Source organism: Erythrolamprus reginae, chromosome 2, assembly GCF_031021105.1.
Source record: "Erythrolamprus reginae isolate rEryReg1 chromosome 2, rEryReg1.hap1, whole genome shotgun sequence".
In the NCBI taxonomy this organism is placed as follows: domain Eukaryota; kingdom Metazoa; phylum Chordata; class Lepidosauria; order Squamata; family Dipsadidae; genus Erythrolamprus; species Erythrolamprus reginae.
Window position 1 is genome coordinate 34,850,148 of NC_091951.1, and position 72,089 is coordinate 34,922,236.

Here is a 72,089-nt window from a genome sequence, read left to right on the forward strand (position 1 = left end):
GAAAGGAAGAAAATATATATGATATATGAGATAAAGGAAAGACAATTGGACAGGGGACGAAAGGCACACTAGTGCACTTATGTACGCCCCTTACTGACCTCTTAGGAACCTCGAGCGGTCAATTGTGGATAGTCTAAGGGAGAAATGTTGGGGGTTAGGGATTGACACTATTAAGTCTGGTAATGAGTTCCACGCTTTGACAACTCGATTGTTAAAATCATATTTTTTACAGTCAAGTTTGTAGTGGTTAATATTTTCTCTCATTTACTGTAACAAAGGATAACATATGTTTTGGCTATGAGATAAGATTCAGGTCAGAGCTGGAGAAGTTTCTTGGATGAAAAGTGAAACGTCTTCAAAGAAAAAACGCAGAGTCCAATTACCTCTTGAAAAAGCATCTTTGGAAAAACCATGAACTGGATGACTGAGAATGTCCATAATAATCATCATTAAAAACAAATATTAAACTCATCTAAAAACTAGCTTATGAAAATTTCCCAGTAACAGTTTGTCTGCACTGGTTTCAGACAACTTATATAAGTTCACCATGGGCTTTTAATACATTTGTTTCAAGGACGATGAATTCTGAAGATTACTTCCTTAGTCTCAATATAGATAATTCTTGCTTAACAATAGCAATTGGGGCAGATTTTGTCTCTCTAAGTGATGTGATCATCAAGTATGGTGTCCTGTAATTACATTGCTTAGTGATGGCAATCTTTGCAGTACTTATTGCTGTTTTTAACTGAAAATTGTGACATTAAGGAAAGAACTCAAATAATAGCAACTTGCAACTTCCTGCAAGAAGCTGGTAGAAGCTGGTCCACGGAGAGGGGCGGCATACAAATCCAATAAATAGATAGATAGATAGATAGATAGATAGATAGATAGATAGATAGATAGATAGATAGATAGATAAGGGTGGCTTGTAAGCAGGCAAGCGAATGGGTGAGTGCTATGGAGTGAGGTGGCATCATAGGAATACAGGACAGATTGCTGTGGCACAATACAAGTGCATGTGAGCATGGGAAGGAGTGCTGCCTTGAGGCACAAGTGCAGCTGGGCAAGTAATGGGAAGCTGCATCCCAAGTGCACACAATGGAGTACAAGAACTGTGGATCTTGTATTCCATGGTGAAACTTCTTAGGGGGAAAATGCTGTGAGAGTAACTTGGAAGCTTCCCTAACATTTGACCCATTGACCTTGCTTATCAAAGGCAGCAGGGAAGCTTGCTAACAGTTATCATGGCACTGCAGGATGTTGCAACCATTGTATGGAAGAATTACTTGTCTAGCAAGCAACCATTGTATTGTACAACTACTTGTCTAGCAAGGCCAGCATGCTGAAGGTGATCCACTTGACATCACTGAAAGTCCCTGGCAGTTTTCAGTTCAAGAAAGCCACCACGAAAGAGATAGCAGTCAAAAAGCCTATATTGACTTATCTAATTATTATATTGACATTATCTAATGATTATCGTCCATGTATGAAAGTAATAATCTCTACCCAAGAAGGTAGGTGGCTAAGGGGCATTGAAAGGATACTATTCAATCCCATATCAGGTACAATCCTGTTTAACTTCCAAGGCTGTCATAGATTTTCATGTCATGGGGAACCTACTTTGCTATTAATTTCTCCCATAAATGCCCTAGAAGCCAGAGATTTGATTTGGAACTGTATATAGCCCTTTCCTGAGTGCTTTGAAGTGATTAGTACAGCAGAAAATTTAATCAAACCTTTAAGAAAAGACCAGGCGGTGTGACTGTGAGACAACCTAAAATAAATCTTTAATGTTATATTTATGCACATTACCAAATTGTGGGATTGGTCGGTTGCTTGCGTTTTTTAGATACAGCCTATTGTGAAAGGTGCCCAGCTGTTCCGTATTCCAAACATGAAGCAAAACAAATGTTTTCCTAAAGTTATAATTTTCTTATCTTAGAAAGAAATACTGTGTATCATCCAGGAGTGAAATTCAAAAATGTTTCCTACCAGTTCTGTGGTATAGCTTGGTAGACGTGGCAGGGGAAGGATACTTCAAAATCACAATTCCCACCCCATTCTGAGACCAGCCAGAGGTCATATTTGCCAGTTCTTTGAACTATTCAAAATTTCCGCCACTGGTTCTCCAGAACCTGCTAAATTTCATCCCTGGTATTATTTATTTATTCATTCATTCGTTCGTTCGTTCGTTCGTTCGTTCGTTCGTTCGTCTGCCTGCCTGCCTGCCTGCCTGCCTACCTACCTACCTACTTACTTACTTACTTATGTAATAATTTAATGTCCTGGGAACCTTCTTTAAACACCAAAGAACTCCCACAGTCAACAGACAACAGACAAAGTCAAGTTGGGCACTCCTGGTTTCACTCCTGGTTTCTTTCTCGACTTCCATTCTATTCATCGGTTGCCCCATAAAAATCACCTGATTCCTTCGACAAACCATTTTCAGTGTTGGTTTTTTAGTTGTCCCTTCCTGGTTGGCCAAGACTGGAATGGTGGTGATAGTCTTCCAAAGTACAGAGTCTAACACAATATGAGATTGAAAGCCCATTGCAGCATTAACTGTGTGCATGATTTTGTCATGCTATTCATGGATTTCTATCAGTTTTGGGGGATACCTTTGGGGTGGGAAAGAAGATTTTACAGTAACCGTCCCCTGCCATATCCACCAAACCACACCCACCAAGCCACACCATGTCCACCAAGCCATGTCCACAGAACCAGTAGTAAAAAAATCTGAATCCCACCAGTGAAATGATTTTCCAGTCTATATATATATAACTACTTTATTTATTAATTCACACTCCATCAAATGGTTTCGGAGGACGTTACGGAGAGAGGTCTTAGGTGCACATTTAGAAGAATTCATACCTTGTACATCAGGAAGAAATTATAATGGCCCACTGCCTAGTTCAAGAGTGTTGAACTGTTTTTCCACATTTTAATCTTTAGAATCTCAAGAAGTTTGGAGACCAAAAACAATCAAACTTCCCTGAATTGTTTCTTTCTCGACTCTCAAATTAGGATTATTCTCCTGAGTCAAACAAAACTCTTTTCTTCAACAGCATATCTTTATGGCAATGCTCAATTCCCCTTCTAATTATTAAAATAATCATGATTATTTATTCTCCTTTCAACAAGGTTTATGGGATTTCTACCACCACAATTAGTTGCCAATCAATGTGACAACAAATAGGATAAACAGCTTGTGATAATCTGATTTGTATCAGCCTCATGTGAATATATCAGAGTCTGGAGTAAAGCTGGGGCAATTCTACAGCAGTCTGAAATTACAGATAGCTCTTCCAAATCTGGATGCAAAGTGAACTTTCTTCACTGTAGTTGTGGTCTTCTGTGATCTCTAAGATTTAACTCTGTGCTGAAGAAAGAACTATAGAAAGGATCACCTTCAGTATACTGTATGTCAAATGTTGCTGCTGCTGCATATACAACTCATTCTGATTCTGCTTCTGCTTCTGTCTCAAATTCCTTGTGCCAGTATGCTCATGAAATGCCCATTAAAGGTGATAATAGAAGAAAAGGAGTGGTTCCTTTATTACAAGCCAGGAGACTACTGGATTACTGGAATAATGTCTGGAATTGGAGCTCGATCGTACCAATTTTCGTTCTCCAAACCTCCAACCCACCAACTGAAAAGGTAACTGTCAGCACAGAAGTCTAATTAATTAATTAAATTTACAGGCAAAACATTACTATATATAATTTTGTATGAAATACCTAAGTCTAACCCATGGGTGGTTCCTAATTTGGCTGGGTGGGCATAGTAAAAAGTATAACTTATTTTTGCTCCTTTTCTCAGCTTCAGGTTAACATGCAAACAAAGTCTCACCTTTCAGGCTTACACAGAGACAAAACTTTTTATAAACTGATACAATCCTATTTCTTATTTCAGTTCACCACAGGAGCAAACCGCATGCTTCTTTTAATTCTTTGTGAAGCAAATTTTCTGCATAATTCTAGTTTGCTCTTGTATTCAATATGTTATAAACACCTCACAGACTATTTTTTGAGCTTGTAGGTATAACATAGAGCAGTGTGTCCTAAATTGGGGTCCTCTGGATGAACTGGAACAATATCTCTCTTACTCATCCTTATTTGGAATTCTGATCTCAACATATTTGGAAGATCCCATCTGGGAAATTTGCTGTAAAGTGTTGGTGGACAGGGAAATGGCTTCATTTGCCCAGCCTATTACAATTGTTTTGTTCCGTAAGTGAAGTTGCACTTACGGAACAAAACAAAATACAGTTTGGTTGAACTGATGGACTATACTACAACTTTGGAATTAAACAAGACAAAATACATAGCAGACTAAAAGAAAATTATGTTAGAACTGAGGTAAAGAAAGAGACAGTTGCTACATCACTGTAACCTTTTCGAATCCAGCCTCATTCACATGCAACGTGATGACAACTTCTAGAAATCCAAGATATATTTGGCAAAGATAATTTCAAACAAATCTTTGCCAAAAATATTTGGCAAAGAAATCCAACCTATAGAAAGGCAAAGATATTTTCACCACTTGTTTAGAGTGATCAAGTCCTCTTCTTCATACTCGGGCCCATACTCGGGCCCATAAGTGTGATTTTCTTTTTATAATAAATTTTTATGGGGTTTTTAAGTTTGCTATGTTTTAACCTCATTTAACTGTTCGATTTCTTTTACTGTTTTATATTTATTCTTATTGTACTTATACCGCTGTTGTAAGCCACCCTGAGTCCTTAGGGATTGGGCAGCATAGAAGTCGAATAAATAAATCGAGAGAATCATGAAGGCACTCAGTCCCCTGGCCATAAGCAGCGGCTGCAGAGGTGGCAGCAGAGAAGGGAAACTCCCAGCAGTATTGATGATAGTGCTGCTGCTGCCGCCACTCTCAAAAAGGTTTTCTGGTAGTGTCGCAGCTAGCAGCCCCTTAGATATCTCTGCAGGGGTAGGAGCCCACTGTGAGCAACCCCAGGATGGGAGAAGCATTCAGGCTAGACCTCCTAGAAGAACCACCACTGCGGTCTTACTGATCCCACTGCGGGTGGTTGCGTTGGTGGGTAGACAATGTCCCCCCACTTTTCTGGCCGCTCATGAGCTCCCCTTTTTGCCACCAGCCTTGGCCCCCGCCATCATGCTGTTCCAGCCCCTACCCCAAAGTAATGGCCTGCAACTCTCAGAAAGATAGAGAAAAAAGAGAGCTGTTTTACGACTTTGCCTCTCAGCAGGGAAGGGAGGCAATCAGTGGACCTGAGCCAGACAACCCGGAATGGAAACAATGGGAAAGCTGCACTACAGGACTCAAGTTGGTTCCTGAGGTAGTGGGCATTATATGTGTGTGTGTGTGGAGGAGAGGATCAGCATTTTGCAATTGGAAAGACAAGGGGTAGTGTGAGTTCAAGCAGGGGATGGCTGAGGGGCATGTGAGATGCTGAAAGAGCTTGGATGAGGGACTGCATGAGATGTTGAAAGAGCCAGGCTGAGACGTCAAAAGAATCTGGCTCTTTCAGTGTCTCACATGCTCCCTCAACCTTCCCCCCCTGCTTGGACTCATACTGCTACCTGCCCACCCCTAGTCTTTCCACTTGTTGAATGTCGATCCCCTCCTCCATACACACACCATCCATGCTTCACACATACCTTCCATGCTTCCATGTCTGCTTCAGCCCCAGGAATGGCAGAGGCCTTCCTTGCTGCAATTCCAGGAGCTCGTGTAGATGGAGAAGCCTGGAGCCACTCCTCTTCTCGGTGCCTGCAATGATGAGGAGCAGCTCCCGGCTTTCCCATTTACATGAATCCTGGAAATTGCAGCAAGGAAGGCCTCCGCCATTCATGGGACCCGCCCCCTACCATCCACACCTTCCTTACTTATGTAGGCAGCCACAGGAGGAGGAGACTTACAAGACTTCCTGAGGCAAGCCAGGAATCTTGCAGGAAGCTAGTGCATTTGCAGTGCCAGAAACTCAGCCTCTGGGCATGCACAGAATAATTTTTTAATATATTTTTTAAAAATATTGTGGGACTGGCAACCAATCACACTGAGATGGGTGATGTTACCAGTGTGACCCTACCGGTGTGGGTCTACCGAATTGCACTGATAGGAACCCGCCACTGGTCTGGCCACAAGCGACGTAGTACTAAGTTATTCAAACTGAGATTTTCAAGCCTTTAGCATAGGGAATTCTATTGTGTACAGAAGAGTGCAAGACTTTTCTTGTGAAGTACTTTGGAACCTGCTCAATTGTATTGATGTCAGATATATGGTGGGGATTCCAAACAGTTGAACAATGTTCTAAAACTGGTTTAGCATAAGTTTTATAAGCTCTACATTGTCCTCTTTTATTTTGTTTGTTTTTTTCGTTTCTGTTTTTTCCTCCACCCAATTGTATAATTTTCCCCATACAGTATAATACTCATTTCCCTGTTTATTTTGCAATTCCATTGTCATTTTACTCGTTGTGCATTCTAGTATCTTTCTGATTACCATTTGCTCTGTTGACATATTTTCTTTTTTCCAATTTTGTGCAAAGCTCAATCTTGCTGCTGTAAGTATATGAATTATAAGATATAAATTTGCCTTTTTATGATGCCCACTAATAATACCTAGTAGGTATATTTCTGATTTTAATTCTAGTTCATAATTTAGAATTTCTTTCAACCAATTCTTAATTAAGGTCCAAAATGTTACTGCTTCAATGCAGAAAAGGCAATGTAAAAACATTAATTCAAAATGCACAAATTTCCGCAAACTGCTTGTATGTATTGTATGATGTGTCTATTTTTTCTGTTTTTTTTGTTTAAAAAAATTCAATTAAAATAATAATAATAATAATAATAATAATAATAGTTTTATAAGCTCTAATTAGGAATACAATGTTTTAAGAAGAAAAGCTTTGCAAAATTAAGTTTACAACTCTGCTTTTTTTAGCAATGCTGTTATGGTGAGCTTTGGAGCATAAATTGTCAGAGATAAGTACACCTAGGTCCTTAACAAATTGAGGGTCAATTTCTAGATCAATGCCATCTAGCTTATACTTGACATTCTGATTATTTATTTATTCATTCATTCATTCATTCATTCATTCATTCATTTATTTATTTATTTATTTATTTTGCTCTGTACTCGGGGCAGCTCACAACATATCAAAACAATATACAGTATACATATAGAAAAATCCAATTAATATACCTTAATAACATTTAAAATCATGTATTCCCATTCACACAGCAAGACATAGTTACAGTCATTGGACAGGGGCTAGTTTAATGACCCCAAGCCTGGTGGCACAGATAGGTCTTTAAGCTCTTATGGAAGGCAAGGAGGGTGGGGGCAGTGTGAATCTCTAGAGGGAGCTGATTCCAGTGGGCTGGGTCCCTCAGAGAAGGCTCTTTCCCTAGGTCCCACCAAATGACATTGTCTAGTTGACGGGACCTGGAAAAGGCCGACTCTGTGGGACCTAACCGGTCTCTAGGACTCATGCATCAGAAGGCAGTCCTGAAGGTAATCTGGTCCGATGCCATGCAGGGCTTTATAGGTCATAACCAACACTTTGAATTGTGTCTGGAAACCAATCAGTAGCCAATGCAGTCCACGGAGTGGCAGAGAAATACGGATATGCCTTGGAAGGCCCATAACCATTCACATGGCTGCATTCTGGATGATTTGAAGTTTCCAAACACTCTTCAAAGATAGCCCCATGTAGAGAGCATGTCAGTATGTTTGCCAATATGTGAGACAGAGCATTTATTAATTGAAATTAGAAGTTGCCAAATAGATGACCATTCAGACACATAGTCAAGATCACTTTGCAAAACAACAGTATTATTTGTAGAATTGAATAATTTTACATCATTGACAAAAAAAACCCACAATTGCTTTTAAGTTGATCACATAAATTGTTGATATAGAGCAAAAAGGAGATGGTAAAATTTCTTCTGTTGTAGTGAGAATAACTTCCACAACATCCTGCCCTTCTTGTTAGCTGTTCATGAAGTCAACCAGAATTCAAGACTCTTACCAAACATCACCTTGGGCTACAACATCTATGAGAACTTTTTCAGTGCAAGAATGACATATGAGGCCTTGCTGGATGTGTTGTCTACAGGACAGGAGAATGTCCCAAACTACAGATGTGGAAGACAAAGGAATCTGTTGGCTGTTCTTGATGAGATGGATTCTGAACTCTTTGATCATATATCTAATGTCTTGAGCATCTATAAAATTCCACAGGTATAAAGCCAAATAAAATTAATTCCATGTTGTAGATAGTTCAGATTTGCCTAGAAGGCAGCACTTGTATATTATGAAGGTTGGCCAGAAAGTAATGCACCACATTTTTTTTCTTCAACAATTATTTATTGAACACAATGAAACTTACACACATGACCATCAAGCCACACACACAAAATAAGCCACACACACAGTGTGGCAGTAAAATTTTTGGCTGCCCATTACTGGGCCTCATCCTCTGTGCCCAGCAACTAACCATACTTCTGTCAACTGCAAATTCTCCATAAACTGTACAGAAATGTTTGTGAATGTTCCCAACAGTTTCCTTCTCCACAGTGAAAAATTTAATGAATGAAACAATGCTTGTAACGTTCATCACTTACAGATATCATTTCGAAACACTGCTGAATTCACGCTATCTGTCTGAAGAAATGCAAAACTTACACATGCACTCCTGACAATTCAAATAATGTATATATAAAGTTTTGCATTTGTACCATTACAATAGGCTGAGAAAAAAATATGTGGTGCATTAGTTTCTGGGCAACCCTTGTAAAAGAGTTGAAAGAATTTTTAATTCACAAAGTATGTGTGTATACATAAAGTGGTGGGCTGATGCCAGTTCTAGTGAACTCATAGTTTGAGCAATCATTTGATCTCCACTCACCCCCCTACTCTATCCTTTCCTATATTTCTGTGTTTTTTAGCCCATCTGATTCATACAGCAAAGTGGATTTCAGGGTCTCAACTGTTTTAACGGCTGGGGCTGTCCTAGAAGGTAAGCTATAGAGCTTGAAATTGGTGTATCTTGAATACTGCACACACATACAAAGCACATGCCCACAGAACCTGTTGTTAAACTAGTTTCAGCCCACCACTGTACAAATACACACATGAATTGTATAAGTGTGCGTGTGTATACATATATACCCTTCATGGATCACTGCCTTATCATGACGAAGGGACTTGCCTAGCCTAATGATGTTATTAGCTATGCCATGCAGGGCCACCCAAGATGGACAGGACATAGCAGAGATATCTGACAAAACATGATCCATTGGAGAAGGAAATGGCAACCGACTTTAGTATCGTTGCCATGAAACTCTCCCATGGACAGTACCAAAAGACAAAAAAATATGACACTGGAAGATGAGTCCCTCAGGTCAGAAGGTGTCCAATGTGCTAATGGAGAAGAGCAGAGAGCTATTACTAGTAGCACCAGACAGAATGAAACAACTGGGCCAAAGCAATGGCGGTATCTAATGGTGAAAGAAAAGAATAGAATAGAATTTTATTGACCAAATGTGATTTGACACACAAGAAATTTGTCTTGGTGCATATGCTCTCAGTATACATAAAAGAAAAGATAAATATGATATTGTAAAGATCTATACTCCATAGGAACCTGGAATGTAAGATCCGTGAATCAAGGCAAGCTGGACATGGTCAAACAAGTGATGACAAGACTGAACATTAACATCTTAGGAATCAGTGAACCAAAATGGACAGGAATGGATGAATTTAATCTAGACCAGAGGTCCCCAACCGCCGGTCCGCGGACCGGGCCCAGGCCGTTGGGGTTTTCCAGCCGGTCCGCGGCGCCGCTGCCCTCCCGGCAGAGGACATTATGCAGGACAGGGTGGGGCATAGGGCAGGGCGGGGAGAATCAGGAGGCTCCTTTGGCGGCTGGGGGCTGCCTGGCTTTGTGATTTTGGCTGGGGGGGAGTTAGGAAGGTCCTACTTCTCCCCCCCCAGCCAAAAACTCAAAGCCTATCTGCTGGATATGGGCGATGAGCGGGACGAGCGGCGCCGAAGCCGGTGGCTGTGGCAGCTGCTGCAAGAGGCTTCCGCGCCGCTCTGTCCCACTCATCGCCCGTATCCAGCAGATAGGCTTTGAGTTTTTGGCTGGGGGGGACTTAGGAAGGTCCTACTTCTCCCCCCCCAGCCAAAAACTCAAAGCCTATCTGCTGGATACGGGCGATGAGCGGGACGAGCAGCGGTGAAGCCAGTGGCTGTGGCAGCTGCTGCAAGAGGCTTCCGCGCCGCTCTGTCCCACTCATCGCCTGTATCCAGCAGATAGGCTTTGAATTTTTGGCTGGGGGGGGAGAAGTAGGACCTTCCTAACTCCCCCCCCAGCCAAAATCACAAAGCCAGGCAGCCCCCAGCCGCCAAAGGAGCCTCCTGATTCTCCCCGCCCTGTGGAGAAGTGTGGAGGGCTGCGTCACTAAGCTCCACCCCTCCATAACCCCACCCCCATTTGACCAAAGCCCCCCCCCCCCGGGCCGTGGAAAACTGGTCTAGCTTGGTGCAAAAAAGGTTGGGGACCTCTGATCTAGACGACCATCATGTATACTTCTGCAGGCAAGAATCTCTCAGAATAAATGGAGTAGCCTTCATAGTCAATAAAAGTGTAGGAAAAGCAATACTGGGTTACAATCCCCTTTAGCAATGCTAAAGTAGGGAGCCAAAAAATAAATGGAATAACAGGCTGGAAGCACAGCACATGTCAGTAGAATTTTTCAAGAGAATACGGTGGTCATAGAAAAAACACTTTCCAAACAACCCAAGAAATGATTATAGAATAGACTAGATTTTTTTATTGGCCAAGTGTGATTGGACACACAATCAATAAGTACAATCTTGGTGTTTATGCTTTCAGTGTACATAAAAGAAAATATATATTCATCAAGAATCATAAGGTACAACACTTAATGATAAGTCCAGGTGCAAATAAACAATCAAATCACCATAGGAACAGTCAAGGTAAATCATAAGGATACAAGCAACAAGTTACAGTCATACAGTCTTTTGTGGGAGGATAAGGATGATAGGAGTGATGAGAAGATTAATACTAGTGCAAACTTTGTAAATAGTTTGACAGTTGTGAGGAAATATTTGCTTAGCAGAATGGTGCTGGAGAAGACTCCTGTGAGTCTCTTGGACTCCAAGGTGATCAAAGTGGTTAGTCCTAGAGGATATCAACCCTGACTGCTCTTTAGAAGGCCAGATTTTGAAAATGAAACTCAAGGACTTTGGCACCTAATGAGAAGAAAGGACTCACTGGAAAAGAGCCTAATGCTGGGAAAGATTAAGGACAAAAGATGAAGGGGATGGCAGAGAATGAGGTGGCTAGATGGAGTCACTGAAGCAGCAGGCATGAGCTTAAATGGGCTCCAGAGGATGGTAGAGGACAGGATGGCCTGGAGGAAAGATATCCCCGTGGTCACAACAGGTTGGATACGACTTTGCAACTAACAATAACAACAACAAAGACTTTATATAGAAATATTTGAAATCAACTATATGAATGAAGAAAATGAAATAATATATTATTATTAAACAATTGCTGGGTAGGCATAGAACAAACATGAAATGATCAAATAAGCAGTAATAATCTATGAGAAAATAATTTGTTTGTCAGTTGAAAAAGATATTCCATGAATGTATATCAGTATTCCAGTATTTGAGAGGCTGCCACAAAGAGGATGAGGTCAATTTATTTTCCAAAGCAAAAGATAGCAGGACAAGAAACAATGGATGGAAACTAATTAAGGAAGGAAGTTTTTTTGAGGTCAATTAATCATTGGAACAGCTCGCCCTCAGAAGTTACTGGGTTATTTTAAGAAGAGAATGAACAGTCAGTAGTACGAAATGGTATTAGGTCTCCTGCTAAAGCAAGGGTTTGGACAAAGGCAGGGGTGACACTCGATTACATTGAGGGCTGCATCAGGATTGTGTTTGACCTCAGAGGAAGGTGTATCTAAGGTGGGTGTAGTTAGCATGACATCAATTGTGTCAGGGGCACCTGTGGTGGCCCAAATGTTCTGCCAGGGAAAAAGGCTCCAGAGCTCTGTTTTCAACCCTCTGCCAGCCAAAACGGAGCTCAGGGGGCAATGCACGGTCTTTTCTAGCTCCATTTTCACTGGCAGAGGCACTGAAGGCTGGTCCTTTTCTATTTTTAGAGTGGCCCCGCAGGCTTGATCTAAGGACCCTGGGTCTTGAGTTTGATACCTCTGGATTAGGGTCTCCTACTTGAGCTGGTGGTTGGACTAGAAGACTTTCCAGCTCTATTCTGATTGATTGAATTATTGATTGATTGATTGACTGAGTGTATGAGTGACACACAGAGTTATAATGAGACCAGAAAAGTACAGTATGCTCTATGAGGAACCCCCATGAACATCACCGACAGATAATTCAGAGCTCCCAGGTTTCAAATGAAGCATACAAGAGAACAGGACAGAGCATCAATGGAACTAGCAAAATTCTTATCATTTGTAACATCTCCCAGCAATGGGAAAGGCCCTGAGATTTATCATTGGATTTTTATCATTAAACTGGCACAAACTACCATTACCTTCTCTTTTATTTTAGATCAACTATAGTGTCATCAACCAGTTGGCTGAGCAAAGTGATCATTTCCCTTTTTCATATCGGATGACCCCAAACCAAGAACCTCCTTACTCAGCAATTGTCAAGTTGCTCTTGCACTTCCAATGGACGTGGATGGGCCTCCTTTCTCAGGACAATGAAAAAGGAGAAAAATTCAAGAGACATTTGGAGGTTCTTGCCCTAAGAAATGGGATTTGTATTGTCCTCTCAGGAACCGTCCCAGAAGCAAATATGCAGACAAGTGCTGGAGATACTCTCATGCAAGAAAAAAAGGAAATGTTCCGTTCTCTTATCATGAGTAAAATAAAAATTATAGTATGCCAACTAGATTCTCAGGCCTCAGGAATGTTAGCAGCAATAATACAAATAATTGATAAATCCATTGTGGGAAGGGTATGGATTGCAACAACTTTGACAGCTTTAAGTGTCAAAACCTTTGACCTCTGGGTAGATCTTCAAAATAAATATGCGTTGTTTTCCTTCCTCATCCAGACAAAGAGAAGGATTCAGTATTATGACTATAATTCCTATGCATCTATGGCCCTATTGTATGGAAAGGAAGCATTCCAATGTTCTTATTCAAGTCCTGTGTTATCTAAGAAAGTTTGGAAAAAATGTAGAGAAAAAGAGAATTGGGCATTCCCAACCCATGATATGATTGTAAAAATCCTATCTCAGTATTCCTCCAGTATTTCTCAAATAATTCAAATTGTGGCCTGGGTTCTCAGTGCCTCCTCTTCCTCCCAATGGAGTAAGAGGAGAATACACATTGGATACCATCAACCAGCACAGGTTATACAGCCATGGCAGGTAAGTCTTCTTTGAGGTTCATATTGCTTCTCCCCTTCCAATTCCTCAATATTATATTAAATGTAGAGAGGAGTGAGATATTCCAAAGGAGTTGCCTAGTTAGTGGTAAATAAGAGTGAGTTAGAGAGAGATGGTACAGAAAAATCTTCCAAACTTAAACAATGTGTGATTTCTTCTGGAAACCAAGAGGAGTTGGACTAGATCCTATAGTCCAATTGAGCAGGAGACCCAAAACCATTTCAGACAAATGGATGTCCAGGTCTCTTTTTTAAACCTACTGATTGTCTACTAAAACTCCATGATCCTTCTCACAGTTACTGGTATTAAGCCAAGTTTCAAATTTTCAACAATTTGGGATAAATATTTGAAAAATAGCTGAAAATTCCTGGAGAATGTCTGAAAGAAGCTTCCAATGAAATGCTGAATCAATCTGTTTTAGATTGTAGTGGTGATTTGAACAGGTTGAATTATTCAAATGAAGTCCAATCCAGAATTATAGCAAGAAAAACATTGAATAAAATCTCAGATTGTCATGTCCCCCCCCCCCATCTTTCTGCAGCTTCATAGGTTCCTGAGAAACATCCATCACAATATCTCCAGAGATGGGATTTCTTTTGATGAAAATGGAGTTCCTGTTGGTGACTTTGATATCATGCAATGGACATCAGTTTGCAACAAATCAGAAGTGGGGGTGAAAATTGGGAATGTAGAAAGACAAGGCTCCTCGGAAGTCAAGATTTCTGTCAATCAAAGTGCCATTCAATGGCCAACTTTATTTAACAATGTAATTGAGGCTGCTGGGAGTTTGCTCTTCTATTTACTGTATCTCCATATCTGGAAATTTTTCTGCTCAGAAATAATTCTTATTGTGGCCAATTGAGATAACTTCCAAATAAGAGAACTTATTTAATTGATTAGATATTATTTTACTTTAGAGATTTTACAATGATCTGTCACACAATGGCACCTGCTGTATTGAATTGCAATATTTGTAATCTACATTATTAAACTGGAATATGTTACCATAATTTATAGTATATCAAATGATCTTGTTCTCAACACGAGAAAATCCAGAAAGTCTACAGAGATTCTCAGTCATCCAGGTTATGGTTGTGCCAAAGATGCTTTTCCAAAAGGCACCTTGACTTGTAGATGGTTTGCTTCTCATCCAAGAAGCTTCTTCAGTTTTGACTGAATGGTGGAGGATGGGAAGATTTGGAATTGCTTAAAAAAGTATGTTGCAAACAATATATAGATTCAGCAATGGAAAAAAGGCTCCACACCCATTTGCACTATGCATGTGACCCTGGGGGCACTGATAAATCCCAAGTGGCCTGAACAACTTTCAGAAAGACTGTTAATGACCAGACGACTGCAAGGAATACAAATCCCTCTATACACCACCACCATTCTGCCAGAGCTAAAGAAGCTTCTGGAATGTGAAATGAAATGTCTTCAAGGGAAAATAAAGGTCAGTTGTCTTTCGCAAAAGCACCTTTGGGAGAAAATCCAGGATATGAAGGGTTTAGCCCATTGGATTTCATAAGTGAAAGTTATCATTAAGAATGTGGTGAGGAAAATACGGGCAGCTAAAAAAGTCATTTGCATATGATGATATAATGATCAGTTGTAGGAGAGAAAGAAAGGGACTTTAGAGAAATCCAGATGTTGAAGGTTTCCTGAGAAAACGAAGATAGTGAAATATATATATGTTATAGAATTCTCATACATGCCCCAAGGAGAAATGCCTTTTGCCATGGAACTACATTCCTTTGGGAAGAGGAACAAGGCAATGAGTCTGTTTTGGGATCCACAATGGACATTGATAGAGAAAGAGAATGTCCCTTTCATTTACCCCTTGCAAGTAGAGTAATTAAAGTTCATACCACTACTCCTTGACTCATTTTGCTCAATGTTCTCCTGAGCTTCTGGAAGCCAGTTGATTTCAGGAAATCCTTCTAATTCATTGCCTTTCTGTTTATGTTTAGATAGTGCCTTATTCAAGATGTACAGAAAGTTGCTCCCCAGGTTATGCCAAGCTTGTGAGAGAAGGAGCCCCAGTTTGCTGCTATGACTGTTCTCTGTGTGTGGAAGGAACATTCTCTGAGCAAGAAGGTACAGTAGGTGGTTCCAAAAACAACAAAAATCAGGACACTATCATTATTCTCTATTGATTTGAAGGGGATAGATGATGAAGAAGCTAGAAAAACATTAAGGCATCTACAAAATTTTGAGAGACTGGGCACTAACACTAATTTTGGTATAACGAGGGGAGCATTAAATAAATAATGAAAGGTTGCTGCTTTCTATTGAGTTGTTACTTTCTTTCTTGGCTTTGGGAGACAGGACATGTTTGGAGAGCTGATAATCACATTCATCTTCAGCCTTTTAAAATACTGTTGACTGTTTTAAGGAATGTTGTGTCATATGAATATCCCTGGGCAGAAATATTATTTCTAAATATTGCATCATATTATTTCATTCAAAATAAACTAAATGATTTCTGATACAGTTTTCATGCTCCTATAGTTGCAGAAACAGATACATGCTAGCCATTTTTTTCCAGATGCAGTCCATTGTGAAAAGTGTCCAGATGACCAGTATTCCAATAAGAAACGAGACCAGTGCATTCCCAAAAATATAAGCTTCTTATCCCATGCAGAATTATTGGGACTCATCCTGGCTTTCTTTGCCATTGCTTTGTCTCTAACCACTACCTTTATTCTGGGAATCTTCATTAAATACCGAGAAACTCCGATAGTGAAAGCCAACAACTGTGAACTCACCTACATCCTCCTGCTTTCACTCTTTCTTTCTTTCTTGACCTCCCTTCTATTCATTGGTCGCCCTATGAAAATTACGTGTCTCCTTCGACAAACCATTTTCAGTATTGTTTTCTCAGTTGCTGTGTCTTCCTTGCTGGCCAAAACTGTAATGGTGGTGGTGGCCTTTCTGGCCACAAAGCCAGGCAGCAGCATGAGTAAATGGCTGGGGAAGGCTCTGGCCAACTCTATTGTTTTAACTTGCTCTGGTATTCAAGTAGGCATATGTATGATATGGCTGGGAATATTTCCCCCATTCCCCAGTTCTGACTTTCATTCCCAACCAGAACATATTCTGCTGCAGTGCAATGAGGGCTCTGTCACCATGTTTTACTCTGCTCTTGGCTACATGGGTTTTTTAGCCGCCATCTGTTTCATGGTGGCATTTCTGGCTCGAAATCTGCCAGGAGCCTTCAATGAAGCCAAACTGATCACCTTCAGCATGTTGGTTTTTTGTAGTGTTTGGATCTCCTTTGTTCCCACATATCTGAGCTCCAAGGGGAAATACATGGTAGCTGTGCAGATCTTCTCCATCTTGGCCTCCAGCATGGGCTTACTGGTCTGCATCTTTATCCCTAAATGCTACATTATTATCCTGAGACCTGCCATGAACACCAAAGAACATCTGATTCCAAAACAACATTAAGGTTCTTTTTGTTGGTGTTTATCTTTTTACGGTTTACATGCACTATAAAATCACATACTTTGAAGGTATGTTTTATGTGTTGTCGCTTACATTTCTTCATTACATGTGGATTTTGAACTATAATAATTGGATAATAAAGTTTCTAAAATAAGTCAAACTATTTGAATTAATCATATTTAATCATGTTAATTTCAGAAACATTTTATTTTTAGATTAAATGAAACACAATGACTATTAATGAGATGTGTTTTTGTTACTATTAATGTTAATGTTATATTTTATGTTCTAATATTTATTGCTTTTTAAAATAGTTAGTTTATAATACTGTATATGTTTGAATTATCTCTTCTGACTAGATAATATAAGATCACTTAGAGAAAGATAAATGAGATAGATGGAAGAGAGAGAAAGAAAGAGAGACAGATAACAATCTATATATGAAGAAAAGATAAAATATCAAAATGAACATTGGTTCAACTTTAATTTTTTCCTCCATCTCATTGAATAAATTAATGAGACAAATTATTATTATACACAGTCTTTAATTTAAAGAAATGTATAACTCTGATTTGGAGGAGGGAAATCATATAGACATCTGATGTGATATAAGTGTTCTTATGAGGAGCGTTAAAACTGGTTCCTGCTTTTTGTCCATATCCATATCCATATCCATATTCATATTTATATACTGCATATGCATCTGTCTCTCTGTGTGTAACCTGGAACCTTACATTTCAAAAGCATGTAAATGCAAGTAGATAAATAGGTACCAGTTCAGTGGGACTGTAGCAATGTTCCATGCATCTTTATACAGTTATGACAGCCACATGAGCATGGAAGCATCTTCAGACAAAGCGGGCTCTTCATTTGAGAATCAAAGATGTGCATCACCCCTTGGCTTGGTCATGTCTGACCAACCTTTTCCTAAAAATATATAACGTGCTTTGTTCATTTGTTTTTTCTTTTTCTTTGTCTTTTTGTCAGTCAGTCCTTCAATGTATTACAGATTAGGAAAGCTGTGTCATATATTGTAAATCAGTACTACTTTTAGCTGACCTTTGTCTTGATAATCGTCTCCCAGTGCCATTACCTATGCCTTCTACACTATCTCTCTTTGGATAGTCAGAAAGCATTGGAAAAGCCAAGCCCTCCCAAATGCAATTGCAATGTATTTTTATTCACATACTCACCATTTTCATTCATTTTGCTAAAACAGGATTTTAGATTGTTCTAATTTTGATAACTGTCATTGTAGTGCTGTACCTATCCTAGGTCTGGGTTATCTCCAAAGATGGGAATCATTTCCTCCTTCCAACCATTTTCCAAATCAAAGTGCCCAGAGCTCAGCACTGAACAAGAATGAACTCAACAAGAATGAAATAGTATAGGGATTCCTTCCTAAGTAGGGGGTTGGACTAGAACAGTGTTTTTCAAACAGTGTGCTGTGGCACACTAGTGTGCCATGAGACATGGTCAGGTGTGCCGTTGGGAAATTAGAGAATGCTACTAAAACTGCCTAAGTCATGTGTCAGCCTCCCCAATGAGGGTGGGGAAAAAGGGGACATGGGATTCAGGAGGTGTGCGTGATTGACAGGGAAGCAGCTCAATAGGTTCACGGCGGTCCCCCTCAGTTTTCCCACCCTGCTCCAACCATGGCCGGGGGTGGAACAATGCTAGGAAAAGGAGATGGAAGCAGGAAAATGGCAGTGGTGTTGGCAGCAGCGGTGGCAGCAGCGGTGGCTTTGGGTGGTTTCAGCTCGTGGTAGGGCATGGTGCCCACAGCCTTCTTCCCCCTGCTGCTCCTACTTGTGATTCTTTCATCCCTGCATGAGTCTCAGATGTGTTGTATTGGGCAGTTGTGGAGCTGGGGGGGGGACAACCGAGGGTAGCGCAGATGGAAGGAGAGGCTACTTCCTCCTCGGAGACCTGCCTCCCTCTTAGCCAGACCTGGTGTACGCTGGAGGTAGAGGAGGAAGACCAGTGCTAGTTTGCCTGGCGTGCAATGGAGAGGAAAAAAAGAGTGCCAGGCTGGCCGCTGGGGAAAAGGCAAAGGGAGTGGAAGGCAATGCTGCTTTTGTAGGATGGATTGGAGGGCTGGATGGAATGGAATGGAATGGAATGGAATAGAATTCTATATTGGCAAAGTGTGATTGGACACAAAAGAATTTCATCCCGACCACTAGCGATGAACCAATAGCAGGCCCCTCTCATCCACACCCAGGAAGGTCATGGTCATGCATCATGGCACCGGACCAGGGTATCTACGAGACCGCCTTCTGCCGCACGAATCCCAGCAACCGGTTTGGTCCCACAGAGTGGGCCTTCTCCGGGTCCCGTCAACAAAACAATGTAGTTTGGCGGGACCCAGTGGAAAAGCCTTCTCTGTGGCGGCCCCGGCCCTCTGGAAGCAACTCCCCTCAGAGATTAGTATTCCCCCCACCCTCCTTGCCTTTCGTAAACTCCTTAAAGCCCACCTCTGTCGTCAAGCATGGGAGAATCGAAACATCTCCCCCTGCCTATGTAATCCTAGTGCAAGATATGATTGTATGTATGTTTTTTATATTGGGGTTCCTTGCTTTTAGATTTTTAAATGTATAATTGTTATCTTAGATTTTAATTATTAGATTTGTCAGTATATATTGTTTTTGTCACTGTTGTGAGCCTCCCCAAGTCTGCGGAGAGGGGCGGCATACAAATCTAATAAATAATAATAATAATAATAATAATAATAATAATAATAATAATAATCACAATGTTATCTATATTGTATATGGCCTCCTGAAGGGTCATCTCAAATCTCTATATACACCATCAAAACAGACAGAACCAAGGCCCCTGCACCCAGCTGATACTATATGTATACGGAGTCTATGGAGAGGGGCGGCATACAATTTTAATAAATAATAATAATAATAATAATAATAATAATAATAATAATAATAATAATAATAATGTAGTATAATATGTACTGTGTTAGAGTGTCATTTTGTGTTATTTTGGTTGGTGGTGTGCCCCAGGATTTTGTAAATGTAAAAAATGCGCCATGGCACAAAAAAGGTTGAAAATCACTGGATTAGAAGACTTCCAAGGTCCCTTCCAAATCTATCCCAATTCTTTTCTAACATGATTGTGTCCCATACACACCATGTCCATCAGCAGATTACTTCACAACGCATCAGGATAAATCCTGCCATTCATTTGCAAGAGTCATACATTTTTCACTCTCATGTATATGAAGTATTTATGTATGCATGTATGTACAGTTTGGCTGAACCTGGATGTAAGTTTTCTTTCATTTACTGTGAATAACAAAGGAGAACATACGTTTTGGCTATGAGATCAGATTCAAATCAGAGTTGGAGAAGCTTCTTGGATGAAAAGTGAAACGTCTTCAAAGAAAAATCCAATTATCTTGAAAAATCATCTTTGGAAAAACCATGAACTGGATGACTGACAATGTCCATAATCATCATAATTAACAACAGATATTCAACTCATCTAAAAACTAGCTTATGAAAATTTCCCAGTAACTGTTTGTCTGCACTGGTTTCGGAAAACTTATATAAGTTCACCATGGCTTTTAATGCATTTCTTTCAAAGATGAATTCTGAAGATTAGTTCCTCAGTCTCAATATTTTATTTATTTATTTATTTATTTATTTATTTATTTATTTACTTACTTACTTACTTATTTACTTATTTACTCACTTGTTTGTTTGTTTTGTCCAATAAACAATAATACACAGTGAGGGTTATAGAGTATATAATCAGGTAGAATTTATTAAAGGGAGAATAGAGGAGACAATAAATGAGTAAAATATAACTATGAGAGAATAGCAGAAAAAAATATAGGGATAGAAGAGAAGATATATAAGATATGGGAGAGACTATAGGACAGGGGACGATAGGCAGTCTGGTGCACTTATGTACGCCCCTTACTGACCACTTAAGAACTGGGTGAGGTCAACCGTAGATAGTCTAAGGGTAAACTGTTGGGGGTTATGGGATGATACTACAGAGTCCGGTAGTAAATTCCATGCTTCAGGAATAGGGAGGGGGGTTTGAGGGTTACTATTTGACTCTTAAAGGAGTATTTTTGTTAGAGCGTACTAGAGGGATAGCGAAGCCATGGGTGCCTCTCAGAGCCAATGGAGTTTTCTTCCATTGATTCCCCCCTGGGGGAATGTTGAGGGAGGGGCACTTGGGTGGGGGTTCAAGATTATAAATGGAGAATCTTCCAATATGCTTCAATTTACAGAGGGGAGAAACATAATTAAAAGGAATGGGTGAAAAAGTTCTGATGTCACTAAATGTAAACGGTTTGTCGTCACAGATCAAACGTTACAGAATCATGAAACTGGCTAGGGATAAAAAAGTAGACTTTCTATTTTTATCAGAAACACATAAGGGGAGTAAAAGAAATGATAAATTAACAAACTGTAAGGATTCGGGAGGGGTATATGAGTCCAGAAGCAAAAATAATAAAAGTAAAGGAGTGGCAATCTTAATAAATAAAAGAGTTCCTTTTGAATTGACCCAGACTAAAAGGGACAAGGAGGGAAGGACGTTATTTGTTAAAGGAAAAATGAACGATAAGGTAATAACATTAGCAGTAATTTACGCCCCAAATGTAAACACAAAGCAATTTATATTAAATACAAAGCGTAAATTGAATAACTTCGCAGAAGGTACAGTGATTTTGGCAGGTGATTTCAATATTGAACTGATAGCAGGGAAACAGGGAAAAAATAATTTGCCATTAAATAAATTAGGTATGATGGATCTTCATGACGAGGTGACAAATAGAGCCACGTTCTATTCAGCTAGGCATAACAAGTTTAGCTGCATCAGCTATATATTAATGAACAAAATCGGGAATGCATATCTTAAAAGAGCTGAAACTGAAAGCATTTGGTTATCTGACCATACCCCATTATTAGCAGTAATTGTATTTGACTCAAACAATAAACAAAAAAATATGGAGATACAATCCTATTGTGTCAGGAAGAGAAGAAAATAAATTGAAACTCCAAAAAGAATTGATTGAATATTTTAAATTAAATGACACGGGAAATATGAAGCAATCAACAATTTGGGATGCACATAAGGCCTTTATCAGAGGGAATTGTATCAGTACCGAAATTTATATTAAAAAAAAAAGTGAGACAGAAAGGAAAAAATTAATTAAAGATATTGAATTAACTCAAGAAAGATTGAAAAGTACAAGAAATGGGGAGTGGAACAATTTACTAAAAATTAAAAAAAAACAATTGAGACTTATGGATCAACAAATATGGAATAATATGAGATTGACTGTAAAGCAGAAAATTTTGGGATGGGGCAATAAATCAATGAAACAAATGGAAAATTATTTTAAAAAAAGAAAAGAAAAATCTTGTATAGTTGCTTTAAGGGACAAGAAAGGTGTTACAAAACGTAGTAATGATGAATTGCAAAAAATAATGAAAGGGTTTTATGAAGAGTTATATAAAAAAGATCAGATTATTTTGCAAAAGATAGAGACTAAGGAGAAACTAACTGATGAAGATAAACAAATGCTAAACAGGACAATAACAAATGATGAAATTATTAGAGTTGTTAATGGACTGAAACCTGCCAAAGCTCCAGGCCCAGACGGACTTACGGGGGAATATTATAAGACTTTTGGGACTCAATTATTACCTCATTTGGGGAAACTATTTAATAATATACTTCAAACCTTCAACATTCCACAGTCATGGAAGACATCCGAGATTATCACTATTCCAAAACCAGACCGTGATTTGTTAGATCCGGGATCCTATCGCCCCATCAGTTTATTAAACCAGGACTATAAAATATTTATGAAAATTATAGCAAATAGGATAGAGAGTATCTTACCAAAAATAATTGGTGAAGACCAATATGGATTTGTTAAAGGAAGAAAGATTCACGAACCAATTAGAAATGTTGTTAATGTGTTACACCATGCTACCACTACCAAAAAGAAATTATGTGTTCTGAAATTAGATGTGTACAAAGCATTCGACAAAGTTAATCATAATTACCTGTTTCAACTTTGTAAGGAATTAAATATGGGAGAAAACTTCTGTCAAATTATAAAAGAAATTTATAAGGATAATATGGCCTATATTAGGGTAAATGGAAATAGAACAGAGAAAATTAATATCCAAAATGGAACTAAGCAGGGGTGTCCACTCTCCCCCACTTTGTTTGCAATGGCAATTGAGGTTCTAGCAAATAAAATTAGAGATGATAGGGATTGGAAGGGTTACCGAATTGGGAAACTCGAATTGAAATTAAATCTCTTCACAGATGATGCCATAATACTGTCTGAAACCCCCATTGAAATGATGCGAAAATTAATGGTGGTACTTCAGGAATTTAAAGACCAATCAGGTCTCTCAATTAATATTGAGAAATCAGAAATATTCTGTTTGAATATAGGTCCCAAAGAGCAAATCGAGATACGAAAAAACTCTGGATTGAAATTAGGATGTAAAAAAATGAAATACTTAGGAATTTGGTTATTAGGAATTATAACTTAATATGGAAAAAAATGCAAAAGCAAATTAAAAAGTGGAAAGATAAAAGTTTGAGAAAAATGGCCAAAGTAAGAGCTCTTAAAATGATGATTATTCCAAAAATGATGTATTTATTCCAAGTTTTACTAGGTACCTTCCCAGGAGTAAAACTAAGGGAATGGGACACTAAAATGAATTATTGGATTGAAGGAAATAAAAAACCTAGAACAAGGAAATGATGGCTGATTGCCAGAGAAAAAGATGGAGGATGGGGGTACCCAAATTTAGAATTATAGAGAGAGGCATTTCAAATAGAAAGATTAATGGAATTACAATTATTGACAGAAAAGGAGATTAACAATGTTAAAAACAAAGAGATTTTATTTAAAAAATGGAGCAAAATTGAAATCAATAGATTAGCCGATCCTTTGAAAGCAGCTGTAGATATTTGGTCAAAATGGCAAGGGAAATTAGCAAATAGGAACTCAAAATTATCAACGTTGCATGTTTTGAATATAAATAATGACATTAACCTAGATATGGTTATAAAGGAATTAAACGATAAAGGCATAATGAGAATAGAACAATTATATGAAACAGACGGAAGAGTTAACAGAACTCGCCTCGAATGGTGATTGGGCCAACAAAAATGGTTGCAGATTAATGCAATATGCAAATATTTGAATAAAACGGAGATTAAAGAGGCATTTTTAAGAGAAGAAAACTGTCTAGAGAAAATACTGAAAGAAAAGAGTAATGATTCAAAAGGACAGGCTAGTAAGATTTATAGTATGTTATTACAAGTGGAAGAGGAAGTGATTAAAGGCCTAACAAGATACTGGCAAAACGAATTACAGATCAATGAAAACGAGATGGAAGAAGTAGTAGAAAATATATATAAGATAAAGAACACAAGAATTAGAGAAATGAGAAGGAAAATCTTACACAAATGGTACTTCACGCCAGTAAAACTAGCACACTTCCAGAGGAAAGGAAGAGGAAACTGTTGGCATGGTTGCCAAATAAAAGGAGTTTTTATGCACATGCTCTGGGAATGTGCTGAAGTTCAAAAATTTTGGAAGGAAGTACAGAATGAAATTAACAATATGTTAAACATTAATTGGATAATCACGAAAGAATTAGCAATACTAGTTAAACATGGGGAATTACGAGAATTAAGAGAAATCAAAACAGCAGCCTTGGAAAGTGCACAAGCAGTAGTGGTATTAGGGTGGAAGGACAGCAATAAATGGACAATCCAAAATTGGTACTGGTACATGGTGGACCACATTCACTTTGAAATTACGGAATCAAAAATAATTAACTGTGATGAAAATAAATCGGAGAAGCTGATGGCACGATGGAATAAGGTGAAAGATTATATTTTACGTAGAATATTTGACGACAATGTGAAAAATAAACTTCAATCACTCTTTGTATGTAAAGGAATGTAAACCGGAGCCAAGGAAGAAATTGAAATTTACTGTAAATAACGGAACCCCCTAATGGTGGAGGGGTTATTGGTATTGGGCACTTTTTCTTTAAGTTTTTGTTGTTGTTGTTGTTTGTTTGTTTGTTGTGGAAAAATTTAATAAAAAAACTTATTTAAAAAAAAAACAACTCGATTACTAAAATCGTATTTTTTACAGTCAAGTTTGGAATGGTTAATATTAAGCTTGAATCTGTTGTGGGCTCTTGTGTTGTTGTGGTTGAAGCTGAAGTAGTCTTTAACAGGCAGGATATTGCAGCATATGATCTTGTGGGCAATACTTAGATCATGTTTGAGGCGCCTTAGTTCTAAGCTTTCTAAACCCAGGATTGTAAGTCTAGTTTCGTAGGGTGTTCTGTTACGGGTAGAGGAGTGAAGAGCTCTTCTGGTGAAGTATCTCTGGACACTTTCAAGGGTATTAATGTCAGAAATGCGGTATGGGTTTCAAACAGATGAGCTATATCCTAGGATGGGTCGAGAGAAAGTTTTATAAGCTCTGGTAAGTAGTGTGAGATTGCCAGAGCAGAAGCTATGTAGGATTAGATTAACAACTCTTAAAGCCTTCTTGTCGATGTTGTTGCATTGGGCTTTGGTACTTAAGTCTTTAGTTATTAGTACTCCGAGGTCATTGACTGAGTGGGGGTTATCTTGTCTCCCTCCATAAAGGGAAGGTTGGAGACTGGATGATAGTTGTTAAGGATGGCTGGGTCCAGGGAAGGCTCCTTGAGTAGGGGTGCACAAGTGCCTCCTTGTAGGGAGCCGGGAAGGACCCCCTCCCCAAAGAAGCGTTGACAATCTCCTGGACCCAGCTCCATGTCACCTCCCTGCTGGCCGAAACCAGCCAGGAGGGACATGGATCCAGTAAACAGGTGGCGAAACTCACAGCTTTATTTGTTTGTTAATATAATCATAATGTATACAATATACACTTGGTAGACTGTAATGGTGGTGATAATCTTCCAAAATACAATCTAATACAATGTGAGATTGAAAGTCTATTGTAGTAATAACTGTGTGCATATTTTTGTCATGCCATTCATGGGTTTCTATCAGTTTTTGGGGACATTTTTGGGGTGGGGATGGAGATTGTACAGTATCCTTCCCTGCAATATCCACAAAGCCACACCCACCAAGCCACATCTACAGAAACAGTATTAAAAAAATTTGAATCACACCAGTAAAATGATTTTCCAGGCAATATATATAACAAATTTATTTATTAATTTATACTCCATCGAATGGTTTTGGAGGGTGTAACGGAGAGAGGTCTTAGGTGCACACTTAGAAGAATTCACACCTGTACATCAGGAAGAAATTATAATGGCCCACTGCCTAGTTCAAGAGTGTTGAACTGTTTTTACACAGTTAAATCTTTAGAATCCCAAGAATAACTTTGGAAACCAAAAACAAGCAGACTTCTCTGAATTGTTTCTTTCTCAACTCTCAAATTAGGGTTATTCTCGTGAGTCAAACAAAACTGTTTTCTCCAACAGCACACCTTTATGGCAATGCTCATTCCCAATTCCCCTTCTAATTATTAAAATAATCATGATTATTCTCCTTTGAACAAGGTTCATGGGATTTCCACCACCACAAGTAGTTGCCAATCAATGTAACAACATATACAATAGACAGCATGCAATAATCTGATTTGTATCATCCTCCTGTGATGAGATCAGAGTCTGGGGTAAAGCTGGGCAAAATCTATAACAATCTGAAATTGGAGATAGCTCTTCCAAATTTGGATGGGAAGTGGGCTTTCTTCCCTGTAGTTGTGGTCTTCTGTGATCTCTAAGATTTAATTCTGTGCTGAAAAAAGAACTATAGAAAGGATCACCTTCAGTATACTGTATGTCAAATGTTGCTGCTGCTGCATATACAACTCATTCTGCTTTTGCTTTTGTCTCAAATTCCCTGTGCCAGTATGCTGATGAAATGTCCATTAAAGGTGATAATAGAAGAAAACGAGTGGTTCCATTACTACAAACCAGGAGACTACTGGATTACTGGAATAATGTCTGGAATCACAGCTCATTTGTACCAATTTTCATTTTCCAAGCCTCCAACCCACCAATTGAAAAGGTAGTTGTCAGCAGGATTGTGGTTACTGATTTTATCTGCTCTAATGTCTTTTCTAGGAATGATTTCATTTGAGAAAGGCAAACCATTATTGCTTCTCCCAATTTGCTTTAGAGGAAAGGCTCCTGAGGAACCTGATGATTTTGAAAAATCTGAGTTTGTAAAGTTATTTTAAGTGTCAGCCTCGACACTGGGCAAAACTGGGTCCAATATACAGTATACATATCTAAAAATCCAATTAATATAGCTAAAATGTCTTTAAAACCCTAATAACATTTAAAATACTCATTCCCATTCGCACAGCAAGACATACTTTCAGTCATCGGCCAGGGGACTAAGGTCTAATGGCCCCAAGCCTGGTGGCACAGATAAGTCTTTAAACTCTTACGGAAGGCGAGGAAAGTCGGGACAGTGCAAATCTATGGAGGGAGCTGATTCCAGAGGGCCAGGGCCCCCACAGAGAAGGCTCTTCCCCTAGGTCATACCAAACAACATTGTCTAGTTGATGGGACCTGGAAAAGGCCGACTCTGTAGGACCTAACTCATGCGGCAGAAGATGGTCCCAAAGGTAATCTTGTCCAATGCCATGTAGGGCTTTATAGGTCATAACCAACACTTTGAATTGTGTCTGGAAACCAATCGGTATCCAATGCAGTCCACAGAGAGCTGTAAATATATGGGTATACTTTAGAAGGCCCATAACCGCTCACTTGGCTGCATTCTGGATGATTTGAAGTTTCCAAATACTATTCAAAGGAAGCCGAATGAAGAGAGTGTTGCAGTATGTTCACCAATATGTAAGACAGAGCATGTATTAATCGAAATTTGAAGTTGCCAAATAGATGACCATTCAGACACATAGTCAAGATCACTTTGCAAAACAACAGAATTATTTGTAGAATTGAATAATTTTACATCATTGACAAAAAGAACACAATTGCTTTTAAGTTAATCACATAAAATGTTGATATAGAGCAAAAAGGAGATGATAAAATTTCCTCTGTTGTAGTGAGAACAACTTCTACAACATCCTGCCCTTCTTGTTAGCTGTTCATGAAGTCAACCAGAATTCAAGCCTCTTACCAAACATCACCTTGGGCTACAACATCTATGAGATTTTTTTCAGTGCAAGAATGACATATGAGGCAATGCTGGATGTGTTGTCTACAGGACAGGAGAACGTCCCAAACTACAGATGTGGAAGACAAAGGAATCTTTTAGCTGTTCTTGAAGAGATGGATTCTGAACTCTTTTATCATATATCTAATGTTTTGAGCATCTATAAAATTCCACAGGTATAAAGCCAAATAAAATTAATTCCATGTTGTAGATAGTTCAGATTTGTCTAGAAGGCAGCACTTGTATATATTTCTCTAAATAAATTGAAAGTCAGAGAGTATATATTACGAAGATCTACCAGAAAGTAATGCACCACATTTTTTTCTTCAGCAATTATTTATTGAACACAATGAAACTTACACACAAGAAAGAATTATGTTTCTGATACACTCCCTATTTTTCCGCATAATCTCTGTCCCATCCTATGGCCTTTCTCCAGCGAGACATAAGGGTGTGTATGCCAGCCGGGCTTGATAGCGCGAGCCTGTAATCCAACCTGCGGAGGCTGTGACTGGCGTGGATTGCTTGAGTTCGAGGCTGCTCTCCTCTGCAAAGAAATGCCACTGAGCATCACAAGAAAGGTTGCTTAACCTACGTCTGAAAAAAATAATAAATTTAAAAAAAATGTGTATGCCCTGTCGGTACCACTCCTTGTTCTGGTCATGAAGCCAGGTGAATCACCTCTTCATCATCCACAAAATGTCTTCCCCAAATGGCATCTTTTAAAGGCCCAAACAAGTGGAAGTCTGAGGAAGCTAGGTCAGGACTGTAGGGTGAATGGGGCAACACTGTCGAACCCTGTTTAGTGATATGTCCCAAAGTCCTCAAACGTGTGTGATGCCGAGTGTTGAATCAAACATTCACCTGGGTTGTTATGGCACGGAAGTCGCTGGAAGTGTTTCTTGAGTTTGGTTAATGTCTTCACATAAGCTTCAGAATTAATGGTGCTGCCTCTTAGCATCACATCAATTAGTATGACACCCTCACATTCCCAAAACACAGTGCTCATGACCTTACCGATGGAAGCAATTGTTTTGAATTTTTTCTTCTGTGGAGATTGAAGATGATTCCATTCCATTGACTGTTGTTTTGTTTCAGGCTCAAAATGGTGAACCCAGGTTTCATCACCTGTCACAATCCTGGACAAGAATGCTTCCCTCAGCTTCAAAACATTTCAGCAGCTCAGAATAATTTTTTTTTCTGAGAAAGTTGTGGTCCATCGTAAGATAGCACAGAATCCATCATGCACACATTTTGAGTAATCAAGAGCACAGATGATTGCATGTACGCTTCACTGACAGCTTTAGTGCCAACTGCCAAGTCATTTTGCATCAGTCCTTGCGAATGAGCACATCAGTAAGCTGCATCTTGTCAGATGTGAGAGCTACCCCGAATACTGCAAATCCTGGAGCTTGGCAGAACCGGTCTCTAATGGCCTCACCCTCTATGCCCAGCAACTAACCATACTTCTGTCGACTGTAGATTCTCCATAAACTGTACACAAATATTTATGAACGTTCCTAACAGTTTCCTTCTCCACAGTGAGAAATTTAATGACGACGTGCTGCTTGTAATGTACATCACTTACAGACACCATTTTGAAACACTGCTGCAGTCACTCTATCTGTCTGAAGAAACACAAAATTTACACACGCACTCCTGGCAATTCAAATAATATATATCCAAAGTTTTGAATTTGTATCAAAATGTGGTGCATTACTTTCTGGGCAACTCTCATAAAAGAGTTGAAAGAATTTTTAATTCGCAAAGTACCGTATTTTTCGCTCCATAAGACGCAGTTTTTTTCCTCCCAAAGTAGGAAGAAAAATCAGCCTCGTCTTATGGAGCGAAGATGCAGGCAGGGTGGGGGGGGGGGAGGCTGCGAACTCCGAAGCACCATCCCGCCGGCTGGCTGGCTAGCTGCTGCCTGGCCCCCTCCCTCCCGGAGGAGGGTCTCCCTCCTCACCACCAGCGGCGCTCCCCACGCCAGCCAGCCAGCCAAGCCCCGCGCCCGCCGGAACCGGCTCCTCGCTCTCCCCCCGCCGCCCGCCGCATTTGCAGGAGGTGGGGAGGGTCGGGCGGCCCGCCAAGGCCAGGAGGGACGCCGCTGCCCCCCCTTCCTTCTCTCCGCCCGCCGCTGCGCCGAGAGGAAATGCCGGCAAAGGCTTTTGTCAGCGGAGGCCGGCGAAGGCGATATTCAATGTCGGGGGCGCACGGGCGGTTGGCGCGTTCCCTATCTCCCTGCTAGCCCACTCGGAATATTCAAAATAAGAAAAGCCTTTGCCGGCGAAGGTTTTTCTTATTTTGAATATTCCGAGTGGGCTAGCAGGGAGATAGGGAGCGCCTGCAACCGTCCGTGCGCCCCCGACATTGAATATCACCTTTGCCGCCGGCCCCGCCTCTCCTACAACCCCCTTGCTGAGAGCTCTCGGCAAAGGTGAGGCGGGCAGGGCGTGCGCGCGTCACCGCTAAGAAGAACGGAGAACGAGAGTGAGTGAGAGCAACAGACAGCAAGATAGTGAGAAAGAGAGAGGGAGAGAAAGGGGGGGAGAGAGAGAAAGAGAGAGGGGGAGAGAGAGGGAGAGGGAGAAAGAGAGTGGGAGAGGGGGGAGAGAAAGAGAGAGGGAGAGGGGGAGAGATAGCAAGAGAGGGAGAGAGAGAAAGAGAGAGGGAAAGGGGGAGAGAGGGGGGAGAGAAAGAGAGGGAGGGAGAGAGAGGAGATAAAGGAAGAGGAGAGAGAGAAAGGAAGAGAAAGAAAGAAAGAGGGATAGAAAGAGAGAGAGTGAGAGATGCTCAGTGAGCCTTTCTTTGAAGTTGCCTTTCTTTCTTTCTTTCTTTCTTTCTTTTTCTCTCTTGCTCTCTTGCTCTTTCATTCTTTTTTCTTTCTCTTGCTTTCTTTCTTTCTCTTGCTTTCTCTCCTTCCTTCCCTCCTTCCATTTCTTTCATTCCCCCTCTATTTTTATTTCTCTTTCATTTTCTTTCTCTCTTTCTTGCTTTCTTTCTTGCTCTTTTTCTTTCTCTCTTTTACCTTCCCTTCCTCTATTTCTTCTTTTCTTTCTCCTTCCTACCTTCTTCCCTCCCTCCCTCCCTTCAGTCCTTCCTCTCTTACTCTCCCCTTTCATAAGTTTCCTTGCTTCCTTCCTCTGTTCCTGTTCCTTCCCTCTTTCTTTCTTTCTTTCTTTCTTTCTTTCTTTCTTTCTTTCTTTCTTTCTTTCCTTCCTTCCTTCCTTCCTTTCCTCCCTCCATTTCTTGCTTTCCTTTTCCTTCCTCCCTTCTTTCCTCCCTCACTCCCTTCTTTCACTCCTTCCTCTCTTCCTCTCCCCTTTTTGGCTCAAAATATTTTTTTTCTATTTTCCTCCTCTAAAATCTAGGTGCGTCTTATCAGCAGGTGCGTCTTATAGAGCGAAAAATACGGTATATGTGTATATATAAAGTGGTGGGCTGCTGCCAGTTTTGACTGATTCTAGGGAACTCATAGTTACAGCAATCAGTTGACCCCCCCGCCCCCCCCACTCTATCCTTTCCTATATTTCTATGATTTTCAGCCCACCTGATTCACATGGCAAAGTGGATTTCAGTGCCTCAACTGTTTTAATTACTGGGGCTGTCCTAGAAGGTAAGCTATAGAGCTTGAAATTGGTGTATTTTGAATGCTGCGCGTGCATACAAAGCACATGCTCACAGAACCTGTTGTTAAAGCAGTTGCACGCACGCACGCATTGTACTGTATACTGCTGAAAAAATAAAGGGAACACTCAAATAACACATCCTAGATCTGAATGAATGAAATATTATCAATGAATACTTTGTTCTGTACAAAGTTGAATGTGCACAACAGCATGTGAAATTGATTGTCAATCAGTGTTGCTTCCTAAGTGGACAGTTTGATTTCACAGAAGTTTGATTCACTTGGAGTTATATTGTGTTGTTTAAGTGTTCCCTTTATTTTTTTGAGCAGTGTACATATATCCCTTTCATGGATCATTGCCTTGTCGTGACAAAGGGGATTGCCTAGCCTAATGATGCTATGAGCTATGCCATGCAGGGCCACCCAAGATGGACAGGTCATAGCAGAAATATCTGACAGAACGTGATCCACTGGAGAAGGAAATGGCAACCCACTCTAGTATCATTGCCATGAAACTGTCCAATGGAGAGTACCAAAAGGCAAAAAAAATATGATGCTGGAAGATTAGCCCCTCAGATCAGAAGGTGTCCAATGTGCTAATGAAGAAGAGCAGAGACCTAGTACTAGTAGCACCAGAAAGAATGAACCAACTGGACCAAAGCCAAAAGGACACTCAGCTGTGGTGGTATCTAGTGGTGAAAGAAAAGAATAGAAGAGAATTGTATTGGCCAAGTGTGATTTGACACAAGGAATTTGTCTTGCTGCATATGCTCTCAGTGTACATAGAAGAAAAGATAAGTCTGATGCTATAAAGATCTATACTCCATAGGAACCTAGAATGTAAGATCCATGAATCAAGGCAAACTGGACATGGTCAAACAAGAGATGACAAGACTGAACATCATAAGTGCACTAGCCTGCCTTTCGTCCCCTGTCCAATTGTCTCTCCTTATCTCATATCTTATATATCTTTTCTTCCTTTCATATATCTTCGCCTCTACTTTTATATCTTTTCTTTATATATATAATACTTCATGTCTATACTCTTCAATATGTATTGTGTATTGGACTAAATAAATGAATAAATGAATAAAAAAAATAAAAAAAAATAAAAATAAAAATAAAAATAAAAAATAAAAAATAAAAATGAATAATGAATAATGAATAATGAATAATGAATAATGAATAATGAATAATGAATAATGAATAGTAAATAGTAACTAGTAACTAGTAACTAGTAACTAGTAACTAGTAACTAGTAACTAGTAACTAGTAAATAGTAAATAGTAAATAGTAAATAGTAAATAAATAAATAAATAATAAAAAAAATAAAAACTAAAAATAAATCAACATCTTAGGAATCAGTGAATTAAAATGGTCAGGAATTGATGAATTTAATCTAGATAACCATCATGTATACTTCTGCAAGCAAGAATCTCTCAGAATAAATGGAGTAGCCTTCATAGTCAATAAAAGTGTAGGAAAAGCAATACTGTGTTACAATCCCCAAAATGACAGAATGATCTCAGTTTGAATCCAAGGCAAAGCATTCAACACCACAGTAGTCCAGGCCTGTGCCCCAACATAGGAAATACACTTTTCAAACAACCCAAGAGATGGTTAAAGAATAGAATAGAATAGAATTTTTTATTGGCCAAGTGTGATTAGACGCACAATCAATAAGCACAATCTTGGTGCCTATGCTTTCAGTGTACATAAAAGATACATTCGCGTTGATGGATGATCTCTGGCGGGCCCGGGACAGGGGTTTATCCTCTGTCCTGGTGCTCCTCGATCTCTCAGCGGCTTTCGATACCATCGACCATGGTATCCTTCTGCACCGGTTGGAGGGGTTGGGGGTGGGAGGCACTGTGCTTCAGTGGTTCTCCTCCTACCTCTCTGGCCGGTCGCAGTCGGTGTTAGTGGGGGGTCAGAGGTCGACTCCGAGGTCTCTCCCTTGTGGAGTACCTCAGGGATCGGTCCTCTCCCCCTTGCTATTTAACATCTACATGAAACCGCTGGGTGAGATCATCCAAGGACATGGGGTGAGGTATCATCAATATGCCGATGATACCCAGCTTTACATCTCCACCCCATGCCCAGTCAACAAAGCGGTGGAAGTGATGTGCCGGTGCCTGGAGGCTGTTGGGGCCTGGATGGGTGTCAACAGACTCAAGCTCAACCCGGATAAGACGGAGTGGCTGTGGGTTTTGCCTCCCAAGGACAATCCCATCTGTCCATCCATTACCCTGGGGGGGGGAATTACTGACCCCCTCAGAGAGGGTCCGCAACTTGGGCGTCCTCCTCGATCCACAGCTCACATTAGAGAACCATCTTTCAGCTGTGGCGAGGGGGGCGTTTGCCCAGGTTCGCCTGGTGCACCAGTTGCGGCCCTATCTGGACCGGGACTCATTGCTCACAGTCACTCATGCCCTCATCACCTCGAGGTTCGACTACTGTAATGCTCTCTACATGGGGCTACCTTTGAAAAGTGTTCGGAAACTTCAGATCGTGCAGAATGCAGCTGCGAGAGCAGTCATGGGCTTACCCAGGTATGCCCATGTTTCACCATCACTCCGCAGTCTGCATTGGCTGCCGATCAGTTTCCGGTCACAATTCAAAGTGTTGGTTATGACCTTTAAAGCCCTTCATGGCACTGGACCAGAATATCTCCGAGACCGCCTTCTGCCGCACAAATCCCAGCGACCGATTAGGTCCCACAGAGTGGGCCTCCTCCGGGTCCCGTCAACTAAACAATGCCGGTTGGCGGGCCCCAGGGGGAGAGCCTTCTCTGTGGCGGCACCGACTCTCTGGAACCAACTCCCCCCGGAGATCAGAACTGCCCCTACTCTTCCTGCCTTCCGTAAACTCCTCAAAACCCACCTTTGCCGTCAGGCATGGGGAAACTAAACATCTTCCCCTGGGCACGTTGAATTTATATATGGTATGCTTGTGTGTGTGTATGTTAGTATACGGGTTTTTCTTAAATTTATAATATTTTAATTAATTGGATTATGTATTGGATTGTCTTTTCACTTGTTGTGAGCCACCCCGAGTTTTCGGAGAGGGGCGGCATACAAATCCAAATAATAAATAAATAAATAAATAATAAACATTCATCAAGAATCATAAGGCACAACAATGATAAGTCAAATCACCATAGGAACCAGTCAAGGTAAATCATAAGGATACAAGCAAGTTCCAGTCATACAATCATTTGTGGGAGGATATGGGTGATAGGAATGATGAGAAGATTAGTAGTAGTGCAAACTTTGTAAATAGTTTGACAGTGGTGAGAGAATTATTTGTTTAGCAGAATGACGCTGGAGAAGACTCCTGTGAGTCCCTTGGACTGCAAGGTGATCAAATTGGTTAGTCCTAGAGGATATCAGCCCTGACTGCTCTTTAGAAGGCCAGATCCTGAAAATGAAACTCAAAGACTTTGGCCACCTAATGAGAAGGAAGGACTCACTGGAAAAGAGCCTAATACTGAGAAAGATTGAGGGGAAAAGATGAAGGGTATGACAGAGAATGAGATGGCTAGATGGAGTCACTGAAGCAGCAGGCATGTGCTTCAGTGGGCTCCAGAGGATGGTAGAGGACAGGATGGCCTGGAAGAATGTTGTCCCTGTGGTCACAACAGGTTGGATACGACTTTGCAACTAATAATAATAACAACAAAGAGTTTATATAAAAATATTTGAAATCAACTATATGAATGAAGACAATGAAATAATATACTATTATTAAACAATTGCGGGGGGGCGGCATATAACAAACAATATTTCAAACTCAACACATGAAACAATAAAATAAGCAGTAATAATCTATGATAAATTAATTTGTTTGTGAAAAAGATATTCCAAGAATGTATATCAATATTTCAGTATTTGAGAGGCTGCCAGAAATAGGATGAGGTCAATTTATTTTCCAAAGCACCAGATAGCAGGACAAAAAACAATGGATGGAAACTAATTAAGGAAGGAAGTGGTTTTGAGGTCAATTAACCATTGAAACAGCTTGTCTTAAGAAGTTGTAGTTGCTTCATCAATGGGTTATTTTAAGAAAAGAATGAACAGTCACTTGTCTGAAATGATATTGGGTCCTCTGCTTAAGGAAGGGTTTGGACAAGGGCAGGGGTGACACTCGATTACATTAAGGGCTGCATCAGAGTTGTGTTTGACCTCAGAGGAAGGTGTGGCTAAAGTGGGTGTGGTTATCTTGACATCACTTGTGTCAGGGGCACTTGTGGTGGCCGAAATGTTGTGCCAGGGAAAAAGGCTCCAGAGCTCTGTTTTCAGTTGGGATAGCCTCCTCCAACCCTCTGCCAACTGAAACGGAGCTCAGGGGGCCATGCATAGTCTTCTCTAGCTTCATTTTCACTGACAGAGGAACTGAAGGCTGGCCCTTTTCTATTTCTAGAGTGGCCCTGCAGGCTTGGTCTAAGGACCCTGGGTCTTGAGTTTGATACCTCTGGACTAGGGTCTCCTGCTTGAGCAGGTGGTTGGACTAGAAGACTTTCCAGCACTATTATGATTGATTAATTGACTGAGTGGATGAGTGACCCACAGAGTTATAATGAGGAACCCCGAGGAACATCACCCACAGATAATTCAGAACTTCCAGGTTTCAAATGGAGCATACAAGACAACAGGACAGAACATCAGTGGAACTAGCAAAAATCATGCAGTTATCATTTGTAAAATCTCTCAGCAGTGGGGAAAGGCCCTTAGATTTACCATTGAACTTTTATCATTAAAACTGGCACAAACTACCAGTATCTTCTCTTTTATCTTAGATCAACTATAGTATCATCAACCAGTTGGCTGAGCAAAATCATTGTTTCCCTTTTTCATATCGGATGACCCCAAACCAAGAACCTCCTTACTCAGCAATTGTCAAGCTTCTCCTGCACTTCCAATGGACGTGGATGGGCCTCCTTTCTCAGGACAATGAAAAAGGAGAAAAATTCAAGAGACATTTGGAAGTTCTTGCCCTAAGAAATGGGATTTGTATTGTCCTCTCAGGAACTGTCCCAGAAGCAAATATACAGACAAGTGCTGGAGATACTCTCATGCAAGAAAAAAAGGAAATGTTCCGTTCTCTTATCATGAGTCAAATAAAAATTATAGTATGTCAACTAGATTCTCAGGCCTCAGGAATGTTAGCAGCAATAATACAAATAATTGATAAATCCATTGTGGGAAGGGTATGGATTGCAACAACTTTGACAGCTTTAAGTGTCAAAGCTTTTGACCTCTGGGTAGATCTCCAAAATAAATATGCGTTGTTTTCCTTCCTCATCCAGACAAAGAGAAGGATTCAGTATTATGACTTTAATTCTTATGAGTCTATGGCCCTATTGTATGGAAAGGAAGCATTCCAATGTTCTTATACAAGTCCTGTGTCATCTAAAAAAGTTTGGAAAAAATGTAGAGAAAAAGAGAATTGGGAATTCCCAACCCATGATATTACTTTAAGAATCCTATCTCAGTATTCCTCCAGTATTTTCCAAATAATTCAAATTGTGGCCTGGGTCCTCAGTGCCTCCTCTTCCTCCCAACGGAGTAAGAGGAGAATACACATTGGATACCATCTACCAGCACAGGTTATACAGCCATGGCAGGTAAGTCTTCTCCTTTGAGGTTCATATTGTTTCTCCCCTTCCAATTCCTCAATATTATATTAAATGTAGACAGGGGTGAGATATTCCAAAGGAGTTGCCTAGTTAGTGGTATTGAAGAGTGAGTTAGAGAGAGATGGTTCAGAAAAATCTTCCAAAGTTAAACAACCTGTGATTTCTCCTGGAAACCAAAAGGAGTTGGACTAGAAGCTATAGTCCAATCAAGCAGGAGACCCTAAACCAGGGGTCCCCAAACTTTTTACACAGGGGGCCAGTTCACTGTCCCTCAGACTGTTGGAGGGCCGGACTATAAAAAAAACTATGAACAAATCCCTATGCACACTGCACATACCTTGTTTTAACGTAAAAAAACAAAATGGGAATGTACTATTTAGAGGGGGGGGAGAAGTCTGAAATTCATACATGTTTATGTTTTGTTTTTAATTTTCTTTTGTTAACATCTGATTGGCTATACAAGGTTTTCTTGGTTTATAGAAAAATGTATAAAAATATTTATAGAAAAATATATAAAGAAAGAAGGAAGCACTTTGGCATAATGGTTAATAAGTTAGAAATATAATTGGTGTTGTACTTTTTGAAGGAACATTAAGGAGGGAATTTAATTAAAAGAAAAGTATGTACCTGGATGACAACATTAGAAAAAAAAATTGCAACTTTTTTGATGATTGATATTAGTTACTGACAAAATACTGCATTTTATTCAGGGAAAATTAGATGGTACATTGTATTGTTTGAATGTATGTTGAGAGAAAAATTTAAAAAAATTTACATCCCCCCCCAAAAGTCCTTCCTTCCTCCGCCCCTCCATTCATTTCATTCTTCCTTCCTTCCTTGTTCCCTCCATTTCTTCTTCCTTCCTTCCTTCTTCCTTTCCTTCCTTCCTTTTCCCTCCATTTCTTCTTCTTTCCCTCTCCCTTATTTTCCTTCTTTCTCATTTGTTTTGTTTCCCTCTCCCTCGTTCTTTCCCTCCATCATTTTCTCATTTTTTTTCTCTCTCTCACATTCCCTCCCCCTCTCACTTGTTTTCTCTCCCTCTCTCTCTTGCTTTCTTTCTCTCTCTCTCTCCTTTTCTTCTATCTTCCTTCCTCTCTTCTTTTTTTTCCTGCCCTGCAACACGCCGTGGGGCAGTCAGCTGCAAGCAGAAGCTCCAAGACGGTGGCACCGATGTCGGGTCGCAGTACATTGCTGGCGCTGCACTGGGCATGGGCACGGACTGGCACTGGCCCACTGGCTGGGCCGGGACAGAGGTGCCAGCCCCATGCCCAGCGCAGCGCCAGCAATGTGCAGCGTCGTGCAACACATCAAGCTGCCGCCGGCGCCAGTGCCTTGCAGCCAACTGCCCCACCGCCACCCCACGCAACTGCTCAGTGCCCTCCCGCTCGACCCACGTTTGGCTGCGCCACCTTCGCGGCTTGCCCTGCTGCCCCGCACCCGCCAGAGCTGCCCAGTGCAGACTAAGTGTGGGGCAGAGTAGGCGGCGGCGGTGGCTTCAGGCCCGCCCCCAAGCTGAGCTTCCTTTGGCTTTCTTCGAGGCAAAACTGCAAAGCTCACCTGCCGCCTCGAAGGAAGCCAAAGGAAGCTCAGCTCAACGAGGACCGGCTGTTGGTCTCTTGAAGCTGCCGCCGCCGCCCACTGCAGAGATCCCTCAAGAGCCGGTCTTTCTTGGCGCTGAATAGTTGCAGCCTCTGAGGCTGCCTCCGCCTCCAGGCGAAGGGATCTCCTCGGTGGGCGGCATCGGAGGCTGCAGCAACGCAGCTCCGAAAAGGACCGGCTGTTGGTCCCTTGAAGCTGCCGCCGCTGCCGCCTCCATTCGGGCGAAGAGATCTCCGCAGTGGGTGGCGGCAGTGGCGGCAGCTTCAAGGGACCAACAGCCAGTCCTTTTCGGAGCTGCGTTGCTGCAGCCTCCGATGCTGCCCACCGAGGAGATCCCTTCGCCTGGAGGCGGAGGCAGCCTCAGAAGCTGCAACTATTCAGCACCGAGAAAGACCGGCTCTTGAGGGATCTCTGCAATGGGCGGCGGCGGCAGCTTCAAGAGACCAACAGCCGGTCCTCGTTGAGCTGAGCTTCCTTTGGCTTCCTCCGAGGCGGCAGGTGAGCTTTGCAACTTTGCCTCGAAGGAAGCCAAAGGAAGCTCAGCTTGGAGGCGGGCCTGAAGCCACTGCTGCCGCCTACTTCTCCCCGCGCTTTGGCCGCACCGGGGCCAATTAAGCCGAGGTTAGGCCTGTCGCCCCCGGCTCCAAGCGTGGGGCCTGGGCGGCGGGCAAGCATCGAGAAGGCCTCGCCATCGCCTGGCCGGGGAAAAGCTCCCCTCCCCGCGATCCGGCCGTTAACAAGTTAGTGCGCGGGGGTCCTGATGGCTTGTTTACTGTCCCCTCCAGACGCTCTTGCAGGGCTTCCAGGCTCCCCGTGGGGCAGTGAAGAAGCAAAATAGCAGTACTCTCCCGCTGTCTCTGCCCCTCTCTTTCTTGCTTTATTTCTCTCTCTCACTCCCTTTCTATCTCTCCCTCTTTCTCTCTCTCTCTCTCCCTCTCCACAGCAGACCCCCCCAACGCAAAAGTGCCCAAACGCGCGCAAACCTCTCCGGTGCAAAACAAAAAAGCAAAAAAGCGGCACTGGAGGGACCAAGACGGTCTGCAGCTGAGTGTCTGGAGGAGGAGGAGGCGGAAAGCCAGGGGGCGGGGAGGAAAGCAATTGGCCAATTTCTTTCTCGCCTTTAGGGAGAGGAACTGTTGCTGCTCTGCCATAGGGTGCTTTCCTCCCCGCCCCCTGGCTTTCCTCCTCTTCCTTGCCGCCGCCAGACGCTCAGCAGCAGAGTGGAGGGGAGATTCGGGAACTTAGTATATACGTTGTAAAATCTCGTACGCTGCTGCGGGCCGGGCAAATGGCCTCAGCGGCCCGCATGCGGCCCGCGGGCCGTAGTTTGGGGACCGCTGCCCTAAACCATTTCAGACAAATGGATATTCAGGTCTCTTTTTGAAACCGTCCAATGATGGAGAGCTCACAACTTCTGAAAACAAGCTATTCCATTAGTTGATTGCTCACACTGCTATGAAATCCTTCTTTCGTTCCAGGTTGCTTCTCTCCTTCATTAGTTTCCAACCACTGTTTCTTGTCCTGCCTGCTGGTGCTTTGGGAAATATTTATTTATTTTATTTATTTATTTATTACTTAGATTTGTATGCCGCCCCTCTCCGAAAACTCGGGGCGGCTCACAACCCCCCTCATTTTTGTAGGAGCCTCTCAAATGTTGGGAAAGTGGTATCATGTCTCCCCTGTCCTTCTTTTCCTTAGACTAGACATACCAAATTCCTGTAACTGTTTTTCATATGTTTTAGCTTCTAGCCCCCTAATCATTTTTGTTGCTCATCACTACTGTCTTTCCAGAGTTTCAATATCTTTTTAATATTGTGTTGACCAGAACTGAGTCCAGTACAGTATTCTAAATGTGGTATTACTAAGGCTTTGTAAAGTGATATTATAACTTCATGTGATCTTGTGATGTTGATTCTATCCATTTATTAATACAGACTAGGATTCCGTTGACATTTTTTTCTGTTGCCACATATTGTTGGCTCACATTTAAGTGATTGTCTATTAAAACTCCACAATCCTTCTCACAGTTACTGGTATTAAGCCAAGTTTCAAATAGTCTGTACTTAAACTTTTGGTTTTTCTTACCTAAGGTAAAACCTTATTTTTATCTATGTTGAATTTCAGTTTGTTAGGTAGGGGCCAATGTTCAATTTGTTGACGTCATGTTGGATCTTGAGTTTGATTCTGGGGTGTTGGCTATTTCTGCCAACTTATAGTTTTTTGCTATTTTGATGAGTTTTCCTTCAATTCCCTCACCTAGATCTTTTTTGAAGATATTGAAGTGTGCTGGGCCTAAAATGGAAGCTTGGGGTACCTCATTGCTTTCTTCCCTCTATGTGGATGACGTTCCACAGAGGGCTATATATTGAATATAATTTTTCAGCCAGTTACAAAGCTACCTGATGGTGGTAGTGTTATCTATTCCATTTTTCAAGAATGTGTGATAAATATTTGAAAAATAGCTGAAAATTCCTGGAGAATGTCTGAAAGACGCTTCCAATGAAATGCTGGAATCAATCTGTTTCAGATTGTAGTGGTGATTTGAAGAGGTTGAATTATTCAGATGACCTCCAATCCAGAACTATAGCAAGAAAAACATTGAATAAAAGCTCAGATTGTCATGTTTTCACCCCTATGTTTCTGCAGCTTCATAGGTTCCTGAAAAACTTCCAATATCACAATATCTCCAGAGATGGGATTTCTTTTGATGAAAATGGAGTTCCTGTTGGTGACTTTGATATCATGCAATGGACATCAGTTTCCAACGAATCAGATGTCGGGGTGAAAATTGGGAATGTAGAAAGACAAGGCTCCAAAGAAGTCAAGATTTCTGTCAATCAAAGTGCCATTCAATGGCCAACTTTATTTAACAATGTAATTGAGGCTGCTGGAATTTTGCTCTTCTATTTATTGTATCTCCATATCTGGAAATTTTTCTGCTCGGAAATAATTCTTATTGAGGCCAATTGAGATAACTTCCAAATAAGAGAACTTATTTAATTGATTAAGATATTATTTTACTTTAGAGATTTTACAATGATCTGTCACACAATGGCACCTGCTGTATTGCATTGCAATATTTGTAATCTACATTATTAACCTGGAATACGTTACCATAATTTATAGTATATCAAATTATCTTGTTTTCAACACGAGAAAATCCAGAATGTCTACAGAGATTCTCAGTCATCCAGGTCATGGTTGTGCCAAAGATGCTTTTCCAAAAGGCACCTGTACTTGTAGATGGTTGGCTTCTCATCCAAGAAGCTTCTTCAGTTTTGACTGAATGGTGGAGGATGGGAAGATTTAGAATTGCTGAAAAGTGTGTGTTGCAAAAAATATATAGATTCAGCAGTTGAAAAAAGGCTCCACACCCATTTGCACTATGCAGGTGACCCTGGGGGCACTGATAAATCCCAAGTGGCCTGAACAACTTTCAGAAAGACTGTTAATGACCAGATGATTGCAAGGAATACAAATCCCTCCATACTCCACCACCATTCTGTCAGAGCTAAAGAAGCTTCTGGAATGTGAACTGAAATGTCTTCAAGGGAAAATAAAGGTCAGTTGTCTTTCGCAAAAGCACCTTTGGGAGAAAATCCAGGATATGAAGGGTTTAGCCCATTGGATTTCATAAGTGAAAGTTATCATTAAGAATGTGGTGAGGGAAATACCGGCAGCTAAAAAAGTCTTTTGCATATGATGATATAACGATCAGTTGTAGGACTTTAGAGAAATCCAGATGTTGAAGGTTTCCTGAAAAAACGAAGGTAGAGAAATATATATATGTTATAGAATTCTCATAAGTGCCCCAAGGAGAAACAGCTTTTGCCATGGAACTACATTCCTTTGGGAAGAGGAACAAGGCAATGAGTCTGTTTTGGGATCTACAATGGACATTGATAGAGAAAGAGAATGTCCTTTCATTTACCCCTTGCAAGTAGAGTAATTAAATTTCATGCCACTACTCCTTGACTCATTTTGCTCAATGTTCTCCTGAGCTTCTGGAAGCCAGTTGATTTCAGGAAATCCTTCTAATTCATTGCCTTTCTGTTTATGTTTAGATAGTGCCTTATTCAAGATGTACAGAAAGTTGCTTCCCAGGTTATGCCAAGCTTGTGAGAGAAGGAGCCCCAGTTTGCTGCTATGACTGTTCTCTCTGTGTGGAAGGAACATTCTCTGAGCAGAAAGGTACAGTAGGTGGTTCCAAAAACAACAAAAATCAGGACACTATCATTATTCTCTATTGATTTGAGGGGGGTAGATGATGAAGAAGCAAGAAAAACATGAAGGCATCTACAAAATTTTGAAAGACTGGGCACTAACACTAATTTTGGTATCACGAGGGGAGCATTAAATAAATAATGAAAGGTTGCTGCTTTCTATTGAGTTGTTACTTTCTTTCTTGGCTTTGGGAGAGAGGACATGTTTGGAGAGCTGATAATCACATTCATCTTCAGCCTTTTAAAATACTGTTGACTGTTTTAAGGAATGTTGTGTCATATGAATATCCCTGGGCAGAAATATTATTTCTAAATATTACATCATATTATTTCATTCAAAATAAACTAAATGATTTCTGATACAGTTTTCATGCTCCTATAGTTGCAGAAACAGATACATGCTAGCCATTTTTTTCCAGATGCAGTCCATTGTGAAAAGTGTCCAGATGACCAGTATTCCAATAAGAAACGAGACCAGTGCATTCCCAAAAATATAAGCTTCTTATCCTATGCAGAATTATTGGGACTCATCCTGGCTTTCTTTGCCATTGCTTTGTCTCTAACCACTACCTTGATTCTGGGAATCTTCATTAAATACCGAGAAACTCCGATAGTGAAAGCCAACAACTGTGAACTCACCTACATCCTCCTGCTTTCACTCTTTCTTTCTTTCTTGACCTCCCTTCTATTCATTGGTCGCCCTATGAAAATTACGTGTCTCCTTCGACAAACCATTTTCAGTATTGTTTTCTCAGTTGCTGTGTCTTCCTTGCTGGCCAAAACTGTAATGGTGGTGGTGGCCTTTCTGGCCACAAAGCCAGGCAGCAGCATGAGTAAATGGCTGGGGAAGGGTCTGGCCAACTCTATTGTTTTAATTTGCTCTGGTATTCAAGTAGGCATATGTATGATATGGCTGGGAATCTTTCCTCCATTCCCAGATTCTGACTTTCATTCCCAACCAGAACTTATTCTGCTGCAGTGCAATGAGGGCTCTGTCACCATGTTTTACTCTGCTCTTGGCTACATGGGTTTTTTAGCCGCCATCTGTTTCGTGGTGGCATTTATGGCTCGAAATCTGCCAGGGGCCTTCAATGAAGCCAAATTGATCACCTTCAGCATGTTGGTTTTTTGTAGTGTTTGGATCTCCTTTGTTCCCACATATCTGAGCTCCAAGGGGAAATACATGGTAGCCGTGCAGATCTTCTCCATCTTGGCCACCAGCATGGGCTTAATGGGCTGCATCTTTATCCCCAAATGCTACATTATTATCCTGAGACCTGCCATGAACACCAAAGTACGTCTGATGCCAAAACAACATTAAGGTTCTTTTTGTTGGTGTCTATTTTTTACGGTTTACATGCACTATAAAGTCACATACTTTGAAGGAATGTTTTATGTGTTGTAGCTTATATTTCTTCATTACATGTGGATTTTGAACTATAATAATTGGATAGTAAAGTTTCTAAAATAAGTCAAACTATTTGAATTAATCATATTTAATCATGTTAATTTCAAAAAAACATTTTATTTTTAGATTAAATTAAAGACGAGTATTAATGAGATGTATTTTTGTTACTATTAATGTTAATGTTATATTTTATGTTCTAATTTTAATTGTTTTTTAAAATAGTTAATTACTAATACTGTATATAGTTGAATTATTTCTTCTGACTAGATAACATGTTCTGTCTGGGTGCCCCCAGACTTCAGCACCAACTGGAAAAAGCAGCCAGACACGCTGGTAAAAGCAAAAGCACTTTATAGTTTGAAAAATAAACACAGAGAAAAACCTGTTCTTCCCAACAGGCAGGCTATGAGACTTCACAGCAGAGTCCTGATAGCCAGACAATACAGCAGACTTCTTGCTGGCACACCCACCACTGTAGAGAATAAGACCCACACCTTTCCCCCCCAAGGTTTCAGTATTCAAAGTCACAAACCAGAATTCCAAGACGCCAAAGATCACAGCCAGGTCCCAGGACTCCCAAAGATAATACTCCACAAGCCAGGAAGGGTGGGTCTGCCTTTTCAGCCTTTCCAGAGAGCACCACACCCAAACCCAGCTGTTGCCTCTTTAGTGCTGAAAGTACCTGGCTAATTGTCCCCTTCGTTGTGTTGCTCTTCTCTGCCGGAGATCGATTATTGCTTGTGCATTTTCATCTAAGGAATCCAGGCTGCTTGCTGGGGAGAGCTCCCCCGAGGGGGATTCTGGCTGTCCTCCCTCTCCCTCAGCCTGAGATTCCTCCTCCCCGTCTGCCTGAACCTCCTGTTCCTCATCCTCCCCCTCTGAGCAGGAAGCCGGCAGAGGATCAGCCGTTCCCTGAGGGGCCTCAGACGGAATCACAACATAATATAAGATCACTTAGAGATAGATAAATGAGATAGATGGAAGGGAGAGAGAAAGAGAGACAGCTAACAATCTATATATGAAGAAAAGATAAAATATCAAAATGAACATTGGTTCAACTTTAATTTTTTCCTCCATCTCATTGAATAAATTAATGAGACAAATTATTATTATACACAGTCTTTAATTTAAAGAAATGTACAACTCTGATTTGGAGGAGGGAAATCATATAGACATCTGATGTGATAAAGGTGTTCTTATGAGCAGTGTTACAAAAACCGCCTAAGTCACATGTCAGCCTCCCCAACGAAGGTGGGAAAAAGGGGGACGTGGGATTCAGGAGGTGTACGTGATTGACAGGGGTGCAGCTCAATAGGCGCACGGCGGTCCCCCTCAGCTTTCCCATCCCGCTACAACCATGGCTGGGGGTGGAACAATGCTAGGAAAAGGAGATGGAAGCAGGAAAATGGCAGTGGTGTTGGCAGCAGCAGTGGCAGTGGCGGCAGCAACAGCAGCTTCGGGTGGTGGCAGCTTGTGGTAGGGCATGGTGCCCACAGCCTGCTTCCCCATGTTGCTCCTACTTGTGATTCTTTCATCCCTGCGTGAGCCTCAGGTGTGTGGTATTAGGCAGTTGTGGAGCTGGGGGGGGGGACCACCGAGGGTAGCGTAGATGGAAGGAGAAGCTACTTCCTCCTCGGAGACCTGCCTCCCTCTTAGCCAGACCTGGGGTATGCTGGAGGTAGAGGAGAAAGACCAGTGCTAGTTTGCCTGGCATGCAATGGAGAGGGAAAAAAGAGCGCAAGGCTGGCCGCTGGGCAAAAGGCAAAGGGAGTGGAGGGCAATGCTGCTTTTGTAGGATGGATTGGAGGTCTGGATAGAATGTAATGTAATGTAATGTAATGTAATGGAATAGAATAGAATAGAAAAGAATAGAATAGAATAGAATAGAATAGAATTCGATATTACATAGAAACACAGAAACATAGAAGTCTGACGGCAGAAAAAGACCTCATGGTCCATCTAGTCTGCCGTTATACTATTTTCTGTATTTTATCTTAGGATGGATATATGTTTATCCCAGGCATGTTTAAATTCAGTTACTGTGGATTTATCTACCACATCTGCTGGAAGTTTGTTCCAAGGATCTACTACTCTTTCAGTAAAATAATATTTTCTCATGTTGCTTTTGATCTTTCCCCCAACTAACTTCAGATTGTGTCCCCTTGTTCTTGTGTTCACTTTCCTATTAAAAACACTTCCCTCCTGGACATTATTTAACCCTTTAATATATTTAAATGTTTCGATCATGTCCCCCCTTTTCCTTCTGTCCTCCAGACTATACAGATTGAGTTCATGAAGTCTTTCCTGATACGTTTTATACTTAAGACCTTCCACCATTCTTGTAGCCCGTCTTTGGACCCGTTCAATTTTGTCAATATCTTTTTGTAGGTGAGGTCTCCAGGACTGAACACAGTATTCCAAATGTGGTCTCACCAGCATTCTCTATAGTGGGATCATAATCTCCCTCTTCCTGCTTGTTATACCTCTAGCTATGCAGCCAAGCATCCTACTTGCTTTCCCTACCGCCTGACTGCACTGTTCACCCATTTTGAGACTGTCAGAAATCACTACCCCTAAATCCTTTTCTTTTGAAGTATTTGCCAACACAGAACTGCCAATACAATACTCAGATTGAGGATTCCTTTTCCCCAAGTGCATTATTTTACATTTGGAAACATTAAACTGCAGTTTCCATTGCTTAGACCATTTATCTAGTAAAGCTAAATCATTTACCATATTACAGACGCCTCCAGGAATATCAACCCTATTGCACACTTTAGAGTCATCGGCAAATAGGCAAACCTTCCCTACCAAACCTTTCCCTATGTCACTCACAAATATATTAAAAAGAATAGGACCCAGAACAGACCCTTGTGGCACACCGCTTGTAACCTGACTCTGCTCAGAATACTCGCCATTAACAATAACTCTCTGATGTCTACGCTTCAGCCAGCTGCAAATCCATTGAACTATCCAGGGATTAAGTCCAATCTTCACTAATTTATCTATCAGCTCTTTATGTGGAACCGTATCAAAGGCTTTGCTGAAGTCCAGGTAGGCAATATCCACGGCACCACCTTCATCCAACACCTTTGTGACATAGTCAAAGAAATCAATGAGATTAGTCTGACATGATTTGCCTTCAGTAAAGCCATGCTGATTTGGGTCCAATAAGTTATTGTTTTTTAGGTGCTGATTTATCCTCTTTTTGAGTAGAGTCTCCATCATTTTAACTACAACTGATGTCAAGCTAACTGGCCTGTAGTTACCAGCTTCTTCTCTACTGCCCTTCTTGTGAATAGGCACAACACTGGCCATTCTCCAATCCTCAGGAACTTCTCCTGTTAACAACAATTGGTTAAACAAATCAGTCAGGGGGGTAGTAATGACAGATCTGAGTTCTTTAAGAACTCTGGGGTGGATGCCATCTGGACCCATTGCCTTATTTATCTTTAATCGTTCAAGTTCTTCTAAGACATCGGCTTCTAAGATCACTGGAGCTGAATCCGTACAGTTGGAAGCAATGCTATATCCCTCTATAGTATTATTTTGTAAGGTGTCTTTTGAGAAAACTGAACAGAAGTAGCTATTGAAATGGTCAGCGATCTCCTTATTCCCATTAATGCATGTATTATTCCCGGTACTAAGCTTCGTGATGCCGCAGTTTTTCTTCTTCTTATCATTAATATATCTGAAGAAGGTTTTATCCCCCTTCTTTACAGATTTGGCAATTTCTTCCTCTTTTGAGGCTTTAGCATCATATATTATCTGTTTCGCCTCCTTCTGTCTCATTTTATACACCTCCCTATCAGCTATACTTCCAGACTCTTTATACCTCCTATAGGCAGCCTTTTTTTCATTGACTATAGCCCTTACATCATTGCTAAACCATAGCGGTTTCTTCTTCCTTTTACCTTTAGTTATTTGTCTTACATACAGTCCAGTGGCTTTTAAGATGGCCTTTTTTAATACAGTCCACTGGATGCTCGCTCCTGCCATTTTATCCCTCCCCTTTAATTCATTATCTAAATATTCTCCCATTGCATTAAAATTTGTTTTTCTGAAATCCAATACTTTGGTTGCATTATAGGATTGCTCACAATGAGTTTTTACATCAAACCACAAACATAGATGGTCACTGCAACCTAAATTTTCTCCCACCTTGACATCTGAAACCCAATTCCCATTCGTAAAAACTAAATCTAGAATATTCTCCCCTCTAGTTGGTGTCTTAACCAGCTGTGCCAGAGCTGCTCCTGTAAAGGCCTCTACTATATTCTTACTTTTGCATGTAAGGGCACTGGGGATATTCCAGTCAACATCAGGCATGTTGAAATCACCCATAACCACAATATCTCCCTTTACTGCCATTTGGGTAATTTCATCCACCATCTTGTTGTCATATTCCTCGGATTGCCCTGGAGGCCTATAGATCACCCCAATTCTAATGACAGAACCTTCTTTATTTTGCATGCAAATCCACCGAGTCTCTAGATCTTGACACGTATTTTGAATTAGTGTTGTTTTTAGACTTTCTTTAATATAAATGGCTACTCCACCTCCCCTTCTCTCTATTCTATCCTTCCTATACAGTGTATATCCTGGTATGGATATTTCCCATTCATTAGAATCCTTAAACCATGTCTCAGTTATGGCAACCAGGTCCAAATTATCTCTAGATATTATGGCCATTAATTCACAGAGCTTGTTGCTCAAGCTTCGAGCATTTGTGCACATTACCCGAAGAACATTATTTTCGTTATTAGTTTGCCCCTTATCATCAACAACTACATCTATATTATTTGCAGCTCCCTTTTCATAAGCTTCCAAAAACTGCTTTATCCTCATTGGTCGGGGACAGAAATCACCCACATCAGTTACATCTCTGTCCCCTTTACCTAGTTTAAATGCCTGTCCAAAAAAGTTCTGAATTCCTCACCGAGCACCTGGGTACCTCTGTATGATGGATGCAAACCATCCCTCTTAAACAACTCCCTATTAGACCACCTACTGACATCATGACTTACATAGCCAAAACCTTCAGCTTTACACCACTGCCTTAACCACACATTAAACTCTCTGATACACGTTGTTTTATCCTCTTGGCCACAAACCGGTAACACCTCTGAGAAAGTCACTGAATCAGTTATTTTACCCAGCTCCACACTTAGACATTGAAAATCTCTTTTTACTACATTAACATTTCTCTGGGACAAATCATTTGTGCCAAGATGCACCACCACATCAACGTTATTACCTTTACTCACAGTCTTAACAATGTTTGTAATCCGCCTCCTGTCCCTGCTGGCAGTGGCCCCTGGGAGACACCTCAGCACCTTCACCACATCCTTGTTCTGTCCCAAATCAACACCTCTAACGGTCGAATCACCCACAAGAAAATGTGTCCTGTTTTTATTTCTACTAACTGCACTTGATGGTTTGGTGACATTTACGACAACTTCCCCTTTGAACATCCCCTCATTCTCTGCCTGAGGGACCTTGCTAATATCTCCAACATCCTTACTATTTAAATCCGCAAGAACACTATAGGAATTCGATACAGAGAGACCAAAATTGCTATGTTTTTGCTCAACTGCACGCAATCTTCCTGAACTGACAGTTGTCCACACAGCCCTCCTCCTCGGGGGGCGCTGTGGAAGTGGAGGCTGGACACATGGCTGCATTACAGCACGTGTCTGGGACAATCTTTCCACTTCTGCCTGCAAGCTACAAACTAAGGACTGCAATCTAGAGATCTCGCCATCTAACCTAGATGTCCTTATGCAAAGAGGGCAGTACCCCAAGTTCCACAAGGTACTACGGAAGACAACAGCCAAACAAATGTTACACTGCACCAAGCCAGTCATCATAACAATGTTTTGAAATACAAGTACTTAGCAGGAAAATCAACAACCCCTATTGCTACCAGACTTTGCTGATTTTGGTTTATAGTTATATGATTCGCGCGCCGTTTGGCGCGCGGGCCACTACCTTCTTCTCTCCTTCTCTGTGATCTGAAGTGCAAATTAAAATGGCTTTTTCCTGCCTTTTATACTTCCCAGTCTAATCCTGCCCCAGCCTAATCTGATTGGTCTGTGTTTGAAAACAAACTGCTAATAAAATTGTCTGTAACAGCCAGTTATAAATGCCCCTTCTCCTTGAATTCAAAAAATGCAAATGCAAAAAGTAAACAGCACTACCTTCTTCTCTCCTTCTCTGTGATCTGAAGTGCAAATTAAAATGGCTTTTTCCTGCCTTTTATACTTCCCAGTCTAATCCTGCCCCAGCCTAATCTGATTGGTCTGTGTTTGAAAACAAACTGCTAATAAAATTGTCTGTAACAGCCAGTTATAAATGCCCCTTCTCCTTGAATTCAAAAAATGCAAATGCAAAAAGTAAACAGCACTACCTTCTTCTCTCCTTCTCTGTGATCTGAAGTGCAAATTAAAATGGCTTTTTCCTGCCTTTTATACTTCCCAGTCTAATCCTGCCCCAGCCTAATCTGATTGGTCTGTGTTTGAAAACAAACTGCTAATAAAATTGTCTGTAACAGCCAGTTATAAATGCCCCTTCTCCTTGAATTCAAAAAATGCAAATGCAAAAAGTAAACAGCACTACCTTCTTCTCTCCTTCTCTGTGATCTGAAGTGCAAATTAAAATGGCTTTTTCCTGCCTTTTATACTTCCCAGTCTAATCCTGCCCCAGCCTAATCTGATTGGTCTGTGTTTGAAAACAAACTGCTAATAAAATTATCTGTAACAGCCAGTTATAAATGCCCCTTCTCCTTGAATTCAAAAAATGCAAATGCAAAAAGTAAACAGCACTACCTTCTTCTCTCCTTCTCTGTGATCTGAAGTGCAAATTAAAATGGCTTTTTCCTGCCTTTTATACTTCCCAGTCTAATCCTGCCCCAGCCTAATCTGATTGGTCTGTGTTTGAAAACAAACTGCTAATAAAATTGTCTGTAACAGCCAGTTATAAATGCCCCTTCTCCTTGAATTCAAAAAATGCAAATGCAAAAAGTAAACAGCACTACCTTCTTCTCTCCTTCTCTGTGATCTGAAGTGCAAATTAAAATGGCTTTTTCCTGCCTTTTATACTTCCCAGTCTAATCCTGCCCCAGCCTAATCTGATTGGTCTGTGTTTGAAAACAAACTGCTAATAAAATTGTCTGTAACAGCCAGTTATAAATGCCCCTTCTCCTTGAATTCAAAAAATGCAAATGCAAAAAGTAAACAGCACTACCTTCTTCTCTCCTTCTCTGTGATCTGAAGTGCAAATTAAAATGGCTTTTTCCTGCCTTTTATACTTCCCAGTCTAATCCTGCCCCAGCCTAATCTGATTGGTCTGTGTTTGAAAACAAACTGCTAATAAAATTGTCTGTAACAGCCAGTTATAAATGCCCCTTCTCCTTGAATTCAAAAAATGCAAATGCAAAAAGTAAACAGCACTACCTTCTTCTCTCCTTCTCTGTGATCTGAAGTGCCTGATATTGGCAAAGTGTGATTGGATACAAAGGAATTTCATCCCGACCACTAGCGATGAACCAATAGCAGGCCCCTCTCATCCACACCCAGTAAGGTCCCAGCTTGGGCTCCCGCACACTTGTCATTGTGTGGCCGCAGTGAGTAGTTGAAGCTGCTACTCCTCCCCATGGTCCCTTCTATTCATTGGTCGCCCTATGAAAATTACGTGTCTCCTTCGACAAACCATTTTCAGTATTGTTTTCTCAGTTGCTGTGTCTTCCTTGCTGGCCAAAACTGTAATGGTGGTGGTGGCCTTTCTGGCCACAAAGCCAGGCAGCAGCATGAGTAAATGGCTGGGGAAGGGTCCGGCCAACTCTATTGTTCTAACTTGCTCTGGTTTTCAAATAGGCATATGTATGATATGGCTGGGAATCTTTCCTCCATTCCCAGATTCTGACTTTCATTCCCAATCAGAACATATTCTGCTGCAGTGCAATGAAGGCTCTGTCACCATGTTTTACTCTGCTCTTGGCTACATGGGTTTTTTAGCCGCCATCTGTTTCGTGGTGGCATTTATGGCTCGAAATCTGCCAGGGGCCTTCAATGAAGCCAAACTGATCACCTTCAGCATGTTGGTTTTTTGTAGTGTTTGGATCTCCTTTGTTCCCACATATCTGAGCTCCAAGGGGAAATACATGGTAGCTGTGCAGATCTTCTCCATCTTGGCCTCCAGCACGGGCTTACTGGGCTGCATCTTTATCCCCAAATGCTACATTATTATCCTAAGACCTGCCATGAACACCGAAGAACATCTGATGCCAAACAACATTAAGGTTCTTTGAAGATATGTTTTATGTGTTGTAGCTTATATTTCTTCATTACATGTGGATTTTGAATTATAATAATTGGATAGTAGAGTTTCTAAAATAAGTCAAACTATTTGAATTAATCATATTTAATCATGTTAGTTTCAAAAATATTTTATTTTTAAATTAAATTAAAGACAATGGCTATTGATGATGTGTGTTTTTGTTACTATTAATGTTAATGTTATATTTTATGTTTTAATTTTTAATTGTATGTATTTGAATTATCTCTTCTGACTAGATAATGTAAGATCACTTAGAGATAGATAAATGGGATAGATGGAAGAGAAAAAGAGAAAGAGAGAGACAGATAACATTCTATATATGAAGAAAAGATAAAATATCAACATGAACATTGGTTCAACTTTAATTTTTTTTCTCCATCACATTGAATAAATTAATGAGACAAATTATTATTATACACAGTCTTTAATTTAAAGAAATGTACACCTCTGATTTGGAGGAGGGAAATCATATAGACATCTGATGTGATAATGGTGTTCTTATGAGGAGCGTTAAAACTGTTTCCTGCTTTTTTGTCCATATCCATATTCATATTCATATACTGCATATGCATCTGTCTCTCTGTGTGTAACCTGGAACCTAACATTTCAAAAGCATGTAAATGCAAGTAGATAAATAGGTAGCAGTCCAATGGGACTGTAACAATGTTCCATGCAGCTTTATACATTTATGACAGCCACATGAGCATGGAAGCATCTTCAGACAAAGCTGGCTCTTCATTTGCGAATCAAAGATGTGCATCACCCCTTGGCTTGGTCATGTCTGACCAACCCTTTACCTATACCTTTTCCTAACAATATATAACATGCTTTGTTCATTTGTTTTTTCTTTTTCTTTGTCTTTTTGTCAGTTAGTCCTTCAGAGTATTACAGATTAGGAAATCTGTGTCAGATACTGTAAATCAGTACTACTTTTAGCTGACCTGGTCTTGATAATCGTCTCTCAGTGCCATTACCTATGCCTTCTACACTATCTCTCTTTGGATAGTCAGAAATCATTGGAAAAGCCAGGCCCTCCCAAATGCAATTGCAATGTATTTTTATTCACATACTCACCATTTTCATTCATTTTGCTAAAACAGGATTTTAGATTGTTCTAATTTTGATAACTGTCATTGTAGTGCTGTACCCATCCTAACCAGGTCTCGGTTATCTGCAAAGATGGGAATAATTTCCTCCTTCCAACCATTTTCCAAATCAAAGTGCCCAGAGCTCAGCACTGAACAAGAATGAACTCACCAATAATGAAATGGTATAGGGATTCCTTCCTAAGTATGACGTTGGACTAGAACAGTGTTTTTCAAACAGTGTGCTGTGGCACACTAGTGTGCCATGAGACATGCTCAGGTGTGCTGTTGGGAAATTAGAGAATGCTACAAAAACTGCCTAAGTCATGTGTCAGTCTCCCCAATGAGGGTGGGAAAAAGGGGGACGTGGGATTCAGGAGGTGTGCGTGATTGACAGGGGTGCAGCTCAATAGGTGGACGGCAGTCCCCCTCAGCTTTCCCACCCTGCTCCAACCATGGCCGGTGGTGGAACAATGCTAGGAAAAGGAGATGGAAGCAGGAAAATGGCAGTGGTTTTGGCCACAGCGGTGGCAGCAGCGGTGGCTTTGGATGGTGACAGCTCGTGGCAGGGCATGGTGCCCACAGCCTGCTTCCCCCATGCTGCTCCTACTTGTGATTCTTTCATCCCTGCGTGAGTCTCAGATGTGTCGTATTGCGCAGTTGTGGAGCTGGGGGGGGGGACAACCAAGGGTAGCGCAGATGGAAGGAGAGGCTACTTCCTCCTTGGAGACCTGCCTCCCTCTTAGCCAGACCTGGGGCATGCTGGAGGTAGAGGAGGAAGACCAGTGCTAGTTTGCCTGGTGTGCAATGGAGAGGAAAAAAAGAGTGCCAGGCTGGCTGCTGGGCAAAAGGCAAAGGGAGTGGAGGGCAATGCTGCTTTTGTAGGATGGACTGGTGGGCTGGATAGAATGGAATGGAATGGAATAGAATAGAATAGAATAGAATTGTATATTGGCAAAGTGTGATTGGATACAAAGGAATTTCATCCCAACCACTAGTAATGAACCAATAGCAGGCCGCTCTCATCCCCACCCAGGAAGGTCCCCGCTTGGGCTGCCGCACACTTGTCTTTGTGTGGCCACAGTGAGTAATTGAAGCTGCTACTCCTCCCAATGGTCCCGGTTTCTAATCCTGGTCAGGACTGGAGGTAAATGTTGCCACCACTAGATGAAGCCTCAGCCTCAGCTGGTCATGTCTATCCTGATGGTGTATACAGATATTTGACCGTTTTCTTTTTATAAGAGTCCCCCGCAAAGGGTGATATACAATGCATCACAATGCATCACAATGTTATCTATATTGTATATGGCCTCCTGAAGGGTCATATTCTTAAAGAGCTCACATCTCTATATACACCATCAAAACAGACAGAACCAAGGCCCCTGACACGCCAACCAACACCTAACATGTTAAATGAACTCTACGAGACCTGTTTGACCATCGAGACTAAACTCTCATCTGCCCAGGACCGTGCCGCCAGGTACAAAAACCAGTTTGGAGAGACAACCAGACCAGTGCCAGTTCCACACCAAAGATTTATAGGCCATAACCAACACTTTGAATTGTGACCAGAAACTGATCGGCAACCAATGCAGACTGCGGAGTGTTGGTGTAACATGGGCATACCTAGGGAAGCCCATGATTGCTTTGCGCATTCTGCACAATCTTAAGTTTTCAAATACTCTTCAGAGGTAGCTCCATGTAGAGAGCATTACAGTAATCAAACCTCGAGGTGATGAGGGCATGAGTGACTGTGAGCACCATTCCCTGTAGGCTGCGTCAGCGCACCCCAAAAAGCCCCCCCGCACACCCTTTTCCAAGGGCGCACACGGAGCCGCGACCACCCCCATCCCCCCGCACCTCTAGCCCCCCTCCTGCCCCTGACTACTCGCTGCTGCCCCCCCCCACCCGCCCGATCCGCCTCTCTTTGTCCTCCGCTTCCCACCTTGGGGCGCGGCTCCTCCCGCAGCAGGAACACCCGCCCCGCTGCTCTCGCAGTTCCTTCACCGAGAGCGCTTTCGTCCCGGGCTCTCAGTGAGGGGTTTGCAGGAGAGGCAGGGCAGGCATTCTCACAGCGGGGGCCGGCGAAGGTGATTTTAAATGTCGGGTGCACAGTCCGACGCGCGCTCTCCCCATTTCCCTGCCAGCCCGCACAGAACATTCAAAATAAGAAAAAGAGAAAACAAGAGAGAGAAAGTGAGAAAAAGAGAGAGAGAGCAAGATGGGGAGAGAGAGAAAAAGAGAGAAAGGAAGAGAGTGAGAGAGAGGAAGAAAGCAAGAGAGAGAGAGAAGAGTGGAAGGAAGAGAGAGAGAGAAAAATGATAGAAAAAAGGGGAGAAGAAAAGAGAAATGAGAAAATGATTGAGGCTGAGAATGACAGGAAAGAGAGAGAAACAGAGAGAGAAGTGACTCTTGATTTAAAGCATATGGTAAAAGCACTTAAATAATAATAGAGAAAAATATCCCAGCCCTCACCTGTTTTTATGAATATTTGTATTTTTGGTTTTGCTGGTTGTTTCAGTTTTAATAGTAATGGATTTTTGGTTTTTTTAAATTATTAATTTCTTTTCATAAAAAAGAAGGGATTTTTTTCTTATTTATTTATTTATTTATTTATGTATATATGTATGTATGTATGTATGTATTTATTTACCTATTTACCTATTTACCTATTTACCTATTTACCTATTTACCTATTTACCTATTTACCTATTTACCTATTTACCTATTTACCTATTTACCTATTTACTTATTTACTTATTTACTTATTTACTTATTTACTTATTTACTTATTTACTTATTTACTTATTTACTTATTTACTTATTTACTTATTTACTTATTTACTTATTTACTTATTTACTTACTTACTTACTTACTTATTTATTTATTTATATGCCGCCCTGTACATCAGGAAGAAATTATAATGGCCCATTGCCTAGTTCAAGAGTGTTGAACTGTTTTTCCACAGTTAAATCTTTAGAATCTCAAGAGTAGCTTTGGAAATCAAAAACAGACTTCTCAACTCTCTTCTTCTTTCTCAACTCTCAAATGAGGGTTATTCTCCTGAGTCAAACAAAACTGTTTTCTCCAATAGCACACCTTCATGGCAATGCTCATTCTCAATTCCCCTTCTAATTATTAAAATAATCATGATTATTCTCCTTTTAACAACGTTTATGGAATTTCCACCACCACAAGTAGTTGCCAATCAATGTAACAACATATACAATAGACAGCATGCAATAATCTGATTTGTATCAGCCTCCTGTGATGAGATCAGAGTCTGGGGTAAAGCTGGGCCAATTCTATAGCAAATTCTATAGCAATCTGAAATTGGAGATAGCTCTTCCAAATTTGGATGGGAAGTGGACTTTCTTCACTGTAGTTGTGGTCCTCTGTGATCTCTAAGATTTAATTCTGTGCTGAAGAAAGAACTATAGAAAGGATCACCTTCAGTATACTGTATGTCAAATGTTGCTGCTGCTGCATATACAACTCATTCTGCTACTGCTTTTGTCTCAAATCCCCTGTGCCAGTATGCTGATGAAATGTCCATTAAAGGTGATAATAGAAGAAAAGGAGTGGTTCCATTACTACAAACCAGGAGACTACTGGATTACTGGAATAATGTCTGGAATCATAGCTCATTTGTACCAATTTTCATTTTCCAAGCCTCCAACCCACCAATTGAAAAGGTCAGCAGGATTGTGGTGACTGATTTTATCTGCTTTAATGTCTTTTCTAGGAATGATTTCATTTGAGAAAGGCAAACCATTATTGTTTCTCCCAATTTGCTTTAGAGGAAAGGCTCCTGAGGAACCCGATGATTTTGAAAAATCTGAGTTTGCAAAGTTATATTTAAGTTGTTCCACAAGTGTCAGCCTCGACACTGGGCAACACTGGGTCCTGCCAACACTGTCCCATGATGAATCTTGCCTGGATGGATTCTTCCTGCTTTGAAAATGACTACCTTGGTTCTCTGGAGAGTTAGCTATTTACTCATATTTATTTTATTTACTTTTTAACAATAGTTAAACAGTATCATCCAATAAAGTGATTGAATGAATATCTTAGAACAAAAAATCTTTTGTATTTTCTACCCACTGTTTCTTCCCCTTCCTTAAATTTACTTTAACATAAGAACATAAGAAGAGCCATGCTGATTGGATTTATATGCCGCCCATCTCTGAAGACTTGGGGTAGCTCATAACATATCAAAACAATATACAATATACATATCTAAAAATCCAATTAATATAGCTAAAATGTCTTTAAAACCCTAATAACATTTAAAATCACTCATTCCCATTCACACAGCAAGACATACTTTCAGTCATCGGCCAGGGGACTAAGGTCTAATGGCCCCAAGTCTGGTGGCACAGATAAGTCTTTAAAGTCTTATGGAAGGCGAGGAAGGTGGGGACAGTGCAAATCTATGGAGGGAGCTGATTCCAGAGGGCCAGGGCCCCCACAGAGAAGGCTCTTCCCCTAGGTCTCACCAAACAACATTGTCTAGTTGATGGGACCTGGAAAAGGCCGACTCTGTAGAACCTAACTCATGCGGCAGAAGGTGGTCCCAAAGGTAATCTTGTCCAATGCCATGCAGGGCTTTATAGGTCATAACCAACACTTTGAATTGTGTCTGGAAACCAATCGGTAGCCAATGCAGTCCACAGAGAGCTGGAAATATATGGGTATACTTTAGAAGGCCCATAACCACTCACATGGCTGCATTCTGTATGATTTGAAGTTTCCAAACATTCTTCAAAGGTAGCCCCATGTAGAGAGCGTTGCAGTATGTTTACCAATATGTAAGACAGAGCATTTATTAATCGAAATTTGAAGTTGCCAAATAGATGACCATTCAGACACATAGTCAGGATCACTTTGCAAAACAACAGAATTATTTGTAGAATTGAATAATTTTACATCATTGACAAAAAGAACACAATTGCTTTTAAGTTGATCACATAAATTGTTGATATAGAGCAAAAAGGAGATGATAAAATTTCCTCTGTTGTAGTGAGAATACCTTCAACCACATCCTGCCCTTCCTGTTAGCTGTTCATGAAGTCAACCAGAATTCAAGGCTCTTACCAAACATCACCTTTGGCTACAACATCTATGAGATTTTTTTCAGTGCAAGAATGACATATGAGGCCATGCTGGATGTGTTGTCTACAGGACAGGAGAACATCCCAAACTACAGATGTGGAAGGCAAAGGAATCTGTTAGCTGTTCTTGAAGAGATGGATTCTGAACTCTTTTATCATATATCTAATTTATTGAGCATCTATAAAATTCCACAGGTATAAAGCCAAATAAAATTAATTCCATGTTGTAGATAGTTCAGATTTGTCTAGAAGGCAAATAAATTGAATGTCAGAGAGTATATATTACAAAGGTTGACCAGAAAGTAATGCACCACATTTCTTTTCTTCAGCAATTATTTATTGAACACAATGAAACTTACACACAAGAAAGAATTATGTTTCTGCTACACTCCTTATTTTTCCACATAATCTCTGTCCCATTCTATGGCCTTTGTCCATTGAGACACAAGGGTGTGTATGCCCTGTCAGTACCACTCCTTGTTCTGGTCATGAAGCCAGGTGAATCACCTCTTCATCATCCACAAAATGTCTTCCCCAAATGGCATCTTTTAATGGCCCAAACAAGTGGAAGTCTGAGGAAGCTAGGTCAGGACTGTAGGGTGGATGGGGCAACACTGTCCAACCCTGTTTAGTGATATGTTCTAAAGTCCTCAAATGTGTGTGATGCCGATGTTGAATCAAACATTCACCTGGGTTGTTATGGCACGGAGGTCGCTGGAAGTTCTTCTTGAGTTTAGTTAATGTCTTCACAAGCTTCAGAATTAATGGTGCTGCCTCCCTCACATTCCCAAAACACAGTGCTCATGACCTTACTAATGGAAGCAATTGTTTTGAATTTTTTCTTTTGTGGAGATTGAAGATGATTCCATTCCATCAACTGTTGTTTTGTTTCAGGCTCAAAATGGTGAACCCAGGTTTCACCACCTGTCACAATCGTGGACAAGAATGCTTCCCCTCAGCTTCAAAAGATTTCAGTAGCTCAGAAGAAATGTTTTTTTCTGAGAAATTTGTGGTCCATTATAAGATAGCACGGAATCCATCATGCACACATTTTGTGTAATCAAGAGCACAGATGATTGCATCCATGCTTAACTGACAGCTTTAGTGCCAACTGCCGAGTCATTTTTCATCAGTCCTTGCGAATGAGCACATCAGTAGGCTGCATCTTGTCAGATGTGAGATCTATGGTTGGCCACCCCGAATGCTGCAAATACTGGAGCTTGGCAGAACCGCCGTCTAATGGCCTCACCCTCTGTGCCCAGCAACTAACCATACTTCTGTCAACTGCAGATTCCCCATAAACTGTACACAAATATTTGTGAACGTTCCTAACAGTTTCCTTCTCCACAGTGAGAAATTTAATGATGACATGCTGCTTGTATCGTTGCCATGAAACTGTCCCATTGAGAGTACCAAAAGACAAAAAATATGATGCTGGAAGATTAGCCCCTCAGATCAGAAGGTGTCCAATGTGCTGATGGAGAAGAGCAGAGACCTAGTACTAGTAGCACCAGAAAGAATGAACCAACTGGGCCGAAGCCAAAAGGACACTCAGCTGTGGTGGTATCTAGTGGTGAAAGAAAAGAATAGAAGAGAATTATATTAGCCAAGTGTGATTTGACACAAGGAATTTGTCTTGGTGCATATGCTCTCAGTGTACATAAAAGAAAAGATAAGTCTGATGCTGTGAAGATCTATACTCCATAGTGTTCTGTCTGGGTTCCCCCAGACCTCAACACCAACTGGAAAAAACAGCCAGACACTCTGGTAAAAGCCAAAAGTACCGTATTTTTCGCTCCATAAGACGCAGTTTTTTTCCTCCCAAAGTAGGATGAAAAATCAGCCTCGTCTTATGGAGCGAAGATGCAGGCAGGGAGGGGGGGGGAGGCTGCAAATTCGGAAGCGCCATCCCGCCGGCTGGCTGGCTAGCTGCTGCCTGGCCCACCGTTCCCCGTAAGCTGCGCCCGTGAGCAGGCGTGCACCCCCAAATACACCCGATCGCCCTTTTCCACGGGCGCGCGCTCCCCATCCCCCTGCCAGCCCGCGGGGAGGTGGGCGGGGGCAGGGAGGTGTGGCAGTAGGAGTAAAGGGAGCCGCGGCCGCCCCTGCCTCCCCACGGTGCCTCCGGCCAAATGCGCCCCTGGCTTCTCCACGCTGCCCTATTGCCCGCCCGATCCGCCTCCTCTCCTCCTCTGCCACCTCCTGCGTTGGGGCGCGATCTGCCTCCTCTCCTCCGCTGCCTCCTCCTGCCTTGGGGCGCAATCTGCCCCCTCTCCAACGTCGCTGCCTTCTGCCTTGGGGCGCGATTCGCCCCCTCTCCTCCTCCTCCGCCGCCTTCTGCCTTGGGGCGCGATCCGCCCCCTCTCCTCCTCCGCCGCCCCCTGCCTTGGGCGAGCAATCCGGGAGTCTGGGACAGGGTGGCTTTACGCCATGAAGAGAAAACAGCCGACTTTTCCCTGCTGCCGGAGCCGTTTCCTCTTCATGGCGCAAAGCCACACAGTCCCGGACTCCGGGATTGCTCGCCCAAGGCAGGAAGCGGCGGAGGAGGAGAGGGGGCGGATCGCGCCCCAAGGCAGAAGGCGGCGGCGGAGGAGGAGAGGGGGCGAATCGCGCCCCAAGGCAGAAGGCGGCGGCGGAGGAGGAGAGGGGGCGAATCGCGCCCCAAGGCAGAAGGCAGCCATCTGCCCAGACAGAAAGGAAACAAGAGAGAGAAAGTGAGAAGAAGAGAGAGAAAGAGGGGGAGAGAGAGAGAAAGAGAGAGGGGGAGAGAGAGAAAGAGAGGGAGAGGGAGAAAGAGAGTGGGAGAGGGGGGAGAGATAGCAAGAGAGGGAGAGAGAAAGAGAGAGGGAGAGGGGAGAGAGAGAGGGAGAGGGGGGAGAGATAGCAAGAGAGAGAGAGAAAGAGAGAGGGAAAGGGGGAGAGAGGGGGGAGAGAAAGAGAGAGGGAGGGAGAGAGAGGAGATAAAGAAAGAGGAGAGAGAGAAAGGAAGAGAAAGAAAGAAAGAGGGATAGAAAGAGAGAGAGAGTGAGAGATGCTCAGTGAGCCTTTCTTTGAAGTTGCCTTTCTTTCTTTCTTTCTTTCTTTCCTTCTTTCTTTTTCTCTCTTGCTCTCTTGCTCTTTCATTCTTTTTTCTTTCTCTTGCTTTCTTTCTCTCCTTCCTTCCCTCATTCCATTTCTTTCATTCCCCCTCTCTATTTTTATTTCTCTTTCATTTTCTTTCTTTCTCTCTTTCTTTCTTTCTTTCTTGCTCTTTTTCTTTCTCTCTTTTACCTTCCCTTCCTCTATTTCTTCTTTTCTTTCTCCTTCCTACCTTCTTCCCTCCCTCCCTTCAGTCCTTCCTCTCTTACTCTCCCCTTTCATAAGTTTCCTTGCTTCCTTCCTCTGTTCCTGTCCCTTCCCCCTTTCTTTCTTTCTTTCTTTCTTTCTTTCCTTCCTTCCTTTCCTCCCTCCATTTCTTGCTTTCCTTTTCCTTCCTCCCTTCTTCCCTCCCTCACTCCCTTCTTTCACTCCTTCCTCTCTTCCTCTCCCCTTTTTGGCTCAAAATATTTTTTTCCTATTTTCCTCCTCTAAAATCTAGGTGCGTCTTATCAGCAGGTGCGTCTTATAGAGCGAAAAATACGGTATTTTATAACTGGAAAAAATAAGCACAGAGGAAAACCTGTTCTTCCCAACAGACAGGCTATAATACGGTACAGTAGGGTCCTGATGTCCAGACAATACAGCAAGCTTCTTGCTGGCACCCCCCCCCCCAAGGTTTCAATAGTGAAAGGCACAAACCAGGATTCCAAGACGCCAAAGTTCACAGTCAGGTCCCACGACTCTCAAAGATAAAACTCCACAAGCCAGGAAGGGTGGGTCTGCCTTTTAGCCTTTCCCAAGAGCACCACACCCAAACCCAGCTGTTGCCACTTTAATGCTGAAAGTATTTAGCCAATTGATTCCGTCTCTGAGTAGCTCTTCATTGTCGCAGATCAATTATGGCTTGTGCACTTTCCTCTAAGGAATCCAGGCTGCTTGATGGGGAGAGCTCCCCCTGGTGGGACTCTGGCTGTCCTCCCTCTTCTTCAGCCTGGGATTCCTCCTCGTCTGTCTGCACCTCCTGTTCCTCAGCCTCTCCCTCTGAGCTGGAAACCGACAGAAGGTCAGCCGTTCCCGGAGGGGCCTCAGACGGAACCACAACACCATCCCCCCGCGGAAGGCCCCTCCCCACCTGCCAGCGGAGAGGACGCGGTCTCTGAGGGAACTGGGCGTGAAAATCCCGAATAAGGTCGGGAGCGTCCAACAACGCCGCTTCCACCCAGGAGCAATCATCAGGGTCCCCCTCCACCCATTGCACCTTGTACTGGAAGCAACCGTCCACCCAACGGGAATCCACAATGTCATGTACCATAGCTTCAGGGAGGTGGTCACGAACACACGGGGCAGGAAACACAGGAACATTGGGACGGAGCGGACAATCGGGAGGAACAGGGACTAACAGTGAACGATGAAACACAGGGTGAACCCGCAAGCTGGCCGGCAGGGTGAGCCAATAGGCCACCGGATTGATCACCCGCTCAACGGGAAAAGGACCCAGGAACCGGGGATCTAATTTGTGTCGGGGTAATTCAGAGGCTACGTATTTCGTGGACAGCCACACCTGATCCCCCACCACCAAGGGGGGCACATCCCGTCTGGAGCGATCAGCCACCCTCTTGTAGTCCTCCTTGGCTTTATTCAGGTACCTCTTCACCATTTCGTGGACCGCCTGCAGCTCCGAGAGAAAGTCCTCAGCAGCAGGCACCGGGGAATCTAGGAGGGTCAAGGGAAAGAAGCGAGGGTGGAAACCATAATTTGCGAAAAAAGGCGTGAGCCGGGTCGATGAGTGGCGGGAGTTGTTAAAAGCGAACTCCGCTACAGGGAGGAACCGGGACCAATCAGTCTGGCGATCCGCCACGACACACCTCAGGTATTGCTCCAGTATCCCTAAAACTTTTTCTGTGCCTCCATCGGTCTGGGGGTGCTGCGTCGATGCGAGGCACACGGACACATTCAGGGCCGACATCAATTCCCGCCAAAACCGGGCTGTGAATTGTGTTCCCCTATCAGAGACCACTCGATCCGGGAGCCCATGTAACCTAAACACGTGGCTGATAAACATTTGAGCTGTGAGTTGGGCAGTGGGCACACTAGTGCAAGGTACAAAATGGACCATTTTGGTGAGCATGTCCATCACCACCATGACTACCGTGAAGCGAGCAGAGGAAGGCAAATGAGTTACAAAGTCAATGGACACGGCACCCCAGGGTCTCTCAGGTGTGGGCAAAGGTTGCAGTAATCCCGGTGGGGCTCCAGTCACCCCCTTGGCCGTACGACACCGGACACAGGTGGCCACATAGGAACGCACATCATCTTGGATGCGTGGCCACCAGAATGTCCGAGAGACCAGCTCCAATGTTTTGAACAGGCCAAAATGTCCCGCCACTGGACAGTCATGACACTGGGTCATAATCAACCCTCTCACTGGCCCGGCGGGAACATACAGCTGCCCCCGGTACCGAAGCAGACCGTCTTGAAACGTCCAGGGGGAATTGGGTGTTAACTCCCGCACTCTCTGCGCTACAAACCCATCCTCCCGCTGCGCCTCCCGTAAACGGCGACGCAAGTCCACTGGGTCCTGAGTGGCAGCCAAAGCTGCAGGGGGTAAAACTGTCTGCAGAGGAGCCGGCTCCTTCGGGTGCGTGTACTCCGGCTTGCGCGACAAGGCATCTGCTCGAGGGTTCTGGGCACTGGGAGTGTACCTGATGCGGAAATTGAACCGCGCGAAAAAGAAGGACCAGCGGATCTGTCTCTGGTTTAACTTCCGAGCCGTCTGCAAATACTCGAGGTTCCGGTGATCCATCCGTACCTCGATTTGATGACGGGCCCCCTCCAGGTAATGCCGCCAATGCTCAAAGGCAGCCTTCACCGCTAAGAGTTCCTTCTCCCAAATAGTATAATTCCTTTCCGAGGGAGACAACTTCCGGGAGAAGTAGGCACACGGAAACAACATGTCACCGGGACGATGGGCTTGGAGGAGCACTGCGCCAACCGCTACATCTGAAGCGTCTGTTTCTAACACAAACGTCCGAGCGGGATCAGGATGGCGCAGAAGCGGTTCCGCCATGAACGCCGCTTTCAGGGCATCAAAAGCCCGCTGTTCCGCCTCCCCCCAACCAAACGGGACTTGTTTTTGTAACAACTGAGTCAAGGGCGTGGTTAACGTGGCATACCCCGGAACAAAAGCCCGATAGTAGTTCGCAAACCCCAAAAGACGTTGTACGTCTTTCACCCGTCGTGGAGGTTGCCAAGACTGAAGTGCGGCCACTTTGCCCGGGTCCATGGAAATGCCACCTGGAGACAAAATGTGCCCAAGGAATTCGACGGTAGTCTGGAAGAATTGGCACTTCTCCAGCTTGGCATACAAATGCTGCTCCTGCAACCGGAGCAGGACCCGGCGCAAATGGTTCAAATGCAAGGCATGGTTCGGGGAATACACTAAAATGTCATCAAGGTAAATCACCACAAAATGGTCCAACATGTCCCGGAACACGTCGTTCATCAGATGTTGAAACACGGCCGGGGCGTTGGTGAGGCCAAATGGCATCACTGTATATTCAAAGTGGCCGTAACGCGTGCCAAACGCTGTCTTCCACTCATCCCCGGCCCGCATCCGGACCAAATTGTACACACTGCGCAAATCGATTTTGGTGAATACCGTTGCCGTCCGCAACCGGTCCATGAGTTCAGGGATCAAGGGCAAGGGGTACCTATTCCGCACCGTAATGGCGTTAAGGCGGCGATAGTCACAGCAGAGGCGAAGATCGCCCGTTTTCTTTTTCACGAACAAAACAGGGGCAGACAAAGGGGACCTGGATGGCCGAATAAATCCCTTGGCCAAATTCTTCTCCACAAACTCCTTGAGGGCCACAAGCTCCGGCTCGGACATGGAGTACAAACGACCAGCCGGGAGCTTGGCGTCAGGGAGCAGGTCGATGGCACAGTCATACGTCCGATGCGGTGGTAGCCGATCCGCCTCCTTCTCGTTGAACACATCGGCGAATTCCTCGAGGCAACGGGGTAATTGGATCGCGGGAACTACTGGGCCGTGGGCTGCGCACACATGTCGGTGATGGTCCACGCACTGCAAACTGGAGAATGTGACCAGGTTCTGGGACCACACCACATGCGGGTCATGTGCACGCAGCCATGACAACCCCAACACGAGGGGAAAATGAAGCCCCTTGGTAACATAAAACTGTAGGGCCTCCTCATGAGTTCCGATGCACATCCGCACCGGCAGGGTCTGGAAACGGATGGGACCAGCCAGCAAAACCCGCCCATCGATAGTCTCCACAGTTAATGGCGGGGTAACAGGACAAAGGGGCAAGGAATGACGTTGGGCAAAGGCTTCGTCCAAGAAGTTCGTCGTCGCCCCCGAATCCACGAGGGCCAACGCAGGATAAGTCTGAGTCCGTTGCGCGATATGCAGAGTCACCGCAAGCGTCAGGTGTCGAAACGGTCCGAATTCGGGAGTCGTGGAGTCAGAAGAAAGTGGGATCCCCGCCCGACCTAGTGTTGCCACCAAGCCGGGCCCCCCTCATTTCCCGATCGTTCCGGCGACGGAGGAAATCCAGACAAAGGCCCCGCCATCGGAGAGTTCAGGACAGGGACGGGGACACAAGGGGTTGTCTCCTGTAACTGCACAGGGGACGCCATGGGAAGCACGGGAGAACTGTAGGGTACGGGAACGACGGCAGCCACCGTGCTCCGCCTCTTGTGGGGACAAACGACAGCAAAATGTCCCGGGGCCCCGCAATAGAAGCACAACCCAGCTGCCCGCCGACGCCCTCGTTCCTCCGGGGTCTGTCGGGGTCGGGCGTAACTCACGTCCATCGGCTCCCCGGCAGCAACACGATCCATCAGGCGTGGAGGCAGCGCTGGTGAAAAACGTCGGGGCGCAGGGACCGGAGCCGGGGTACTTACGGTCGACAACCCCCGCCGCGGAACAGGTGTCGGCGGGACGCCTGACGCACGGGGGTTGGACCGTCCCGCTCGACGGACTTCCCTGGCCAACAGCCTGGCCTCTATTGCCAAGCAATGCCGCTCCAAAGCGTCCAACGTGCCGGGCATCACTTCATGCACCAGTTCATCCAACATCGTGTCTGATAGTCCATCCTGAAAGGCCTCGATCAGGGCAGCCTCATTCCACTGGACTTGCCCGGCCAGAGACCAAAAGTCAGCCATATAGTCCGCCAGGGGGCGCGAACCCTGGCGTAATTGCTTCAGCGCCCGCGTGGCCGTCTGCTCCTGCACCGGGTCCGCAAATTGGTGACGCAGCAGGTCACAGAAAGCGTTGTAGTTCTGGAGTAGCGGGTCATCCCGGGCCAGGTAAGGTGCCACCCACGATGCTGCAGGGCCAGCCAACAAACTACACAGAAATGCCACCTTGTGGTCATCCCCTGGGAAGTGCATCATCTGAGCATTGATAAAAAGCTGCACCTGGCTCTGGAACGCAGAAAACAGCCGCCGGTCCCCCCAGAACTTTTCCGGCATCGCCACAAAACATTTCCTTCTGGGCAAAGGTGCTGGAGGAGGTACCACAGGTGCCGCCTGGGGTGGGGCCGCCTGGGACAAAACCTCCACTTGGCGTTGTAATAACAGGACTGTCTGGGTCAACTGAGCAATGTCCCCTCGCAACTCTGCAAAGACAGCCTGCATGTCAGCTGCAGAAACATCCATGGTGGCAGGCAAAAACAGGAAGCCAACAAGCAAAAGATGTCCAACAAGGAACCAGCAGCAGAGAGCAAGAAAAACAACAACCAAACCACCCCTCCAAAATGAGCACCAGGTGTCTGGTGGTTGGTGGAGTTTTATACTGTTCTGTCTGGGTTCCCCCAGACCTCAACACCAACTGGAAAAAACAGCCAGACACTCTGGTAAAAGCCAAAAGTATTTTATAACTGGAAAAAATAAGCACAGAGGAAAACCTGTTCTTCCCAACAGACAGGCTATAATACGGTACAGCAGGGTCCTGATGTCCAGACAATACAGCAAGCTTCTTGCTGGCACCCCCCCCCCAAGGTTTCAATAGTCAAAGGCACAAACCAGGATTTCAAGACGCCAAAGTTCACAGTCAGGTCCCACGACTCTCAAAGATAAAACTCCACAAGCCAGGAAGGGTGGGTCTGCCTTTTAGCCTTTCCCAAGAGCACCACACCCAAACCCAGCTGTTGCCACTTTAATGCTGAAAGTATTTAGATTAGATTAGATTAGATTTATTGGATTTATATGCCGCCCCTCTCCGCAAACTCGGGGCGGCTCCACTTTAGCCAATTGATTCCGTCTCTGAGTAGCTCTTCGTTGTCGCAGATCAATTATGGCTTGTGCACTTTCCTCTAAGGAATCCAGGCTGCTTGCTGGGGAGAGCTCCCCCTGGTGGGACTCTGGCTGTCCTCCCTCTTCTTCAGCCTGGGATTCCTCCTCGTCTGTCTGCACCTCCTGTTCCTCAGCCTCTCCCTCTGAGCTGGAAACCGACAGAAGGTCAGCCGTTCCCGGAGGGGCCTCAGACGGAACCACAACACATAGGAACCTAGAATGTAAGATCTATGAATCAAGGCAAGCTGGACATGGTCAAACAAGAGATGACAAGACTGAACATCAACATCTTAGGAATCAGCGAATTAAAATGGTCAGGAATGGATGAATTTAATCTAGATAACCATCATGTATACTTCTGCAAGCAAGAATCTCTCAGAATAAATGGAGTAGCCTTCATAGTTAATAAAAGTGTAGAAAAAGCAATACTGTTTTACAATCCCCAAAATGACAGAATGATCTCAGTTTGAATCCAAGGCAAAGCATTCAACAACACAGTAGTCCAGGTCTGTGCCCCAACTACTGGTGTTGAAGAGGCTGAAGTTGACAAATTCTATGAAACCCTACAACACCACCTAGAATTAACACCAAAAAATGATGTCCTTATCATGGGGGATTGAAATTCTAAAGTAGGGAGCCAAAAAATAACTGCAATAATGGGCTAGTTTGGCCTTGGAGTAAAAAATGAAGCACAGCAAATGCTGGTAGAATTTTCCAAGAGAATACGATGGTCATAGGAAACACACTTTTCAAACAACCCAAGAGATGATTATAGAATAGAATAGATTTTTTTATTGGCCAAGTGTGATTGGAGCAAAATCAATAAGCACAATCTTGGTGCCTATGCTTTCAGAGTACATAAAAGATACATTCATCAAGAATCATAAGGCACAACAATGATAAGTCAAATCACCATAGGAACCAGTCAAGGTAAATCAAAAGGATACAAGCAAGTTACCGTCATACAATCATTTGTGGGAGGATATGGGTGATAGGAATGATGAGAAGATTAATAGTAGTGCAAACTTTGTAAATAGTTTGACAGTAGTGAGAGAATTATTTGTTTAGCAGAATGATGCTGGAGAAGACTCCTGTGAGTCCCTTGGACTGCAAGGTAATCAAATTGGTCAGTCCTAGAGGATATCAACCCTGACTGCTCTTTAGAAGGCCAGATCCTGAAAATGAAACTCAAAGACTTTGGCCACCTAATGAGAAGGAAGGACTCACTGGAAAAGAGCCCAATGCTGAGAAAGATTGAGGGGAAAAGATGAAGGGTATGACAGAGAATGAGGTGGCTAGATGGAGTCACTGAAGCAGCAGGCATGAGCTTAAATGGGCTCCAGAGGATGGTAGAGGACAGGATGGCCTGGTGGAATGTTGTCCCTGTGGTCACAACAGGTCGGATATGACTTTGCAACTAATAATAATAACAATAACAAAAAGTTTATATAAAAATATTTGAAATCAACTATATGAATGAAGAGAATGAAATAATATACTATTATTAAAAAATTGCTTGGGGGCGGCATATAACAAACAATATTTCAAACTCAACACATGAAACAATAAAATAAGCAGTAATAATCTATGATAAATTAATTTGTTTGTGAAAAAGATATTTCAAGAATGTATATCAGTATTTCAGTATTTGAGAGGCTGACAGAAAGAGGATGAGGTAAATTTATTTTCCAAAGCACCAGGTAGCAAGGCAAGAAACAATGGATGGAAATTAATTAAGGAAGGAAGTGGTTTTGAGGTCAATTAACCATTGGAACAACTTGTCTTAAGAAGTTGTAGGTGCTTCATCAATGGGTTATTTTAAGAAACAGTCACTTGTCTGAAATGGTATTGGGTCCTCTGCTTAAACAAGGGTTTGGAGAAGGGCAGGGGTGACACTCGCTTACATTGAGGGCTGCATCAGTGTTGTGTTTGACCTCAGAGGAAGGTGTGGCTAAGGTGGGGGTGTTTATCTTGACATCACTTGTGTCAGGGGCACTTGTGGTGGCCGAAATGGTTTGCCAGGGAAAAAGGCTCCAGAGCTCTGTTTTCAGTTGGGATAGCCTCCTCCAACCCTCTGCCAACTGAAACGGAGCTCAGGGGGCCATGCACGGTCTTCTCTAGCTCCATTTTCACTGACAGAGGAACTGAAGGCTGTCCCTTTTCTATTTCTAGAGTGGCCCTGCAGGCTTGGTCTAAGGACCCTGGGTCTTGAGTTTGATACCTCTGGACTAGGGTCTCCTGCTTGAGCAGGTGGTTGGACTAGAAGACTTTCCAGCAGTATTCTGATTGATTAATTGACTGAGTGGATGAGTGACCCACAGAGTTATAATGGGACCATAAAAGTACAGTATGCTCTATGAGGAACCCCCATGAACATCACCCACAGATAATTCAGAGCTCCCAGGTTTCAAATGGAGCATACAAGACAACAGGACAGAACATCAGTGAAACTAGCAAAATTCATGCAGTTATCATTTGTAACATCTCTCAGCAATGGGGAAAGGCCCTTAGATTTACCATTGGACTTTTATCATTAAAACTGCCACAAACTACCAATACCTTCTCTTTTATCTTAGATCAACTATAGTGTCATCAACCAGATGGTTGAGCAAAATCATCATTTCCCTTTTTCATATCGGATGACCCCAAACCAAGAACCTCCTTACTCAGCAATTGTCAAGTTGCTCTTGCACTTCCAATGGACGTGGATGGGCCTCCTTTCTCAGAACAATGAAAAAGGAGAAAACTTCAAGAGACATTTGGAAGTTCTTGCCCTAAGAAATGGGATTTGTATTGTCCTCTCAGGAACCGTCCCAGAAGCAAATATGCAGACAAGTGCTGGAGATACTGTCATGCAAGAAAAAAAGGAAATGTTCCGTTCTCTTATCATGAGTCAAATAAAAATTATAGTATGCCAACTAGATTCTCAGGCCTCAGGAATGTTAGCAGCAATAATACAAATAATTGATAAATCCATTGTGGGAAGGGTATGGATTGTAACAACTTTGACAGCTTTAAGTGTCAAAGCTTTTGACCTCTCAGTGGATCTCCGAAATAAATATGCGTTGTTTTCCTTCCTCATCCAGACAAAGAGAAGGATTGAGTATTATGACTTTAATTCTTATGCATCTATGGCCCTATTGTATGGAAAGGAAGCATTCCAATGTTCTTATTCAAGTCCTGTGTCATCTAAGAAAGTTTGGAAAAAATGTAGAGAAAAAGAGAATTGGGAATTCCCAACCCATGATATTACTTTAAGAATCCTATCTCAGTATTCCTCCAGTATTTTCCAAATAATTCAAATTGTGGCCTGGGTCCTCAGTGCCTTCTCTTCCTCCCAACGGAGTAAGAGGAGAATAAACATTGGATACCATCAACCAGCACAGGTTATACAGCCATGGCAGGTAAGTCTTCTCCTTTGAGGTTCATATTGTTTCTCCCCTTCCAATTCCTCAATATTATATTAAATGTAGACAGGGGTGAGATATTCCAAAGGAGTTGCCTAGTTAGTGGTATTGAAGAGTGAGTTAGAGAGAGATGGTTCAG

At 42.4% G+C, this 72,089-nt stretch overlaps 3 protein-coding genes across 3 annotated transcripts in view; all 3 read left to right on the forward strand.

The window, feature by feature from the left end:
• The first annotated feature begins 578 nt into the window (after nt 1-578).
• On the forward strand, nt 579-16,903 carry LOC139159322 (vomeronasal type-2 receptor 26-like). Its single transcript, XM_070736644.1, has 7 exons — nt 579-691; nt 3,500-3,658; nt 7,948-8,233; nt 12,608-13,435; nt 13,995-14,219; nt 15,424-15,550; nt 16,002-16,903. Exons 1-7 carry the CDS (start codon nt 579-581, stop codon nt 16,901-16,903), a joined length of 2,640 nt encoding a protein of 879 aa, XP_070592745.1.
• Nucleotides 16,904-25,353: 8,450 nt separating this feature from the next.
• On the forward strand, nt 25,354-44,523 carry LOC139159323 (vomeronasal type-2 receptor 26-like). Its single transcript, XM_070736645.1, has 7 exons — nt 25,354-25,415; nt 26,840-26,998; nt 28,005-28,290; nt 36,541-37,368; nt 41,626-41,853; nt 43,044-43,170; nt 43,622-44,523. Exons 1-7 carry the CDS (start codon nt 25,354-25,356, stop codon nt 44,521-44,523), a joined length of 2,592 nt encoding a protein of 863 aa, XP_070592746.1.
• A 22,035-nt stretch (nt 44,524-66,558) lies between these two features.
• The window catches only part of LOC139159324 (vomeronasal type-2 receptor 26-like), a 9,633-nt gene continuing 4,102 nt past the window's right edge, over nt 66,559-72,089 (forward strand). The window contains exons 1-2 of the mRNA XM_070736646.1: nt 66,559-66,708; nt 71,120-71,947. Of these exons, the coding sequence (XP_070592747.1) occupies nt 66,559-66,708; nt 71,120-71,947 (978 nt within the window). The remainder of the gene's footprint in view (nt 66,709-71,119; nt 71,948-72,089) is intronic.

Bases quoted from the DNA above. Each gene is read 5' to 3' on its own strand.
- LOC139159322 (XM_070736644.1), top strand. From the start codon at position 579: ATGAATTCTGAAGATTACTTCCTTAGTCTCAATATAGATAATTCTTGC. The intron at 3,659-7,947 runs GTAACTGTCAGC...CTTCTGTTGTAG, and splicing joins CCAACCCACCAACTGAAAAG to TGAGAATAACTTCCACAACA. The intron at 8,234-12,607 runs GTATAAAGCCAA...CTTTTATTTTAG, and splicing joins GCATCTATAAAATTCCACAG to ATCAACTATAGTGTCATCAA.
- LOC139159323 (XM_070736645.1), top strand. From the start codon at position 25,354: ATGGGTTTCAAACAGATGAGCTATATCCTAGGATGGGTCGAGAGAAAG. The intron at 26,999-28,004 runs GTAGTTGTCAGC...CCTCTGTTGTAG, and splicing joins CCAACCCACCAATTGAAAAG to TGAGAACAACTTCTACAACA. The intron at 43,171-43,621 runs GTACAGTAGGTG...ATTTTTTTCCAG, and splicing joins AACATTCTCTGAGCAGAAAG to ATGCAGTCCATTGTGAAAAG.